This window comes from Notamacropus eugenii, chromosome 4 (assembly GCF_028372415.1).
Source record: "Notamacropus eugenii isolate mMacEug1 chromosome 4, mMacEug1.pri_v2, whole genome shotgun sequence".
Classification (NCBI taxonomy): domain Eukaryota; kingdom Metazoa; phylum Chordata; class Mammalia; order Diprotodontia; family Macropodidae; genus Notamacropus; species Notamacropus eugenii.
In genome coordinates, this window is record NC_092875.1 from 26,553,770 (window position 1) to 26,625,858 (window position 72,089).

The 72,089-nt window shown below is 40.5% G+C and overlaps 1 pseudogene; it reads right to left on the reverse strand.

Annotated features, from left to right (window-relative positions):
* Positions 1–26,336: 26,336 nt before the first annotated feature.
* Positions 26,337–27,531, reverse strand: LOC140498064 (3 beta-hydroxysteroid dehydrogenase/Delta 5-->4-isomerase pseudogene; annotated as a pseudogene).
* Between the last annotated feature and the right edge of the window lie 44,558 nt (positions 27,532–72,089).

Here is a 72,089-nt window from a genome sequence, read left to right on the forward strand (position 1 = left end):
GAGGATGAGGTTGGCAAGGTAATCACCAATTCCACAATAGACTTGCAAGGACTGACTTGACCACAGCAGGGAAAGAGGGCTGGCTGAGAGGGACCCTTGGGAAACTACCCTTCCAGGCTGGAGGTGCTCTGGCCTTCCAAGGGCTGCTGTTGAAGGGTGTTCCACAATGCGACATTCCCTTCTCCTCGCCTCCCATGCATGGAGCCATCAGGTTGACTTTCTGGTGGAAAGGAAGGGAGAATATCTCCATTGACCATCTCCCCCACAGAATCCAGGAAGGCATGAGGCAATTCATATCAGCAACAAATGTCTTAGTACTTAGAGCTGGGAGGGTTCTTTCAGACCTAGTCCAGTAGCCTAGTCCAAGCCCTAATCACCTTTCACCTGAACCGGTGCAAGCACATCCTAATTCATCTCCCTGCCTCAAGTCTCTTCTCTCTCCAATCCATCCTCTACAGTTACAGAACTGATATTCCTAAAGCATAGATCTTCACTCCCTTGGTCAAGAAACTACAATGGCTCCCTATTGCCTCTAAAATCAAATGTGAACTTCTCTCATTTTCAACGCCTTCAGTCTTCCCCTGCAGAACCATTATACATTGCTCTCATTCATGAACTCTGTTTCAGCCTGCTTATGGTTCCCAGAAAACAACAGTCTCCCTTCCATTCTTGGGTCTCTACACTGCCTGCCATGCCTAAAATGTATTCTCTCCTCACCTATGTCACCTATGCCTTCTTAGAATCCTTGCATTCCTTGGAGGCTTATCTCAAAGGGATTATCACCCCTTTAGAGTTGTTGTTTAGTCAATTAGTCATGTCCAATCTTCATGACCCCGTTTGGAATTTTCTTGGCAGAAATACTGGAGTGGTTTGCCATTTCCTTCTCCAGTTAATTTTACAGATGAGGAAACTAATTTGCCCAGGGTCACACAACTAGTAAGTATCTGAGGCCAGATTTGAACTCAGGAAGATGAGTCTTCCTGACTTCAGGCTCAGCACTCTTTCCATTGGGACACCCAGCTGCCTCTAGTGGTAGAGAGGAGAACTAAAATCAGGTCTGGATAACATGGATTATAAGTCACTGTGATTGATGTTGGAGGACACAAAAATAGAAAGAAAGCAGTCCCACATTTCAAGAAGCTACTGAGGGATAAGAGAGGGGTGTTGCAATAAGTATGCAGATAAGTGAATACAAAGTAATTTCAATACAGAAAGACAAATAACAGGGAATGATAATGGAGGGATATCAGTAAAGACTTCACATTGGAGATGGATTTTCTGCTATGCTTTGAAGGGAGCTAGAGGTTCTAAAGAGGTGAGGGTGAGGAAGGAGAGCATTCTCAACTTTTTTAGAGAGCAGCTTTTGCAAAGGCATGGTGCTGGGGAATGGAATATTGTCATTTTGAGGGGTCTGATCTAGTCCCAGAAAGGAAAAGCAGTATACATAGTATTTCTAGGATGATATGGGAAACTAGAACTGCCCAGAATTTCAATTTAGTTCTGAGAAACTCCAGTCATTAAGGACAGCCTTATTTTCTGTTTAAGAGGTCAAGGGGAACTTAGGTCTCTTTCAAATGTACAAGTAGTCCCAGATACCTCTTAAATACAATAACTGTGAGTAAGCTAAGGAAAGAAGGGCACAGGGTTGATAGAATTCTGTTCATAATATCATAGATTTAGGACAGGAAGGAACCCAAGGAGTCATAAAGTCACAGAATGACAGTCACAGAATTTCAAAGCTGGGAGAGACCTTAGCAACCATTTAGTCTGATTCATACATGAAAAGAATCTCTACTATGATATACCTGGCAAATGGTCATCCAATCTCTGGTTCAAGACCTACAAGGTGGGGGGGGGGGTAGAGGCAGGGATGACCTACCAACTCTTGACTTTGATCATTCTACTTTAGGACCATTCAAATTATTAGTAAACTTCCTTCTTGACATTAAGCCTAAATGTATGCCCCTCCCCCCAGTTTTACCCACAATTTTTGGTTCTTCCTTCTAGGATGAAAGAATAAAGTTTATTTCTTCCTCATCATGATAAATTCTGGAAGTCCCCTCTCATGTATCCCCTGAATTGTCTCTTCTTCAGGTTAAACATGTCTAGCTCCTCCAACCAATATTCATATCACATGGACTCAAGACCCATTACCTGCCTTGAGTGTCCTCTTCTGACTGCTCTCTATCTTGTCAATTTTCTCCTTAAGCTCTGAGACCCAGAAGGGAACATAATGCCCCAATTGCACTTTTTCATTTCTTCTCCCTCTTCCAATTCAATTTTATCTATCCTGAGTCTGTGCACTCAGAGTACTGTTTCTGTTTGCTCAAGAATGTTGTGAATTCCTTTACTAATTAAGAAGTGGTATGCTATGTGGAAAAAAAATTCTACTTGGAATCAGAAGACCTGAGTTCAAATCTCAGCTCTGCTTCTCATTGCCTATATGACTTTGGGAATGTCACTAGGTCCCTCTTAGATTAATTTCCTCAACTATAAACCAAAGGATGAACTCTAAGATCATTTCTAGCTGGAAATCTATCATGCAATGATCTAAATTAGTATTTGTGAGTAATGGGATGAATGCAGTGATCTCTTTCAAGGACAGAATATCTCAACTGTTGTTGAATAGTATTGTAATCAATATCTAAAAATTTCCCAAGAGGACAATGGTTTAATCATAAGCAATTAATTTCTAACAGTGAAGTTTTCAGCACTATGGAAAGGAAATGGGAGAAGATATTTTGAGGCAACAGTGATCTTACAGTGTCCTTCAAATTATATTTCAAATATAGCTGTGGGGTCATCTTTTCTTTTGTTTTTAAATGTTGGAGGCTTTATAAAGAAATTTTTGTTGGGTTTTTTTTTAGTTTTTATATCACTTACCTTTCAAAATATATCTATCTTTTCTTCTTTGCTCAGAGATCCATCTCTTACAATTAGGAAAAAAAGTATATCGGGGTGGGAGAGGGAAGGACAATGCACCAAAACTAACCAACATATTAAAAAAACTGACATTGTATGAAATATTCCACATACATACTGCACCTCTGCAAAGAAGGTGTATATGTGAGGGAGGGGGGTATACCTTCTCATATGTCTTCTTTGGAGTAAGCTTGGTCATTATAATTTCAGTTTGGGCTGTTTTTCTGCTCTTGTTCCCATTATATACATTGTCAATGTCATTGGTTATATTGCTTTCCTGATTCTACTTACTTCACATTCAAGTAAGTCTTCCCATGTTTCTCTGTTTTGTACAGAGCATTATCTTGGTGATAGACTTATGAATCTTTTACCCCCTTTTACTTTTTCACCCTCTGCATTTCTTGATATATTACTCTCCCTTCCCCTTCTCAAAGAGCAAACCTTTTAACTAGGAATTTTAAAAAGTAGAGAAACATGATAGATTGAGGGATGGAGTACAAAGGCATTTCATCTACTGGACAACAATGACTCTCAAGACTGGAGCAACTAGTAAAGCCCAGTCAGAGTCCAATATTCAGTCCTCTCTGGGTCTAATCTATAACCCTATGAAGCAGATTTTCCCATTTTGCGATATTATCATTCCTTTTTATGGAAGGAGAAACTGAGGTCTAAAGAGGGAGAGCGTCTTTAGAACAGGGATACCTGTGATACCAGTGCTTAGCACGATGCCTGGCACATGGTGGTTAATTAGCGCTCACTGAAACTTAATTGAATTGTACTATCTATCTCAGGGTTGTAGTAAAGTTCAAAGAAGATAATTGATTCATTCTACAAGTATTTCTTTAGTATCTAATATGTGTCATGTACAGAGCTAGGGATTGGAGAGAAAAAGACAAAGTGATACAGTTCCAGTCCTGGAAGGTGGATTGTTTTGCTTTTGTCATTATATTCTTAGTACCTATCATGGTTTCTGAAATATAGGTACTTATAGTGCTTGTTGACTAAACTAATGGACAGCTGAGTGATGTCTTCACTTGTCATCTCCTAGAAATCCCATGTTTTCTTGCTGTAACTTTGTTGAGGCTTAATGGGTGTTTCTATTAGCCAGGAAAGAAAGGGACAGACTGAAGAGTCACAGATCCATGTCAGCATCAACACAATTACAACCAAGCAAAATATTTTTACCTTCCATTAGGGCCTCTTAATGGGATGCATATGCTAGTGACAGAATCATCTCTTGGTTAGACTGACTCCACACCATCAAAGTTTCCATCAGGAAAACTGCCTCTGGAGATTTCCTGCTTTGGTCCTATGAAGCTGTCAAATCTAGAAGGGTAAAGCAGAAACTCTGACACCTCATTTTCCCCATGCTGCCACATCTGGCTACAATGATCTTTACCCCTCCTTTCCTTCCTTCTTTCCTCCTTCCTTCCTTCCTTTTTTCTTCCTTTGTCCCTTTTTCTTTCTCCCTTCTTTTTTCTTTCTTTCCTTTTTCATTCCTTTACTTGCCTATCTTTCTCCTTTCTTCTCTTTCTTTCTTTTCCTTCCTCATTTCCTTTCTTTGTTCCTCCTTGTCTTTATTTCTTTTTCATTTTCCCTTCTTTTTCTTTTCCACTTCCTACTATCTTCCACTTTTTTTTTATTTCTTTTTTCCTTTCCTTTCTCCCCTCCTTCCTTCAAGAAATTCCCAGGTGCACATCATTATTTTCTAATGATCACTTCATTCTCAAATTACTGTGTATTTCCTTACCTAAATCCAACTTGTATCCCCTTCCAGTATAATATCAATTCCTTCAGGGTAGGAATAATTATAATTGGAACCTCACAATCTTACTCTCTCTGATTAAATTCCAAGTTACTCAGAGGTAGAGACTGTGTTTTCTATCATTCCTGTGCCATTCACAGAATGTAAGGTAGTATTGGGCTCTCACCAAAGACTTGAATTGAATTCTGACTTTTAATAGAAGATGGCCACGGCCAAGAAGCAGGTGCTGATATTTTTAGGTCTCATTTTAGATGATGATAACAATCAATACTGTTGTTGATAACTGATATTTATATAGCAGCTTTAACATTTGCAAAGCACTTTCTATATGATATCTAATATTATCTTTATAATGACCCTGTGAGAAACATGTCATTATTATCCTCCTTTGACTCATGAGGAAGCTCAGGCTAAGAGAAGTTTCAGCACTTGCCCAGAGTAACACAGTAAGTGAGTCTCTGATGTAGCTCTTGCTGACTCCAAACTCATTGCTCTGTCTACTAAAGTGGATATGTGCTTATGTGCCTATGCCCAAGGCACGCTAGCTGGATATATAGTAGTTATTTGCATAGAGGTGGTATATGAAACCATGGGTACTGATGTGAAGATGTAGGAGGGTTTGGAGGTATGAAATAGTGAAGAAAAAAGAGCAGTTGCTATGGGGACCTCTATTTTAGAAGGAAGGAAGGAAGGAAGGAAGGAAGGAAGGAAGGAAGGAAGGAAGGAAGGAAGGAAGGAAGGAAGGAAGGAAGGAAGAAGGAAGAAAGAAAGAAAGAAAGAAAGAAAGAAAGAAAGAAAGAAAGAAAGAAAGAAAGAAAGAAAGAAAGAAAGAAAGAAAGAAAGAAGGAAAGAAAGAAGGAAGGAAGGAAGGAAGGAAGGAAGGAAGGAAGGAAGAAAAAGAAAGAAAGAAAGAAAGAGAAAGAAAGAAAGAAAGAAAGAAGGAAGGAAGGAAGGAAGGAAGGAAGGAAGGAAGGAAGGAAGGAAGGAAGGAAGGAAAAGAAAGAAAGAAAGAAAGAGAGAGAGAGAGGGAGAGAGAAAGAAAGAAAGAAAGAAGGAAGGAAGGAAGGAAGAAAGAAAAAGAAAGGAAAGGAGGGAGGGAGGGAGGAAGGAAAGAGAAGAAAAGGAAAGGAAAGAAAGAAAAAGGAAAGAGAAAAAGGAGGAAAGAAAGAAGGAAAGAAAGAAAGGGAGGGATTAAGGAAGGAAAAGTAGGAAATGGAATTATCGGCTAAGAGAAAAAGATGTCAAGGTAATTTGAGGGTCTGGAAGACAGAAGAGGCTTTGAAATTGTTGCTAATAGGAATGGGACAGGGAAGAAGAAGAAGAAGACCCATCAAGGCAAAGACCCCATTGAGGTTAGATACCATGAATGTCTAATGGATTTAGCATGCACCTCTACTTTCTTCTTCAAGATTTAACATATTGGAAACAAGAGTGGAGAGAGTGGTTGGTGGGTCCACCCCGTGGTTGAGGATTAATGGACTAGAATAGAAGAAAAGACAAAAGTAAAGGAAATCAAGGGTAGAGGACAGTGTATGGCTAAACTATTTGACTGTAGGGTCAAGACTGACTTTGCAGTCAGTGAAGTCAATAGGGGTGATGGATTAGGAGAATAGGAGAAATAATTAATCAATAAGCATTTATGAAGTGATTGTGATGTTCCAGGCACTATGCTAGGTGTTAGAGAGGCAAGCTCATGGTAAGGATGATAAATAGGTTTAACCATTTTTTACAAGGGTATTGCTTTTCTTTTCCAAAGGGGGTGGTGATAAATAGAGGAGTCAACTTCTGTTAATCTTAATTACTTTTAAAAAATAGGTTTAACAAGAGTAGGACAAAGGGAGAAATGGAAGAATGGGAGATTGTAACCAACAAGAGGAATTTAAGACTTCAGGATCATGAAGGAAAAATAATTTTAGGTGATTGTGAATTATCAGTGATGTAACAACCCTGGTGGATGGTCAAGATACAGTAGAGGTATAGGGCATAGAAGTGGAGGATGCTAGTAAACTTGGAGACCAGGATGTTCAGGGAACATCAGTGTGAATATTGAAATTCCCAAATATAAGAAAAGAGATTGGATTAGAGGAGAATGTCATAAACCAGGGACTGGAGTCCTTAATAAAGCAGGATGAGGGACCTAAAAGTCAGTGGAGAAGGAGCTGGGCAAGGTGTTGATAAAAACTGAGTGATCTTTAAAGAAGGAATGTTGTTGATCTATCAAAGCAGATGAAGGGTCTGGATGTATCAGTGGGGGTTTACTCTGTCTGTCTCTTGTGCTAGATCTTCATGCTTGCTATATCCTCTAGTGAGAAGTGAACCCCAAGGTTATGCCTTGGTTTCTCTTTTCTCATTTCTCTCTGTAGTCTCACTTGATCTAATCAGTTCCTATGCATTCAATTTTAACCTTTATGTAGATGAGAGAGGGAGAGAGAGACAGAGACAGAGACAGAGACAGACAGACAGACAGAGAGGGAGATGTTGTCAGCTCATTCTGAGCTCCAACTGGATGTTCCAAACTGAATGGTCCATAGACATCTCACACTCAATATGTACAAACCAGAATCCATTCTCTTTCCTCTCAAACATTCATCCCTTCCCAACTTCCCTATTCCAGTCTGAGGCATCAGCGTTCTCCCAGTTTCTCAGGTTCATGACCTCATTGTTACCCTCAGCTCTCCCTCATTTATGTCTAATCAGTTGCCAAATCTTATATCTTCTTTCACATCTCTCATGTGTATCCCCTTCTCTTCATTCTCCACAGCCCTCACCTTAGTTCAGTCTCCCATCACCTCTCCTCTGAACTGTTAACATTACCTTGTATTTTGGCTCCACACTCCTAGCCTATCTCTTCTTTAATTCATCCTCCCACAAAAATGTCAGTCAATTTCCTAAAGTTTAAGACTGACCATGTCAATCCTTTGCTCAATGAACTTCAATGACTCCCTGTTACCTCCAGAATCAAATAAAAAGTTCTCTTTCTGGCACTTAAGACTTCTTATAACTTGGTCCTTTCTTGTCTTTCTGGCTCAAATTCCTTAATTATTCAGGATGTAATCCCTATCCCCCAGAGACATGAGCCTTACCCTCTAAGGTAACCATCCTTCTACTTTCTATGTATCTTGTATGTTCATATTTATTTACCTGTTAACTCCTTCACTGATATGTAAGCTCTTTGAGGGCAGGGATTTTTTGCAACCTTCCCAATCTTTGTATCCTGGTACTGTAATAGACTAACTATGGGTGAGCTCCGAGACTCTGTCAACAAGCATTTGTTACACTTACTTTGTGCTGGGCACTATGTGAAGTGTTGAGAATATAAATACAAGAAAACAAAGAAAAAGAGCCCTTGCACTCATAGAACTTACATTCTAATGGGGGAAAACATATAAATGGAAGATGAAAAGTATGTGTATATATGTGGTGTGGGAAGGATGTGCAAGGTATCCAGCCCTGCTTGGGGACATGACAACATGGGCAAAGAGTGGTCTGGTTAAAAATAAAGAGATAACTGTCCTGGTCACGTTCTTTCAGTGGAGGTTCTGGGAAGAACCATCCAATCGAAGGAGAGGCCAATCGGAGCGGTGGAGGGTACTTTTGAGTTGTGGGCTGGAGTGATCTTCCATAACAGAGATCTCTTGGGCATTATTCAGCCTGGTAAGAAATGAAGTCATGTTTTCCAAGAGGTTTAGGCCAATAAGAGGTGTGCTTTTGCACTGGCCAAAAAACAACAAAGACAAACAAGGAAATAAATGAATAAATACGGGTGTGTGTATAAATGTATACATATATACACAAATACATATATATGGAAGGATATGCCATTATTATATATAATATATTGTATATATAACAGTGGTATATTATATGTTATAATACATGGATATATATTTGTGTATATATATATGGACATCTATATATATACATATGCATATATATGGATGGATATGCCATTATATATATATATAATGTTCATTATATATAATGGTATATTTATATATAATGGCATAACATATGGATATATATGGACATCCATATATATATATACATATATATATATATACACACACACACACACACATATGGATGGAGATACCATTTATTGGGCTATTGGGTTGGTTAAAATGGAGGACTATTTTTAGTGATGGTGGTAGGAGAAGTCATGTGAGGCTGGAGAACACAACCATTTTCCCATATCACAGCTGGGGTGGTTACAACCACTTCTTCATCCTGTAATTTTCCAAGGCAGTCTTTATGATGGGCCAACATAGAGTCTGGTAGGGTCTTGTTATAGTGCATGTCTCCTCTCCCCATTAGACTGAAGGACAGGAACTGTATCTTATTCTGTAGACCTTTAACTAGGGCAAGGTGACAAGGGCTTGTGCGTAGGGCACCAACATTCACAATCTTTCTTTTCTTTCAATAAGTAGGAATTGGTTTCAGCAAGCAGTTGATAACAGTAATAGTAACAATTGCTTACTACTAATAATTACCTAAAATAGAAAGCTAAGAGATAGTAGAACGTCCACTGGGTAGACATAGCCTAGTTGTGCCATTCCATGCCCTGCCTTAGCCCATCCTGCTCACTGAGTGTGGTCTCTACACTTCGTATCGCTTGCCCAAGGTTCTGAGTGACTGGCTTTGGCTGGCTTAACTGATCCCTCCTTCCTGTCCTCCCCCCGATAGTGGCATCCTATGACAAGAACAACATGTACTCCACTTAGCCTAGGCTATTACCACCCCCACTCCCCACAAAAATAACAAAGCCTTTCTCAAGACTTCATTGTTCCAGGGCACTGAGGCTGGAACTACTGACCCAGTTTCCCAGCTTCTGTAGCCTGTGATTATTTAGGGCTGCTCAGACATGATGGACTTCTGGCCTTCATGTAAATCCATACATGTAACCAGGGACATTTCCATATGAAGATGAAGAGAGCTGTGTCTAACAGAACCAAAACTGTACATTTGCTTAATATCCTTCCCATGTTGTTAAATAAACTTCTGTTTATAAATTGGTACGTGGACTCCAAATATCTGGTCAATTTTAATTCTGAGCCTGAACCACCAAAATGGTCTAAGTTTGAATCCTGCTTCTGACTTTCCCTCTCTGTGTGACCCTAAGCAAGTCACTTGGCCAGTCTCTGCCTCCATTTTTTATCTGTAAAATGGGGATAATAATAGAAGGCTCTAATGAGATAACACATGTAAAGGCCATTGCCAGTTTTAAAGCACTACACAGATGCTAGCTATTGTCATGATTTCTATCATGTCATCAGCCTCAAGCTGAGATGCAACATGGAATAGTAGTTTAGGCAGCTGGCCGCAAGTCTGGTTTAGGAGATACAGTAGCCAGGTGACTCAAGATCATCCCCTAATCTTTCAGTGCACTTAGGTAATTCTGTGCGTTTCAAAGTGGATGCCTATCTGCTTTATGGGAGGGTGTTTTCTCTCTGCAAGTTCCTTATACCACATTAGACAGGTATGGTCTAACAATATTCCCAGCAGCATCAGCCTTGTTGACTGCTTCCTGAGGGACTTTCCCTATTTCACCCTGCTCCTGTCCTCTGTGATTGTTGGGACACTGCCCCTGCATCCTGCACCCCATACCTGCATACCACTCCCCACCTCTGCCTCCGGCAATCCAACCCTGCATCCTGCACCCCAACCCTGCATTCTGTACCCTACCACTGCATCCTGCACCCCATCCTTGTACCTTGCACCCCACCTCTGCATACCACTCTCCCATTCCTGCATCCCAACCCTGCCTCTTGTACCCCATCCCTGTACCCTGCACCCCACCCCTGCATTCTGCACACCATTCCAACATTCCACTCCCCACTCCTGCATCCTGCACCCTACCCCTGCATCCAGCACTTCATTCCTGTACCCCACCCCTGCATCCGACTCCCCATTCCTACATTCTGTATCCCACTCCTGCATCCCACACCCCACTCCCAACCAAGGAGGGGCTGGCTCAAGAAACTGCCTCCATCACACAAAACTCCCACTGATGGCATTGATCACTGGCTTCTATTGATCTCCTGTCAGAGCTGGCAGGCAACTTCTCTGCCACTGATAACACTGCTCCCTCAGCATCCCAAGTTTCCACTCATATGGTTACCTGATAGCATCTTTCTCTTTCATCCCTATTGTCAACAGAGCCACAGCATTCTAGAAGGTTAGCACTAGATTTCTAGTACCGTAGGATCATAGATTTTGAGCTGAGATCTTAAAAGGCATCTAGTGAACCCCCTCATTTAGCAGATGAGGAAACTGAGGCACAGAGAGGTCAAGCAACTTGCCCAGGATCACACAGCTAGTATCTGAGATCAGATTTGAACCCATTGCTTCCTGACTCCAAGTCCAACACTCTATCAATTGTATCTGCCTGGTCATATGATAAATAAATAAACTGAGGCTCAGAAAAGATCCTATCTAGATCTATGAGGAAGCTGAGGCTTAGAAGGATGAAGTCATTGGCCTAGGGTCACAGAGGTAGTATCAGAAGCAGGATTTGAACCCAGGTTCTCTGACATTAGAGTGCCCTTTGCACTGCCAGCTAGGTAGTACGATGGATAGAATGCTGGTGTCAGAAAGTCCTGAGTTCGAATCTAGCCTCAGACACTAGCTGTGTGGCTCTGGGAAAATCACTTAACCATTATTTGCCTCAGTTTCCTCATCTGTAAAATGGGGATAACAGCATCTAATTTCCCAGGTTTCTGTGAAGATGAAGTGAGATAATTGTAAAGAACTTAGCACAGTTCCTGGCACATAGAAGGTTCTTAATAAACATTCAATCCCTATCACACTACTTCCAGAGAAGAAATGACTTTTGCCAGGGACACTGAACAAGTACATGATAGAACCAGGGCTTGAACCCAGGTCCCATGACTCTTAGTCCAATGTCTTCCTCACTGCTTGGCCGAAACACTTGAGAGTTTGGAGCATGGTGGCATCAGGCTCACTCAATAAGCCAGTAAACAGGAAACAGCAGTGAGAGAAGGCTAGTGAGCAGGAAATGTTCTAGTGGGGTAGGTGTGGAAACATGACCTAACCTGGGTCTTCAGGGAGGTGCGAGAAAATGTGTGCCAGATGAGACCTCCCTTTAGGAATCTGTGTACCATCAGTGCCAACCAGGGCAGTTCCCAGGGCATCAGACATTAACCTACAGATGTGGCATACTTTAGCAGAACAGGACTCTGCAGACCTATTTCAGCCACCTACAGACCTCCCCTCCCCCTCAGCCCTTCTCTCTCTTCCCTTCCTTGGCCCAGTTTCCCCTTATTCTACACTTCTTTCCTGCCTCTTTCTCTCATTAGTCTTTGCTCCCATCTCACTTGTTACAACATGGACTTCACCCTCTTCATATCTAAGACCCCATTTCTAGCTACACAAACCAAACTGCAAGTCTGCTGGTGGACTTTCCCCCAGAACCTTGGCTAGTTACTTTAGATTCTCCCTGAGTCAAGGGGCATCATTCATCCTGTAGATCAATAAGCATTTATTTGTTCACTTTTTGCTTTCAAAAAATATTATCTCATATCACTTCCATAAGATCATAGCTCTGAAGCAGAAATGGACTGCTGATGTTACCTGGTCAGTCTCATTCTTTCATTTTAAAGAAGACAAACCTTACACCTATACTGGTTAAGTAACTTTCCCAAGATCACAGATGTTAAGTGGCAAAGTCAGGATCTGAACCCAGGTCCTCTGAATCCAAGTTCAGCAGCCTTTGTTCCAAGAGATGAATCACTTGGTGGGAGAAGCAGAGGAAGAGGGGAATGCATTTAGAAATGAAAGGAAGGTGGATGAGTCAGTCTTCTTAGACCTTACTCTCATCTATATATTCTGTAGTCTAGTTACATTGGCCATGAGATTTACTTCCTCCTTTCTTTCCCTTCCTTCTCTCTTTCCTTCCTGACCTGGGTTTAGATCCTGCCTCAGACCCTTATTTACCAGTGTGATCTTGAGCAAGTCACTTGATCTGTCTGCCTCAGTTTCTGTTATCTATAAATAAATATCTTCCTTCCTCCCTCCCTCTCTCCATCTCTCCCTGCATCCCTTCCTTTTTCCTTCCTTCCTTCTTTCTTCCCTCCCACTCATTGCCCCAAGCAGTTCTTTAAGACTAAATTGCAAAGAAAGAACTTAGTTTACCTGAATTGGTAAAGGTACTTTCCTCACCAGGGAGTTCAAAACAGTGAAATCTCAAGTCCAATCTATCTGTATTGAATAGGATTTCCTCTCCCACCTAGTATATTCACTCTAACGTCAAACTAATTTTAAAAAAGGAGTGACCAACGATAAGAATTTTTAACCATCTGGACAAGTGAGTGGGGAAGGACTTTCTTTGCTCTGGTGGGGTCCATTTTCTGTCTCTTAGCTCATCTTCCCCCCACCCCCTGTAAAATGACCTAGCTTACGTCCCTGCTCACCTAAGGGAGATGGCAAACCAACAGTTTAACTTGGCCCTCCCCCCAAACCCCATCCTCTTCCTCCCCTAAAACCTCAGGCCTCCCCACCTCCTTCCCACCTGATCCCCTAAAAACAGGTGCTAGCCTAATAGAATTGTAGAATATGCAAGCTTAAAGGGGCCTTGGAGAGCATCCAACCCAACTCCCTCATTTGACAGATGATGCCACAGGGAAAGAAAGGAGGCAGACATGAAGCCGTGGCTCATTACCCAGGCCTAATGTCTCCAAGTACAGTCTCAGAGGAGAAGGCTCATTCGGCAGCCACAGAGAGAAACAGACCAGAATGTCTTGGCTGTCGAGGGCACCTCCATCCTCCCAGTCATCCAGGTCTGTGGCTTTGGAGTCATCCTTGATTCTGTCCTTTCCCTCATTCTCTTGAACCCCTCAAATCAGGCATAAAATCTTACCATTTCTGCTTCCCTGGCACCTCTTGATTTCATCCCCTTTTCTCCATTCCCACAGGCTCTAGGTCCTCAATACCTCTTGCCTGGATTAGTGAAATAGCCTCCTGATTGGATACCCTCCTTCTAGTCTTTCCTTAGTCTGATTCATCCTCAAAAGAGGCACCAAACCAATACTTCTTAAGCTTAGATCTGACCATGTCACTTTCCAACTCAGTCATTTGTGGCTTCTCTTGGTGTACAAGATTCTGCCAGACATTTAAGGTCCTCCACCACCTGGCTCCAGCCTTCCTTTCCAGCCTAATTTTGCATCATTCTCTTCATATATTCTCTGTCGCAGCCCAACTGGACCACTGGCTATTCCCCAAACTCAATACTCCATCTGCCACCTCTGTGAATTTGTATAGCTGCCTGGGAATGTATGTGCTCCCTCCTCATCTCTGTCTCTCAGGAAGTCTGACTCCTTTAAGGCCTCCTCCTTCATGAAGTCTTCCCTGATTCCCCAGTTGCTACTTCTCTATTCTATTTTCTTAATTTGTGTACATGTTGTATCTCCACCCCACCCCCATCCCAGTAGATTAGAAGTGCCTTAAACACCAATGCTATTTAATATTTTACCTTTTGGGCTCCAGAATCTAGTATATAATAGAGGCAGCTGAATGGTACAGGAAAAAGGAAGACCCAAGTTCAAATCATGTCTCAGACATTTACTCACTTTGCCTCTGTTTGCCTGCTTCCTTATCTATAAAATAGCACCTACTTTGCATGGATGTTGAGAATCAACTGAGATAATCTCTGTAAATACCTTCACAAACCTTAAAAGTGCTGTATAAATACTACCTATTATTTTCTAGAAGGAGATAATACATGTGCATTGAATTGAATTTTCATTAAATGCTGATGCCTGAGCTTAGTGTTAGTTGTTTCTCTATATGGTCATGGACAGGCCCTCACCACGAAAATCTCTCCAGACCTGTCTGATGTTGACACTATCAGTTATTCTGTTTAATGCAGATTCCCAGAGTCCCTTTGAAATTAAATAATTATCTGGAAAAGGGAATAGTACACTATCAGCACCATGGATAGCGGTGGGGGGGTAGTAGAAGGTCTACCAGAATTGGAATCATGGTGTTGAGGTTTGAATCCTATCTTCACTATTTATGTATTACCTGTATCCTCTTGCACAAATAATATCTTTGAAACTGAGCTTGCTCTTCTGTAAGATGAGCAGCTTAAACTAGATATTTGAGGTCCCAAGTAACGACTTGTAAGGTCCCTTCCAATTATTTTTATGACCTTGAGGTTTTCAGATCTAAATACTATATGAGTGCCTGGGACATAATAAGTGCTATATTAATGTTAGATATTGTTGCCATTATTATCAATAATAATAATAGCTAACATTTATTAGTTCTTTGTGTGGGGATGGATAGCATTTTTCATCATAAGTCCTTCAGAGTTGTCTTGGATTCTTGTATTGCTGAGAATAGCTAAGTCATTCACAGTCAATCATCTTACAATACTGCTGTTAGTTTGTAGATAGTACATTTCACTTTACATCAGCTTGTGTAAGTCTTTCCAGGTTTTTTCTGAGAGTATCCTGCTCATCATTTTTTACAGCACAATAGTATTCCATCACAGTCGCATAGCACAATTTGTTCAGCCATTCCCCAGTTGATAGGCCTCCCCTCGATTTCCAATTCTTTGCCACCAGAAAAGAGTTTCTATAAACATTTTTGTACATATAGTTCCTATTCCTTTTTGGTTTTTTAGTTACCTTTTTTTTTTCATACAGACCTAGTAATGGTCTGCATTGTTAGGTCAAAGTTTTATAACCCTTTAAGCATAGTTCCAAATTATTCTAAGGAAAGGGTGAATTAGTTCACAACTGCACCAACAGTGGATTAAATTCTCATTTTTCCCACATCCTCTCCCACATTTGTCATTTTATTTTTTTGTCCTATTAGCCAGTATAATAGATATGATGTAGTACTTCAAAATTGTTTTAGTTTGCATTTCTCCAATCAATAGTGATTTAAAGCATTCTATATGGCAATAAAGAGCTTTGATTACTTCACCTGATAACCATATCTTTTAGTCATTTATCAGCTGGGAAGTGGCTCTTATTTTTATAAATTTGACTCAATACTCTATATAGTTGAGAAACAAGGCCTTTATCAGAGATATTTGCTTCATTTTTTTCACAGTTAAGATTGCTAAATGTATTTCCCTCCATTCTATCCTCCTCATTTATTCTGTTCTCTCTCCTTTCACCCTGTCCCTCCTCAAAAGTATTTCACTTCTGACTACCACCTTTCTCAGCCTGCTCTGTCTTCTGTCACATCCTCATTCCCTTATCCCCTTCCCCTCCTCTTTTACTGTAGGATAGGATAGATTTCTATGTCCAAATGAGTGTTTATGTTATTTCCTCTTTGAGCCAATTCTGATGAGAGTAAAGTTCACTCACTCCCCCTCACCTCCCCCCTCTTCTCCTCCACTGTAAAAGCTTTTTCTTTCCCCTTTTATGTGAGATAATTTACTCCATTCTACTCCTCCATCTATCTTTATCCCAGGTTATTCCTTCTTCTCACCCCTTAATTTTATTTTTTTAGATATCATCCCTTCATATTCAACTCAAGCCTGTGCCCTCTTTCTATATATACTTTTAACTGCCCTAATAATGAGAAAGTGTTTGAGTTATAGGCGTCATCATCTGATGTAGGAATGCAAACAACTTAGCCTTATTAAGTCCCTTATGATTTTCTTTTCCTGATTATCTTTTTTATTCTCCTCTTGACTCTTGTATGTGAAAGTCAAATTTTCTATTCAACTCTGGTCATTTCATCAAGAATGCTTGAAAATCCTCTATTTCATTGAATGCCAATTTTTTTTTCCCTGAAGGATTATACTCAGTTTTGCTGGGTAGGAGATTCATGGTTGTAATCCTAGCTCTTTTGCCCTCCAGAATATTATATTCCAAGCCCTCTGATCCTTTAATATAGAAGCTGCTAAATCTTGGATTATCCTGATTGCAGCTCCAGCATACTTCAGTTGTTTCTTTCTGGCTGCTTGCAATACTCTCTCCAGAACCTGGGAGCTCTGGAATTTGGCTATAATATTCTTGGCAATTTTCATTTTGGGATCTCTTTCAAGAGTTGATCAGTAGATTCTTTCAATTTCAATTTTACCTTCTGGTTCTAGAATATCAGAGCAGTTTTTCTTGACAATTTCTTGAAAGATGATGTCTAGGTTCTTTTTTTATCATCACGGCTTTCAGGTACTCCAATAAATTTTAAGTGATCTCTCCTGTATCTCTTTTCCAGGTTAGTTCTTTTTCCAATGAGATATTTAACATTGTCTTCTACTTTTTTCACTTTTTCTTTTTGGTTTTGTTTTGTTTCTTGATTTTTCATAAAACCATTAGCTTCAATTTGCTCCATTTTAATTTTTTTCTAATTGAATTTATTTATTTTCAGTTTTCAACATTCCCTTCCACAAAATTTTGAAATTCAAAATTTCTCCCCATCTTTCCCCACCCTCCCACCCCAGGGTAGCATGTATTCTGATTACCTTTTCCTCCAATATCTTTTATCACTGCACCCCCACCATTTCCTTCCCTGCTATTTTCCTGTAGGGCAAGATAGATTAATATACTCTTTTGCCTATTTATGGTATTTCTTGGTTGCAGGTAAAAACAATTTTTAAAGCTTTGAGTACCACATTCTCTGCCTTCCCCCTCCCCCCTCCATTGAGAAGGCAAGCAATTTTATATGGATTATACTTGTGTAGTCATGTAAAACACTTCCATAACAGTCATGTTGTGAAAGACTATATTTCCCTCTATTCTGACACACCCTCCATTTATTCTATTCTCTCCTTTGGCCTGCCCCTCTACAAAAGTTACCCCTTTCCCCAATCTGCCATCCCTTCTGTTGTTCCCTCTCTCTTATCCCCTTCTCCCCTGCTTTCCTGTAGGATAAGACAAACTTCCATACCCAGTTGAGTGTGTATGTTATTTCCTATTGAAGCCAAATCTGATGAAAGTAAGCCTCACTTATTCCCTCTCACATTCCTCTCTTCCCCTCCATTGTAAAAGCTCTTTCTTGCCTCCTTTATGTGAGGTGATTTACAATAGAACCTCAGTTTATTAATTTAACTCATTTAGAGATTCTATTCATCATGTGATTTGTTCACATTGCAAAGCAAATTTTCCCATGGGAAATAATGTAAAGTAGGATAATTGGTACCACATTCCCAAAAATATTCACACAAAAATAATTATAATTTTAAGTAAGTTTTTTTATCCCTAATGCACCTGAAATACAACAGAAATGATTAGTATACAACATAAACTGAAAATAAAATAAATTAACCTGCACTTTATCTTTGAGGAGTCATGGCTGGTGTGAGGGAGATAAGAGAAAGGAGGAAGAGGAAGCGTTGTTGCTTGGAAGGAGAATCTCTTTCTATGAGAACATCAGAGATTTCAGCACCAAGAGTGTTCTCTCATATGCTACTTTCACTAAAAGTAAGATTAACACTACTGCCTTCACTTATTATCTGTTCTTTCATGTTTTGACTCACTAATTTTTTTTTCTTTTATGTTCACTTCTGATTAGGAATCTAATAACTCTTGTTTTTACTTTTTTTTCAGAATGTCATGGAAATGTGACATTGCATTATTGTTAAAAATATTTATGGCTCTCATTACTTATTTGGGTGATGTTTTTCAACAAATTTTGATGTTTGTACTGAAAATTTTTGTTAGTCCTGCAAGACAAATTTTGTGAAAAAATTTTCCTTGCCCAGTGAAGCATATATAAACCAGGTTACTCATAAACTGAAGTTCTACTGTACTGTACTACATTCTACCTCTCCCTTTCTCTTTTTTCCAGTACATTCCTCTCAATATTTAATTTTATTTTTTATCTATCATTCTTTCATATTCAGCTCACCTTGTGCCCTCATATATATATATATATATATGTACATATATGTATATATACACACATTTATACATTTATATATACATGCATATATATGTGTTTATGTGTATATGCGCACACATATACATATGTTATATAGATACAAATACATTGTATACATACACATACATACACTTACATACAAATATGCATAAACATATATACATACACATATACATATACGTGTACATGTACACATACAAACATATATCTATTCCCTCCAACTATCCCAGTACTGAGAAAGGTCTCATGAGTTACAAATATCATCTTTCCATGTAGGAATATATACAGTTCAATTTTAATAAGAGTCCCTTATGGCTCCACTCACCTCCATTCTAATTAATAAGGAATTCTTTTCTTCAGTGAGTTTTTGCACCTCCTTTTTCATTTGGCCAGTTCTGCTTTTTAAGGCATTATTCTTCTTATTGGTTTTTTGGACCATTTTTTTACCATTTAGCCTAGTCTGTTTTTTAAGGTGTTATTTTCTTCAGCACTTTTTGGGTGTCCTCTACTAAGCAGTAGACTTGTTTTTTCATCATTTTCTTTTATCACTCTCATTTCTCTTCCCAATTTTTCCTCTACCTTTCTTACTTTATTTTCAAAATCCTTTTTGAGCCTTTCCATGGCCTGAGACTAGTTCATATTTTTCTTGGAGACTTTGGGTGTAGGAGCTTTGACTGTTTTGTCTTCTTCTGAGCATGTGTTTGATCTTTGTCACCATAGTAGCTTTCCAAAGTCAAAGGGTTTTTTTCCCATTGTTTGCTCATATTCACAGCCTATTACTTGACTTTTAAGTCTTTGTTAAAGTAGGGCTCTGCTTCCAGGGTGGAGGGCACACTGTCCCAAGTTTCAGGAATTTTGCACAGCTATTTTCTGAGATATTTCTAGGGACCTGTAAGTTTCAAGGTGGTATGATCTAAAGAGAGGTGTTTACTACTCTTCTGGCTTGTGCTCTAGCCTATGAGAGATTACAAACACTCTTTTCTACCCTCAAACTGTGAGAAGGGTTCCTATTCCACTGTGAATGTAAGCTCTGGTCTGCTAATGCCCCTCCTCACCCTAGGATTGCCCCCCAGGACTATGACCTAGATCTGAGTATGGGCAAAGCAACAAAGTCCTGTCTCCAGGGCCAGTGAAGAGGTCCCTGTAATCTCTTTGTGATTAGTTATTTGACCCCCCTTACCAACTGTGGGCTGAGAACTCTGGTAGCAGCCTCTGCCACCACTGATTCAGTGGCTCCCAAGGCCTACTGATTTTCTGGGGCCTGGTCTGTTCTGACATGGCCCGCAAGTGAACTGTGCTCCACTCTTACTCCAATTTGACAGACATTTCCTGCTGACCTTCTAAGTTGTCTTTGGCTGGAAAAGTATTTCACCCCATCCTTTTATGAGTTCTGCCAATCCAGGAATTGTTTTATGGTGTTATTTAAAGGTGTTTGGAGGGGTTTTGAGGAGAACTCGGATGAGTCACTGCCTTTTCTCTGCCATCTTGATTCTTCCCCCTCTCTAGATGTCTCTTAATTGCATTTATCTTCTAGGGCTGTTGTAAGATTATAATAAGATCTTATTAGCAAAGCATTTCACAATCTTTAAAGCACTTTATAAATGATAGCTAGATGTTGCTGTTGTTGTATAGAAAGAGCCAAGTAGAGTTTTAACATGAGAGAAGACTACACTGACATTTATGTAGAATATTGTGTAGACAATAAGCTCCTTGAGGGAAGAGGATGCTTTTGGTTCATAACTGTCTCTAAATTGATGACTGCTGGGGCTATAGATCTAGCCCCAATCTCTATTGCCACTCCTGAGAGAGGGAGGATGCATGACATGAACAGATCTAAGAAAGAAAAGCATTTTGGTAGCTGATTGGAGTGTGTATTGGAGAGGGAAAAGACTCAAGGCAGGCAGACCTATTAGGAAACTCACACCAAGTGAGAGGTGATGAGGCATTGAACTAAGGTGTTGGCTGTAGAGAGTGGAGGGAAGGAGACATCCATGAGAAATATTATGAAAGTAGAAATGACAAGATTTAGCAATGGTTTGGATATGTGGGTTAAGTAAGAGTGAGGAGTCGAGGGAGTGTATTGCACTGGAGGCACAAGCCTAGGTAGCAGGGGGAATGATGGTATCCTAATAGTAGTAGAGAAGTTCAGAAGTAGGGAGGATTTTGTGGAAAAGTTAACAACATGGACATGTTGAGTTTGAGATGCTTATGGGACATCCAGTTCAAGATGGCAAACAGGCAGTTAGAGATGTGGGATGATAGCTTGGGATAGAGATTGGATTGGATTGAACTGGACTGCACTAAATTGGACTGGCTTGGACTGGGCTACACCAGGTATTTTAAAGAGGAAATAAGTAGAAGACTAAAAGAAACTCCCAGGGTGTTGAATACTATGGGTGGTACTAGGTCATTAGGCTTTGGGAGCTTCAGTCCAGGAGGAATTTGACATAACTGCCAAATGATTGGTAAATTCAGTAAGCGCCCTCAGGGACTTTGTACTTAAAGAGATCAGCATGAGCTATGGCGATCAGGGAAGAGATTGCATTTATATGAAGTTTTTGCTTTTCTAATTTTTCATTCTTTAAACCATACTGGAAGTTAAGTAGAACCATAAGAAGCAGAGACATTAATAATACTACTAATGAATATCATGTATATTGTCCCTTAGCACTTTATTTATTATCTTATTTGAGCTTTAAAACAGCCCTGTGAGGCAAGGATTGCAGGCATGATTATCCCCAATCTAGAGATGCACAAACTGAGAACCCTCAGAGACTCTAGTTTCCTCCATCTATAAAATGGATTAGATGGCTTCTAAGGTATGTCCCAGATCTAAATCTATCCTCTCATGGTCCCATGTGTGTACTGCTGTTACTTTCCTGATCAAAATCTATATTGTTTTTAACCTGAACTCACTAACTAGATGGTGGGACTCAATGACCACCATAGCCTCTGCCAGTTTTAAAATTCCGTAACCCAGGCTCTATCACATTCTCTCTGTGTGATCATAAGCAGCCATTTAACCACTATGTCCCTCAGTTTCTTCATTTAAAAAACAGAGGTGATATTTCCCTCACCTCCATCAAAGAGTTGTAGAGCAGATCTAAAGCCCTGCAAGACCTGTGAGATATGACTATCTTTGTACCATCCCATCTCTTTCTTCTATGTCTAACATTCTTTTATACCAGATTTTACCCAAACATATACACCTTGCCCCTGGGTTACAAAATTTGATTGAAAATGGGAATGGGGGAAGGGGAGAAGATACCCATGTAGAAAAAGTTGTTTGGGAGTTGTTGTTTTTTCCTCTGTCTCCTAATGCCTGAAAGCAGAGAGAGATTATTGAGTACAATGAATTGTCCAAACTGTCAGCACTTTGAAAGTGTGGGGAGTAAACAGATGCTGGCCAGGCCTCCATGCTCATTAACGCAGAGAAAAGATTCATTTCCTATGCATGATTAACTCCCAGTCGCCCCATGATTTACACAGCAGATGATCAGAAGAGAATTAATTATACCACAAACAGAGGTTCTGTTCTCAGCCATACTGGGCAGCCCCAGTGGGAGGGGTCACTCCCCCCAACTCCTGGGGTGTCAACAGTCAGGGATGTCTCCATAGAAGAGAAATGTTTTGATCTTCTGGCTCAGATGTGGGGATCAGCTCCCCTAGAGCTCCCAAGGAGATGAATGGAGTGAACCTGAGTGGGGTCACCTTTCATCTTCATTCAGGTCTATCTCTCCGTAAAGGACATCGACTAAAGGACATTGACCCTTTTGGCGCACAAAGCCAAGCTTGATGCCATTTCATGAAGGCACATACTTTATCCCCAGAAGCAGTTATTTCTATATGGCTCTAGAGCTGGAAAGGATCCTAGGGTCTCTCATCCAAACCCTTCATTTTATGAGGATGAGAAAGCCTGGAGATCAAATTCCTAGAAGCTTGGATCTCTAACTGGAAGGAATCTCCGAAGTCATCCAGTCCAAGTCTACAATTTGATGGATTAAACTAAGACCCAGAAAAGTTATTTGACTGCCCAATGGGCCATAATCCTCCAAAGATGGGTCTCTCCAGGGGCTGTGCCATGGTTAGGGGTAGCTTTAATTAGGCTCACTGACCACATCAAGAGGCTAGAGATTGTAGAATCATTCACTTTAAAACTGGAAGGAACTTCAGAGCCTGCCTGGTCCAACCCCCTCATTTTATAATCTGAGGCGCAGGGAGATTAGGTGATTTGCCCAAAGTCACACAGGTAGCGACAAAGGCGAGATTCCAAGGTTTTAGGTTACTAAAGGTCCTCATGCATCTTTTACCTTGTGGGGAAAAAAACCCTCAAAGGTCTGGTGGAAACTTAAATATGAAAAAGTCTGGATCTATGGCTGACCTCAGAGTCAAGAAGATCTGAGTTAAAATCTTCCCTCAAATCCTAGCCTCCTATCACCTTTGGCAACATATGTAATCCCTCTGAACTTCATTATCCTCATCTTTAAAATGGGAACAATAATGTCGCCTACCTGAAAGGGCTGTTGTGATACCGAATGTGATGAGATATGGGGAGTGCTTTGCAAAAATGTTAGTTATTCAAAGAGGACAGGCAAATCCCAGGGCAGAGATTATAGGATCAGAAAGGAAAAACAGGAAAAGACCTTGGAGACCACTGGATCTAGTATCAATATTTTTCAAATGGGGAAACTGAGGTCTAGAGTGGGAAAGTGACTTGCTTCAGTTCTCATAGGGGATATAGCAGAGATGGAATTCAAAGCCAAGTGCACTGACTCCCAAGTCTAGTGCCCTTATGCTACTGAATGGCATCGGGTAGCTAGGAAGCACAGTGGATAGAATACTGGGCCTGGAGTCAGGAAGACTCATCCTCATGAGTTCAAATCCAGCCTCAGACACTTACTAGCTTCAAGACCCTGAGTAAGTCGCTTCATTCTGTTTGCCTCAGTTTCCTCATATGTAAAATGCACTGGAGAAGGAAATGGCAAAGTCACTTCAGTATCTTTGCCAAGAAAACCCCAAATGAGATAATGGAGATACAGATACAACTGAAATGACTGAACAACACCATGGAGAAAAAAGGTTTTGCATGAGATAGAGGGGTTCACATCCCTATTCTGTCATTTAAGAACTGTCTGATCAAGGAAAAGTCCCTTAACCTATGTGAGCCTCATTTTTCTCATCTGCAAAATGGGGTAAAACAACATCAATAGTCCCATCCTCAAAGAGATGGTGTAGGACTCCAATCAGATAGCAATTTGAAGCATGGGGAGTAAACAGATGCTGGTCAGACTACCACGCTCATTAACTCAGAGACACCATTCATTCCTTATGCACGATTAACTAACTATAAATGGCTTTGCAGAACTGAAATGACTTTCTACACGTCAGATATCATTACTATTATTATATCGATCCCCTCCCTTCCAGCTTTGCCTATGGTACCCAGTTCCCAAATTCTGAAAGTGAAAACAGTAACTCCTTGGGGAGTGAGTAGGTTGGCAGTGCCTGTCACTCCAAAAAATAGATGCCACCTCTATATTATGGAGTCAGGAAACTTGAGGTACAGTCCTTGCTTTTCCATTTAATAACTGTATGACCTTAGGCAAGTCTCCCACTTACTGACTGTGTGAACAGAAGCAGGTGGGTGGCACGGTGGATAGACCATTGGACTTTGAGTCAAGAACAAAAATTATATGCATTTCTTTCCAACACCTGGGGGCATGTACTGCCAATGTACTGCCCCATCTCCCCTATGTACTGCCCCACCTCCATCCACAGGGAGAGTGAGCTCAAACTTAGAGCATTTTCTATGTAATAACTGCCCCATCAAGTTCACTCCCAAATTTGGTACAGCTGTTGGACCGATCACTGTTGTTTCCTCTTGGAAGCCTTTTATCTATGCTGAGTCAAACAGGTTGCTCAAGATGCTCCTCATTTTCCCACTTTCCAGTAAATATTGGCATGGATTCCAGTTATCAGATCTTTTGAAGCTATCTCACATAGCTATCTCTAATTCTCTTTTACCTAATCGAAAGAAAAAATAATCACAGAGACAAAGCACAGAGACCCCTATTAACAGGTCACATATGGCTCCAGGTGGGGAGATTCCAAGACCTCTCCCTATCCAGAGAATTCATTCATTCATGAATGCATGCAACATGGCCCTCTCCTCCAACACAGTCACAGAGAAAAAGAACAAGAGCCTCCCTTTGACTAACTCATGTCTTTTGAGTGCAAATCTAGTTCTGGATGAGCATCCAATCAAAAATTCACCCTCTTCACTATATGGTTCATGGACTGGAACGTATCGTAGAATGTCTGTGCAGGTCCAAAGTCTATGTGGGGATCACATCAGCTACTAATGCACACTTGCTCATAGGGGCTGGACTTACCCAGTTCTCTATTAAAATAGGATTTTAAAGTCCTAGATTTAGAGGTGAAAGGGGCTGCACAGTCCTACCCTTTGTCTTTACAGATAAGAAAACAACAGTTCAGGGAAATGAGATGATTTGCACAAAGTCCCAAGGCAATGAGCGACAGAAATGGAATTTGAGCCCACATCTTCTGACTCAAAACAAGTATCTTTCCACTCATCTTTGTGGGTGGAACCAGCCAAAGAGATAGGACTAAGAGCTCTTCAGCTCTCAATATAGCTATAGCACCACTTTACGACAATAGAACAAAGCTTGTCTTGGATGACCTTTTCCCCATCTGGCAAAGACTCCCCTAGATGACCTCTGGGCCTGGGGTTGAGAGTTATGATTCCATTACTCTGAAAATAGACCTTTGAGTTGTCTATTTTAGGGTGCCTCTGAGGGTCTTTTTTATTTTTCCTCTTTCCTGCCTCCCTCTTCCCCTTGCTCACTAGAACAGCAGTGGCTACTTACACAGGCTTCACCATGCTCTGCTCCCAATGCAGACAAATGTAATTTATTTCAGATGGTTCTGTCTTTCTCTTTATCCCCAGGAAATAATGAGAACCTGTCTTTAATTGACAATAAGCACCTTGGCCCTCCTTGAGATGTTTATTGGCCAACCCTGTCACTTCCTGAAATTTCTAATGATTGGAAGTTGGGGGTCACAGGTGGGGGAGACTGTCCTGTTCCTCACATCACTGCAGTCCTCTTGAAATGCTCAAAATAAACTGTGATTTCTTTGGGTGATGGCTAGGGCTGCCCAAGGGAAAGGAAAACATAAAGGCATATTGACCTTGGGATACAGAGCAGTGGAAAGAGCCAAATCCAGGAGGGAGGGAGGAGAATTGGGGAAAAGAGTTATCTTTCTTGACTTTTATAGGTAGAGTTAGAAATGAAAAAGGAAAGCATTCTTTTGCAGAGGTGAGAGTGGGGAGTATGTATGAGTGAGGAATATTGAATCTAAAATTAGCTTTTTTTCTATGTATTGATCAGTTTTGCTGATTTTTTCTCCTCTTTGACCTCTTTGGCTTTTAGAAAATTCAATTTTAAGATGGATGGTTCTTTGAGAGGGGGAGGGGTAAGATATAGGAGGAAATTTAGTCAATGTAAAATCAGAATATATCAATAAAATCTATTTAAAAATGAAAATCAATTAATTTATTTTTTTTATTTTTCATCATCTTTATTGAATGTGAATTAAATTTTTTGCACAGCTTGAATGGTTTCAGAAGCATGTTATACAGTAAGTAGATCAGAAACATAAGAAAGAGGAAACCATGGACACCTTGTCATTTTATAATCCTAGGGGCTTCATTGGATGGGGAGGAAGAGAGCGATGTTGTGAAGCATTACCAGAAGTTTGCTATCAGAGGAGACTACACAATATGCCTACTAAGGGGAGGGCCTAAAGCAGTGGTTTCATAAACCTCTTTCCAATTGTATCCATGTTCCAACTGAATCCAGATCAGGGGGCCTTTGTCTTCAGATATTCTCTGTTCTGTGCCACCAACGTGTCTAAACTGACTGGTTTTCTGTTTGGCTTCTAGCCAGCTGAAGCGAGGCGTATAACCCAAATCCTTCTTGGCCTTCGTGTAGGACAAGGTAAAAAACACTGTTGGTCAATGTTAGCAAATGGTAATTGTGGGCAGGTTCATAAATGAAAATAGTCCATAGCATGAAACTTATCATCTCCAGTAGGAAGGCTGCCCAATACAGTAATGTGGAAGGAATGCCTATTTTGGATCCAAGTTTGAAGCTCCATTCCTTGCTCAATTCATCGTTCAAATCAGAAAAACTCTGGGTGGATGTATCATCACAGATGTAATAGAACCGACTCTCAATGCACTGGGCCTTCTTGGAGTCTCATAGGGTTCTGAGTTCCAGGATACGTGCTCAAGGCACATTTTCAACATAGACTTGGTTGGCCATGGCCAACCCATTCCTTTTAAAGGTCTTATCATTGTTAAGGGCTTTAAAAATTTCATGTTGGAGAAAACTGCTCTCTTCCCTATATACACATGGGCCTCAAGGAGCAGGTATGCATTACGGCGCCTTTTCTAAAAAGTTGTCCATCAATAACCAACACAGCTTTCTCAGCCAGCCTCTTGCTGTAGGGATATGCATTGTGCCATTTGCTTTCAAGGAGTTCACCCTCATGCCCATTTTGGACAGTCTTCCTATATGAGCCGTCCACTTCTACAGAGCTGGTATAGATGAAGATAGGCACACTAGCCAAGATGCTCACTTCCAACAGGAGCTGACCTTCGTTATGAACTCTTTCCTGAGCCATAATCCTGTGTCAGTGATGGACACAGTGTGAATGATGGCAGTAATGCCCTGGCAGGCCTTGTGGAGGAGCTGCTTGTCTAAAATGTCTCCTTGCATCATAGTCACCTTGGTCTTGTCCTTGAGCTCTGAAAATTCCGATAGCAACTGAGGACTCCAGACTTTGTCCAAGATTTGGATCTCCTCCTGCTACTTTTCTTCCTCCAACAACTGGCGAACAATCCCCTGCCCCAGAAATCTTCCTGCTTCCATCACCAGACAGCTCCATTTATCCATAAGTGGCATAGTATCAAATACCTCTTGGCAGAAAATGCCCAAAAAATACAAACTGCTTAGATTAGCAGAAAAGAAAATTGTGTTTGTCCTTCGTTTTAGAAGAGGACCATGACATCAGGGAAATGAAGAAAAATCTATTTTTTTTATTTAAAAATCTATTAAAAAATTAAAAAGAAATGGATGAAGGGAAAATGATTCTCCCTTATCTCTGTTTTCCTGCCCTATCCCTATTGGCCTACATGACCTGAGAGACATGAAAGGACTCTTCTATTCAACAAAAAAGAAAACCAAAAAAAAGCCCTTTTCCCTAAGCCTATCTGGTACTCCAAATACTACCATTAGAAAGTAAGGGAGTGAAGGAAGAAAAAAAAACATTTATTAAGCACTCACTGTATGCAAGACCCTGCACTAAGCCCTGGGGATACAAATAGAGATAGCAAGACAGTTCCTACCCTGAAGGAAGTTCATTCTAAGAGAAAGCATTACATACAAGGGGTTATGGGTAAAGGACGAGTGATGCAGACATGGAAGTCACCAGGATGGTGAGGAGTCATGGAGTAATTGATGAACAGATCATTTTCTGGAACACTAGCATTGATTTGATCATCATTCCCAGAACTAGAGGTTTAAGTTGGGGGCAGGGATAAGGATTGTAGGGGACCAGCAGCATAACATGAAGTTGATGGGTGGAAGATGGCAATATAGGGGTCCAGCTCAGACTGAGGATGGGAAAGTCTCACCAAACAGAACATGAGACCAGAGAGGGGCAATGGAATGTGGGCCAGAAGTGGAGTCTGCAGCACAGGAGCCTGAGGCACTAGGCACAGCATCATCTGATCCAACCCCATAATTTACAGATGAGGAAACTGAGGCCCAGAGAGGGAAAATAACTGACCAAAAGTCACCTCAGTATTAAGTACCAGATGCTCCATCTAGAACTTGTTCTATGACATACTACATGGTTTCCAAGAGCTGTTGCTCTTCAACAGATCTTGGTAAAAACACAAATCCCCTCCCCTACCTAAAATTAATTTACACTGAAAGGAGATTAGGTAACAAGTATCTGAGACCCAGCATCCCAAGCTTTACTTTCTACCAATTCTTGGTACACTGAAATTATGTGTGTTTAATCAAAAGCAAGCAAACCGGATTTTACAACTTCCATGAAAATTGACCCTGGTTCCTCTTAGCCCTAAGTATGCCAAATTCCCCAAATTCCAATTCCCAATGCATCTCCTCTGCCTGGGAAGGGATTTCCAAATACTCCAAAGCAGGGGAACATAGCGTATAACCGGGGAAACCACTCTGTCTCTGCACTTCTACCTAAACACTGACCAATCAGAAAGAGAAGCCAACATCAAATGTTCTAGTTGAAGAAGTAGAGAATCTGGGTTCATATCTCATATCTGATGTTTGATCTTTAACAGGTCATATACTCCTCTAGGAGCCACTTTCCACATCTGTAAAGTGAGGGTGCTGGACTAGAAGTCCTTCTATCCTTAGCCTATGGTAGTATGATCTCTTTCCCCTTTTACAAACAGGAAGGAGAAGAGCCTTACTCCTTGTCTCCAGACCATTTTTGTCCATCCTTCATTCTCAAAGAGGAGCAATGAATCAGAAGGGGGATGTCTTGACTTTTGAGGGAAGTGGATTTAAGTGAGGCAGATCTGTGCAAAGACATCAGCCCCAGAGGGTGCCATCAAAGACTGGACATTAGTATCCTGTTCAATGGAAAGAACCTTGGTCTAATAGGGAGAAAATACCTAAGAAGGTCTACTTCTGTTCATTCATTCATTCAGTCAACAAGCATTTATTAAGAGCTTATCATGTGCTAGACACTGGGCTGAATGATGAAGATACAAAGAAAGTCAAAAACGTGATTCTTACCCTCAAAGAGTTCATGTTCTAGTGGGGAAGCAATAAATATATAACTTTATACAGCAGGATATATGCGGTGTAAGTGGAAAGAAATCTTGGAGTGATGGTGCCAGTAGTGAATAGTTGGGTAGAGGGGTTAGTGGAATGAGAAAGGACTCATTGCAAACGTTGGGATTTGAGGTGAGTTTTGGAGGCAGTCAGGGAAGTCAGAAGATAAAGATGAAGAGTGAGAGCCTCTCAGGTACAGAGGACAGACAGTGCAAAAGTACTGAGTTGGGAAATGGAGTGCCCTGCCCAAGGAACACTGAGAAGGTTGCTATCAGCAGAGTAGAGAAAGCTTAGTGGAATAAAATGTGAAAATGCTGGCAGGGTAGGAGGGTACCAGGTTCTTAAGGTCTTTAAGTGCCAAATGATTTTATTCTTCCTCCTAGAGGTAATAGGGAGCCATTGATATTTACTGGGAAATGGGGAAACTTACATGTTCAGATCATGATCAAATCGGAACCAATATGAAAGCAGAAGGGAAAAAAATTATTATGTTCTGGAGAAAGGAAACGAAGTTTTTTTCATCTTCTCAGAAGACTCAAGTGTGAAAAATTTGGTTTGTATTGAACAAATCAATGTTAGACAAGAGAAAGAAATACCTTAATGATAAATAACAATCTCTTGTCTGAAAGATGGAGGTCATAGGAGTGAAGCAAAGCAACACCTGGAGTCCCCATAACGCAAGTATTCAAATTTTTTAAGAGCAAAGGCTTCCCTACTTGGAGGAACAAGTGTGGAGAGAAAATCGTCTCATGGAAAGATGAGAATGAGATATTAGAAATCATCATAGTGACCATAACATTCTCATTGAATATTGTTGATGAAAATTATAACAATAATACAGACAATGGGAAAGAGCAAATAGAGAGTTCTGGAGCCAAGAGGACCTGGATTCAAGTCCTACTTCTGACATGCTGGATGTGGGATCCTGGGCAAGGCACTTAAGAATTATACCCAACCTGCCCCCAGGCATTTCTCTAAGACTGTAAGTTGTAGAGCAGGCTTTGCACTGCATTGTTAGAGGGAGTTTCCTCACTTCCAGGTCTCTACAACAATGAAATTCTAGGTCTACTACTACTACTACTACTACTACTACTACTACTACTACTACTATCACTCTGCTACTATTACTGCTACTACTACTGCTGCTGCTGCTGCTGCTGCTGTTACTACTAGTACTATTTACTACTACTACCAATAAACCTTATTATCAAAGGATTCAAGATTTCACTGATATAGGTAGTCTTGCCTATGTAGATTACAATTGCTTTCCCGTCTTAGTAGATTATTTTAAAATTTGCTATCACCAAAAGCTTTTCTCACCCGGTGATAATATTTGTAGGAATGAGGGTGTGAGACCATTATTTCTCTATAGAAAACTCCCAATGAGCAAATTACCTCTACCAGTGCAAGTAGGTCAGAGAAGCAAAATGGCGGTCAGATAGACTGGAGCTACTAGAGGGCCTTGAATGATGGTTTGGTCATTTTCATATTGTTGCTGTTTGTTCTTCATTCTTGAACAGGACCATGACATCAGCTAGGTGATGCTGTGACATGCAAATGAATTGGATTTAAGTGAGGCAGAGCTGAGCAAAGTCACGAGTCTCATTATCTCCTCTAGAGTTGTCTGGGTCCAGCAGCCAGATATGGATCAAGATGACTAGAGATGGCTCAGGGTACAATGGGAGACCTTGGCCTTTTCAAGCTAAGTTCTTTAATAGGTCTCAGTTTGATTGAGGCAATGTCCATTCCATCGTTACTCCGGAGAGTGGTGGGGAACATGGAATTTGCAAGGATTCGAAACTGACAGAGTGGTCCCTGTATCCACCAATGCAGAAATGGGGTGTTTGGTAGTCAGTAAGGAGCTACTGTTAGAGTAACACAATAGCAACTATATGTGAAGACAATCATTACTATTCATTATTGTTGTGATCTGGACACTATCCTTGTAAGAAGGATATTGATCTATAAGCTGGAGACAGGAAGGCAAGAAGAATGTTGAAATGCCTGAAGTGAGGATCAGTTAGGGAAACTGGAGAGGTTCAGCCTGGAGAAGATAAGAATTGGAGGAGGGGGAACATGATCACTGTCTTCAAAAACCAAAGGATTCCTCTCATAAAAGAGGAATCAGACCTGTTCTGCTTGGTCCAGGTGGACAGAACTAGGAACATTCAGTAGGAAATTTTAAAGAGGAAAATTCAGGTTTGAAGGCAGGAAAAACTTCCTAATAATTAGAGCTGAAGTATCTAAAAACAGAGTGGTCTGCCTTGGGAGATAGGTCTCTTTGTCTCTGTCTCTGTCTCTGTCTCTCTGTGTTTCTTTCACTCACTCTTTCTCTGTGTGTCTCTGTCTCTCTCTGTCTCTGTCTCTCTGTCTCTGTCTCTCTCACTCACTCACTCTTTCTCTGTGTGTCTCTGTCTGTCTCTCTCTCCCTCTGTCCCTTTCTCTCTCTCCACCCCCTCCCCCCACTCTCTCTCTCTCTGTGTCTCTGTCTCTCTCTCTCTCCCTGTCTCTGTTTGTCTGTCTTTCTCTCTGCGTACGTGTGTGTGTGTCTGTCTGTCTCTCCCTCCGTCTCCCTCTCTCTCTCTGTCTCTGTCTCTGTCTGTCTGTCTGTCTGTCTGTCTCTCTCTCTCTCTCTCTCTCACACACACACACACACACACACACACACACACACACACACACACACACAGAGGCACATTCTCCTCCTTGGAAGTATTCAAGCAGAAACTAAATGACCATTTGTGTGGGATAGTGAAGAGGCGACCAGCAAATAGTTGAACTCAGGAAGACCTGAGGTCAATCCTGTTTCAGACACTTATTGGTTGTGTGATCCTACACAGGTCACTTAACTTTTCTGTGCCTCAGTTTTCTTATATGTTAAATGTGGATAATAATAGTACCCATCTTTCAGAGTTGTTGTAAGGATCCAGTGAGCTAAGTACTTTACAAAAGTGCACTAGTGCACTCTATTGCTCTGTTTTTTTATTTCCAGTGACCTTTGACTCTTCATGATCCCATTTGGAGTTTTATTGACAAAGATACTAGAATGGTTTGCCATTTCCTTCTCCAGCTCATTTGCCAGCTAGACAAACTGAGGCAAACAGGGTTAAGTGATTTGCCCAAGGTCACATGGCTAGTCAGTGTATGAAGCTGGATTTGAACTCAGGTCTTCATCCCTCTGAGTCTAGTGCTCTAGTTGCCCTAAAACACTATATAAAGTCTAGCTCTTATGCTTGTTCAGTGATGGGTTGGACAGGTTGGTCACTGACGTCTCTCACAGCTCTAAAGTTCTGTGAAATACTCAATAGAGATCCTAAAGGCCAGCAGACCTAGAGAATGGCATATAAGTTCTGGTAGCTGATGAAACCAATGTAATTGAAGGATGAATGACCCAGCCTTACACAGATTATCCTGGAGGCTCAATAATAGAGTGAAGTTGTACCTTATTCATCAGCTCCCTGTTGAGACTTAATAGATCAACACCTGGTGAGATGAAGAAAGTACTAAAAAACAATTACAAGATGGACTCTGCCAGAACCAGGTCCTCCTCACTCCTGGCTGCCTACCCTGATGCTAAGGATCATTCATGGATCAGATTGGCTTCATGAAATCTTCCCAGAAAAAAGCAACCCCCTACTGAGATGGAAGAGACTTTAGCCACTGAATTTCCTTTGCTTTTCAGATGAAGAAACTGAGGACCAGAGAGGAGAAAGGACTTGCCCAATTTTACAACAAAAACTCAACGACGGAGACCACACTTGTTCCAAGTCCGGTGTTGTTTCTCCTATACCATGTGACCTCTCCTGATGCTCTTTTTGAGACTGCTGTCTTCAATTCTCTGACTGGGCTCCCTTACCAATTTAAGTTCCTTGAGGGCTGAGATATTTTTGTTTCTTTGTTTAGGTTACATAAGGTGTCACTTCCTTAGGACCAAACTACACCCTCTCTAAAGACTTTTTTCTAAGATTTTTTTTTTTGAGTTATTCTCAACCCACCCCCAACCTAGCACTCTGCTTGACCCAAAGTACGTACTTAAGAAATGCTCCTTTAATGGAAAACTCCATGCTTAAAACTCGCAGCAACTCAAATCAACAAATCAAGAGCATGATATCTGAGATCTGACATTTAATAGCTATAGGATCTTAGGGAAATGGCTTCCATTCTCCCATGCTGAGTTTCCTCTTTGTAAAATGGAATACTCAAAACTTGAAAGACCTACTTTTCAGCATTTCTGTGAGGAAGACATTGGGAAAATCTTGAAGCTCTGTAGAAATAGGAGCTGTTGTGGTTACTACCAGTAGAATAGAAGCTCCTTGAGTGCCTTTATTACGTCATCATCATCAGGCATAACACTTAGCATTTAGTAGGTGATGAATGAATGAATGAAAAAGCGTTTATTAAGCGCTTGTTATGCGCTAGCCACTAGTCATCTTCGAAAAGGGAGGACAAACACAACGATGCTGGTCACTGAATGTGTGTGTGTTTGAGTGTGTGTGTCTAAGTAATGAAACAGACCCTGCTTTCATCTTTATGTATTTATATATAATATATATAACTAGATACATCATATTTAATATTATATATAATTATATTATATACAAACTACAATTACATATAGATCAACTAGAAAAACATATACAATTACAATTATGTAACTACGTAACACTACAATTGTAGAACTATAAAGCTATGTATATACTTATATAACTATAACTCCCTGTTTCTCTGTATCTCTGTCTCTCTCCATCTATATTGTATATGTATATGTGCGTGTACACATATATATGTATGTATGTATGTATGTATGCATGTATGTATGTATAAAACCATTCTTGCTTTCAGTGAATTTACCTACTAGGGGAAATAACCATAGGAGTGAAGGCAGAGGAGGGCTGTTCTCCTCCGGGATGATTGATGGGTGCTTTCCAGGAATGGTGGTGCTGATTTGAATACTGTTCTCAGTAACTGTTTGTTGATCATAAGGCAGTGTGCTGGTTCTAGGAATAAAGAGGTGGAAACCATACATTCCTACCATGAAACGGTTTATATTCTTGTAGAGAAGACAATCAATGTACAGACACAAGTGTATACATATGTATATATACATATAATATATATTATATATACGTAACATATATATATATACACATATAATACATATAAACATATATGCATATATATATGTATTAGGACAATTTGACAAATGCTTTAAGCTTGGGGAATCAGGGAAGCCTTCGTGGAGGAGGTCAGCAGGACCTCACAATTCAGAGAGTGAAGGTAGAACTGTTTGGATTGGAAAGAGTATTAGACCTGTAGTCAGCAACGCCAGCTCCATTTACTAGCTGTGTGACCCTGCACAAGTCACTCAACCTCTGTCAGTCTCGGTTTCATCAACTGTAAAATAGGGTTGTTGTGAGAATAAAATTAGACAACATTTGTAACACACTTTGTGATCCTTTAAGTGCTACATAAATGTTATTATTATTATCATTACCATAGTCTCTTATTTGTAGAAGACTTGGTTTCAAATCTTGACTTAAATATTTATTAGCTGTGTGATCTTGGACACTTCCCTGGGCCTCAGTTTCCTCATCTGTAAAATAGGGGAGTTAGCCTTCATGGCCTCTAAGGTTGCTTCCAGCTCCAAATCGATGATTCTATGCTAACTGGAATAAGAGAGTTTGCTTTGTGGGGTTTAGGCTACAGGCCCTCCATCCCTAGTCCCAAATCTGGCCCTAACACCTAGCTGGGGTCAGTGTCAGGCACTAGGACTTCCACACGGGAGTTTCCTCCAGTGCTTTATGCCCCCCCCCCGCCCCAGAAAGTACAATATTCATCTTGAAAGAGGCTGGGCCAAGATGGAAGTGGCATGTGGAGAGTGGGAGGAGAAGCAGTGCCCAGTGCAAGAGGAGAGACCCAATTTCTCAAACAGAACTTTCCGCCTGAAATTATTCAGAGGAAAACCTTATCAAACCACTCTCCAGGTTGGTGTCATCCATCTTCCAGATGTAATTCAATGGCCCTTTCTTGGTTATGATTGATTGGGCATGTGGCTGCAGGGAGGTTGGTATTTGTAATACAGACCATTTTTATCAATGACCTGCTCCCCACCAGCCAAACAAATAGGCTCTTTGTTTAATCCTGTTAACCTGCTCTCTGGCTCCAGCCAGCTCTGTCCCTCCTAGGCTGCCCATTTAGGAGAAGGCTGAAATTCTTCAGATTTCAGTGGTTAGATCAGGGTGCCTCACAAGAGATTAAGAGCTAGAACGAATCTTAGAGACCATCTGTTCTAAATCTGCTGCCCACTTCCCCCACCCTATGCTTAATAAGACTGAAAAAGAAGTGATTTAAGATTTAGAATTAAGAGATGTCAGGTAGAAAGGATTGTAGAGACCATCTGTCCACACATTTGCCCCCCCATACACATACCCATTTTAGAGATGAGAAAACTGAGACCCACGGAGGCAAAGTGATGATTTGAGTTTATACTAGGTTTCTTAACTAAGAGTGTGTGAACCCTCAAAGGGTTTGTGGATAGATCACAAGGGGTGAATTTGAATGGGAAAAAAAATCTTTATATCAATATAATTTAACTAGAGTCAGAAAATATGGGCTCAAATCTTATCTCTGGTTCTTTACTACTTGTGTGAGGATGTTGCTTCATTTCTTGGGGCCTCAATTTTCTCATCTGTAAAATGAGGGACTTGGTTTTTGAGGTCCCTTCTCACTCTAGGTCTATGATCCTTTGGCTCTATGAGCCAGTGTCCTCATGGGCTGAGGTCCTTGGAGGGCACACAGGGGCATTAAAAAGTTTCCGGAAAAAAAAAAAAGAATAGTACACCAGTCAAAAATAAACAGATGGAAAGGACTGGGGGCCAAAGGTGGCTTTAAAAAATTGTAGAGGTGTGATTGATTGGAAGCATTTCACATGTCATGGGAAAATAGAGAGCATGGGGACATTGGTTATTTTTGCTTATCTAGTCTATCATAACTGAGACCCGCACCTCTAATCCGGCTGTGTAGGTTTTTGAGAGCTGACCTCCCCAGACTATTGGTAATCCACATAGTTTAGTATTTATTGAGGACCTAATGTGCCCAGCACCATACATAAGGTCCAGGACTAGGAAGGTGATAGATCTGTTAGATTTCATGTGAAGTGTGTGTTCAATGGTGGGATCTACTGATCTATTACTATCTCTCTTTTACAGATGAAGAAACTACAGTTGAGAAAGAGATTGAGTGAATCGCTTGTCCAGGATCATAGTTATTAGGTAGGGTTTGAACTCAGGCCTTCTGGACCCTAAGGCCAGAATTCCATACCAACAAGAAGCTCATTATTTATAGTTGTGAATGATTAAGGGTTGAGATGACAAAACAAATATATAGGTTATCATATAGCACAATGCTAAAGCTGGAAAGAAACTCAGAGATCATTCACTTTAAACCCTTCTTTTGACTGATAAGGAACTTGGGGCTCAGAAAAGTCAAGGGATTTGCCCAAGATCACACAACCACACAAATAGTGAGTGACAATGCCAAGATTTGAACCCAGGATAATGTGATAGAAGTTCCAGATGTTGCAGGAAAGTTTTGCCTACTGATCATTCCAGCAATGACCTTAGAATAAAGAAACAGACCAACTTCCTATTTTACAGATGAGGAAGCGGGGACCAAGAGCAGTTATTTGTCCAAGGTCACCCAGAGTCATTTCCTTATTTGACAAAAGCCAGCCTATAGTCCTGAGGATAAATTATATATTCTTCTGTTTAACTTGTAAAACCACTTTACAATCTGACCTCAACTTGTCTTCTAGTTTCTTTATATGTGAGTCACCCTCTTGTATTATATAATCCAGCCAAACTGGCCTTTTCTCTGTTTCTCACACATGGCACACATTTCCAGTCTCCAGACCTTTGCACTAGCTACCTGCCATATACTCCCTTCACACCTGTGCTCTATGGTGTCCCTATCTCCTTTCAAGATGAAACATAAGCACCTGTTTCTACCAGAAACCTTTCCTTATTCCCACCTCCAGAGTGAATGCCCTCCCTCCCAACTACTTTGGATTAACCTTTGTTATTCAGTCATGCGCAACCTTTCATTTGGGATTTTCTTGGCAAAGGTACTAGACTGCTTTGCCATTTCCTTCTCCAACTTATTTTACAAATGAGGAAACTGAAACAAACACAATGAAATGACTTGCCTAGGGTCATATTGCTAGTAAGTGTCTGAGGCTGGATTTGAACTCACAAATACGAGTCTTTGTGATGAGTCTTTTCTGACTTCAAGCCTCGCACTTGATCCATTGTGCCCCTTTAGCTGCCATGCATTTATTTATTTTCAATCTTCATTAATTTCTCTATATCTATACAAGGAATAATAATAGCTAGCACTTATATAGCACTGGTTATATGCCAGGCACTGTGTTAAGCACTTTTATAAATATTATCCCACTTAATCATTAAAACAATCCTGGGAGGTAGGCATTATCATTATCCCCATTTTATAGTTGAGAAACCTGGGGCAATCAGAGGATAAGTGACTTGCCCAGCATCACACAACTACCAAGTGTCTGAGGCTGGGTTTAAACTCAGGGCTCCCTGACTCCAGGTCTAGGGTTCTGTCCACTGGACCACCCAGCGGCCTATATACTTGTCTTTCAATTAGAATGTAAGCTCCTTCTTATTAGAGATTCCTTTATTCCTACGTTTATATCCCTAGCACAGTGCCTGACACATACCTGTGGCACATGGTTGTTGAATAAGTGATTGTTCAAATGGTGGAGAGTCAGCATTAGAACTCAGGTCTTCTTACTCCAAGTCTAAGCACTCTTGCAGATTTATTTTTTCAGGAGAGAAGGAGTTTATGCCTGTAAAAAGTATCCATTAGCTCCAACGGGGGCCTCAGTCCTCTGCTGGCCAATCTCTTAAGGCCTGAGGCTTCTTCAGAAGGTGGCAGGAAGGAGAACATGGGCCACGTTGGGTTTTCTGGGTCCCTCAGTCCTCCAAGGAAGAGCCCAGGGCTGCCTATTCCCTTGGCATCCCCTCTGTTCAGCTCAGGAAGCCACAGTCTGTCCACACAGATCACTCACTATAGAGCCTGAGTCCAGTGCCTGGATGATCCTATCCCCTGGGGACCCTTCCTCATTTGGGCTGACCTATTTCTGTGTGACATAGCTGATCAGGTTAGGAAAGACGTCTGATGTCCAGGGACAGCCTGGCTGCACAAAAAGGTTAAGAGAGCCCAAGGATGTATCAGTGGCTAGAGAGATTACATCACTACTTCCCTGGTCCATTGGAATTCCAGGCCAGGGGAACTTGGGATTGGGGAGCTGAGAATTTTTTTGAAAAGTAAGTTTTATTGATACCTTTTCTTTTTATATCACAGTCATTGATAAATGGACCCACCCCACCCAGCCCTGCACATGGAATCTTCCTTTATAACAAAGAAAGAGGGGGAGGGAGCAAGCATTTATTAAGCACCTACTGTGTGTCAGCCCCTGGGTTAAGCTCTTTACAAATATTATTTTCATTTTTAAAACAGTTAAGAAAAACCCTCAATGCCATGACCACATCGGTCAATGTATACAGTATTCTGCCCTAGTAGCCCCCACCACATCTCTCTGCTGAGAGGAAGCTGGCATGTTTCAGCATCTGCTCTTTGGAGCCACCATTCATTTTTCCTTTTGCTCAGAGTTTAGTTTCCATTTCACTTATTTTGTGCTTGTCGTCACGTCTTCTTGTGTTTTTGATCCGTGGGGCAGCTAGGCAGCACAGTGGATAGAGTGCTGGGCCTGGAGTCAGGAAGACCAGAGTTCAAATGGAGCCTCAGAAGTTTGTGTGAGTCACTCAACCTTGTTTGCCTCAGTTTCCTCATTTGTCAAATGAGCTGGAGAAGGAAATAGCAAACTACTCCAATATCTTTGCCAAGACAACCCCCCAAAAGGGGCCACAAAGAGTCATGTATGACTAAAATAACTGAGCAACAACAATTTTGCTTATCAGTTCCTACAAATGTTCCCGTGGTTCCCTGAATTGTTATCACTACATATTCTGTTAAATTCACATACAGATAAACAGCTAACATATTTATCGTGCTTTAAAGTTTGCAAAATACTTTACATGTATTATTTAGTTTTTCAGCCATTCCTGAATATGTGTTGTTATTATGTTTTATTAAAAATAAATTGGGGTGGGGATATTTCCTGGGAGCAACAAGGAACCCAGCAAATCAAGAGAGGTTTGAGATTTACCTGAGGTCATGCATGCACTCTGGCCCCAAACCTGGATCCTTTCTACTATATCTTTCTGTCTGCATCTGGGACAAATTCTAGCTCTTCTTATTGTCTGTGTGGCCTTAGGCAAATAACTTACCCTCTGTGGGCCTCAGTTTCCCCTCTGTAAAATGAGGGGGGTAGAGCAGAGGACCTTTCCAACTCTAGAGCCTGTGATTTATAAGAAAGTGTGTGTGCACATGTGTGGTGTGTGTACATGTGTGTGCATGTGTTTATGTGGCATGTACATGTGTGTGCATGGTGTGTGTACACTTGTGTGTGGTGTATGTGCATGTGTGTGGTATGTGTGTGTTAGGTAAGTGTCCATGATGTCCAGCAACTCTCCACTGTGAGACTAGCTGAGCTTTCTCTTCTTCAGGAACAGAAGTAAAAGAAATATAAAGATCATAGTTTGATCAAGCCCTCCATCAATCAACAAACATGTTTTAAGTGCTTACTGTGTGTTGTTCTATAGAAGAAGAAAGGAAGGGAGAGAGGAAGGAAGGAGGGAAGGAAGGAAGGAAGGAAGGAAGGAAGGAAGGAAGAGAGGGAGGGAGGCAGGGAGGAAGGGAGGAAGGAAGGAGGGAGAGGGGGAGGGAGAGAGGGAAGGAATTAGGGAAGGAGGAAGGAAGAAAGAAACAAAGTTCTTACTATGCTTCAACTCAAATAAAGTCAACAAGCATTTATTGAGTGCTTACTATGCTAGGCACTGTACTAAGTTTAGAAGTATAAGTACAAGCAAAAAGTAAGACAGTTCCTATCCTCAAAAAGCTTCCATTCAAATGGGTCAATATAATACATAGAAGGAATCTGGAAAAGGGGTGGGGGCAGCAATGAAGGAAACAGGGGAAGAGGATATTATAGGGAGTGTGTAGGGAAGAGTGAGGAGTGCAGCCTGGATAAGAAGGAAGACTTGGGTGTTCTGTAAAATGGAGGTTGTGAGAGGGACCATCCAATCAGAGGGATAAGCCAAAATGGTGGTGAGTGCTTCCAATGTAGCAAGCCCAGGCTAGAGTGAGCTTCCCAGGTGGAGAGGTTTCCTAAATTCAGGAGGAGAGTCAAGAACGACTAGGAAAGAAACATTGTAAGAGACAATAGGGAAAGACAAAACAGATTAATTAGAAGTCACATTCTTTAAAAGTGAATTAATCCATGCTGACTGCCCTTTAATCCACCAGTCCCTGCCTACTAATTACCTGTCCCATTTTGGTCTCCTTTGACTAAAGTTTGTTAATAATTTTCAAAATTTATAAAGATGGTCTGGACAAATTGTTAAACACATTTCTATTAACACACAAAAAAACCCAACATGGCAATCACTTCCCAATATATCACCCTCCTATCCACACACACCCCCATCCTGATTGAACTCTCCTTGGTAATGAGGAAGCACCTTTTAACAAAATAAGCCAAAACATTATCCCTTTTGACAGTATATGCCTGATTCGGTATCCACCATGTCACAATGAGCTAAGGGAAGCTTCTTTGATCAGTCTCTTGCATGGGTCATAGCATTGATCTAAGTTTTGATGTCTTTCAGTTTTGTTTTCTCTTACTTTATTATGGAAAACATTTATGTGTATATTTTCTCCTGAATCTACATACTTTGTCCTGTTCATATAAATCTTCAAAAGTTTCTCTAAATTCTTAAAGCACAACAATTTTCTATTGCATTTAGATGCTACAATTTGTTTAGTCATTCCCAAACTGATGGGCTCTCATTTTTCCCCATCTTTTGATCTACGCATACACCAATATACTGTTATCACTGTCTTGATATATATGAGAACTTTTGCTCCATTGTTGAGGTTCATGCCCAGCAACAGGATTTCCGGGTCAAAGGATATAAACAGGTTAGATTCTTTTCTACCACAGACCTAAATGATTTCAAGAATTTAAAGCTCCCCCAATAGCGTATTGGTATGTCTGACTTGCCACAGCTCTACCAACAATGGCTATATACACCTGATATCTTTGGCTAATTTGGGAAGCATGGATAAAGTAAAGCTCAGAGCTGGTTTCATTTTTATCTCTCTTATTGTTACTGGTTTGGAGGAATCTTTCAGGTAGATATTGGTAATTTGCCTTTTGTCTTTGGTCAGTTGTGTGTTTCTGTCTCTTTGGATCTACTAGAGAAGGAGCTCATTTGGATCATCCCTGTAGATTTAGTACTTGGATGATGGTACTGAAGTCTGGGCATGATGTCACAAGAGGCATAGCTAATGGAACTAGCAATACTTACCTTCAAGAAGATTCCACAGGGAGAGACATAACTGCTCTCTCCAGGGCCATGAAGACAAAGAAACAGGCTTATTCTGTATTCACCCACATGGCGGAACTAAGAGGAATGAGGGAGAGATCATAGGGTCACATATTTCAACTCAATGGAAAGAAGGATTTCCTAATAATTATAGCTGTTTGGAAATGAAATGGGCTTCCTCTATAGGTAGTGAGTCCTCCATCACGTACAATGTTTAAGCAGAATCTGATAGGGATTTTTATGTTGTTTTGTCTTTTCTTTGGAGGGAGGAGGAAGGGTTGGATGGATACCTCTAAGACTGACTCTACCTCTCATACATATGACAGACTCAATTTAAATTTCTTAAGAATATAGATCACATTTTTTTTAAAAAAAATTATATCCCAATACTACATAGACATTGAAGTAAAGTGGATAGAAAGTCAGCTTCTGAGGCAGGAAGAACTGAATTTAAAACCCCTTTCTGACATATCTTGTACATGTGACCTTGGGAAAGTCATTCATACTCTCAGTGTTCCAGGCAAGATTCTAAGTGGTAGAGAAAGTACCAAAATGAATTGACGGAGCAAGTATCCTTACTGAGAGTTCCATATACCCATAAGATTATAGATCTAGTGACTGGCATATAGTTGGCATTTTATAAATGCTTGTTGAATTTCAGAGGATCATAGATTTAGAGTTAAAAGTGACTTTACAGGTCATTAAGTCTAACTCATATTTCATGATGGGGAAACTGAGGCACAAAGAGACTTTCTTAGATTCATACAGCTAGCAAATAACTGGGGAGGAATTAGAATCGAGGTGGGCATGACTCCAAGTCTATGACTCTACCCATTCCATCATGCTCATTACATTTATTTATCAGATTAAATTTCAACAAAGATTTATCAGTTATCAGTTAAGTCATTAGGTTCTCTCTGAGTTTCCAGAAGCTAAGCCAAGCTGGGAATTATTGTACGGTGGACTTAGAGTCAGGTGAATTTACTTCAAATACTTGCTAGCTGTATGACCTTAGGCAAAACATTCTATTTCTCCGTATCCCAGGTTCCTCTATTCAAAACAGAGAGATTGGACTAGATGACTTCTAAAATTCTTTTGGTTCAGTTGTTTTTCAGTCACGTCCAACTCTTCGTGATCTGAATTGGGTTTTCTTGGCAGACATACTAGAGCTTTTCTAGCTCATTTCACAGATGAGGAAACTGAGGCAAACAGGGTGAAGTAACATTCCCAGGGTCACACAGCTAGTAAGTGTCTGAGACTGGATTTGGACTCAGTGCTTCCTGACTCCAAGCTTAGTACTCTATCCACTGCATCACCTAGTTAAAATACTAACCAACATGAAATCTATGATCCTATCTATGTAATAGCAAGGCAACAGTTCATATAGGTTGCTTTGTCAGTCAAAATATACATGTAGAGGAATTAAACACTCCATCTCTTTGCAACTCCCATCCCCTAGAGCACAGCACTTTTGACAGCTGAAGTGGCTGGATATCACTGTTACTTGTTACCAGACAAAAAGTTGCTTAGTTGATTCTTGGGACCCTAGTCCCTAGGTTAGGACAGTACCCAAAGTGGTAGCTAATGGCAGTCTTCTAATAATCAGAGCAAGAAGGGATCTTCCAATAGGAATCGATCACTAGAATTCAGAGGACATCCAAAATGGGATCATGAAGAGTCAGGCAAATCTGAAAAGACTCAGTAATAAAAACAACAAAGACTTGAAAGAGCCACCTCAAGGATTCAATGTAATACAAGGGGAAAATATTGCATTTGGAGTTTGCAGACCTAGACTCAATTCTTGTCTTGGATCCTCATCAGTTCTGAGACCCAGTTTTCTTGTCTGAAAAATGGGAGGATAGATTAAGCACCCTCTGAGACCCCTTCCAGCTCTAAATCTTATGAGCTGGGTTCAAATCCTGCCTTTGTCACTACTTGTGTGACCATGGGCAAGTCACTTCTCTCAGAGCCTCAGCAAAATGAGGGGCTTAAATTAGATGGCCTCTGAGGTCCCTTTTGATCAGAAATCTATAGTCCTCTCACCTACATACAAATTTCTATTCCTCCTCTTCCTATCTGCTTCTGCCTTTTAGAGCCCCAATTTTCTTATCTACAGATAAAAAAGGTTAGAATAGGACTAGGTAATCTCTAATTAATCAATCAAGGAGCGTGTATTAGGTTCCTATCTGTTCCAGGCACCATGCGAGGCATTGGGAACATGAAGAGAAAAAGGAAACATTTCATACCCTAAAGAAGCTTATGTTCTATCAGGATAAACAACATGTACTCAGGACCCCTACGGAAAAATCAAACCCTATGAATTCATAGCCAACAGACTTGCTTGGCTGGCCGTGGCCATGTCTGCCTCCCTCGAGTTAAACTTACTGAAGGAAACGTTTTTAACAAGTATATTTCTTGCTGATGAGGAGCAGATAGACAGAGTGAAAATAACACTCTGCACTTCTCCTATTCTAAACAGACCTTCATTTGTTAGCACACACACTCTAACCAGAAGAAGGGGTTAAAATCCAAAAAAATGATACTTCATGTAAATAGTGCAGATAACACCTTACATTCAGGACACGCTGTTCCTGTCTGACAATTACTCTCTTGACAGAAGTTGATTTTCTCTCAAATGGCCATAAACAGCTTTGTGTAACTATTCCAAACAGTAAAAACACAACATTCAGTGGATTGTGGGAACACACCCTTCAAGCATCATGATTTCATGTCAACTTAAATCACCTGCCATCTTGTTTGTTAGGCTTTGTCTTCCATGGCTGTGTCTTCTTCATCATTTTGTTGAGGTCTTACTCGGTTTTCTTTGAAGGACTATTTTAGAGCTTAAAGTGATTTGCCAACAAGAGAGAATTAATCACAATATCATCTTTTATTTCTACCCATCTCCCACCCTCTTTCATCTCCCACTAAGATCAGCCCTTTGAAGATGTAAGAGGTATTGACCAATGGACTCCCACCTTTGGCTCCAAAGCCAATGCTGATTTACATGTAATGAATTCAGTCTAAAAAAACTTAGAAACACTACCAATGCACCCTCTTTTCATAGACTCCCACATCTATGCTTTTTTGTCTGAGTTTCCTCAAGCATTCCCCAAATCTTGTGTTTTAAAAATCCCTGACATTTATTGAGTTGGAGAAGCTTTTAACATGTATTATCTCATTTGATCATCATAACAACACTATAAGGCAGATACTCCTGCTGCTGTTATCCGCATTTTATAAGGAACTGAGGCTCAGGGAGGTTAAGTGATCTAAAAAATTGTAAGTAACTGGAAGGCAGAAGAAACTGTTTCCTTTTAGTTTCTGTATCCCTAGAAAAAGAGTGTGGATTGAGAAAGGATACGAAGCTCTTTGTTTTGTTTAGTTCACTCATTCAGTCATGTCTGATTCTTCATGACCCCCTAGACCATAACATTTCAGGTCCTTCGATCTCCCACTATCTCTTGAAGTCTGTCCAAGTTCATGTTCATTGTTTCCATGACAATTTCAATCTACGTAACCCTCTGCCATCCCCTTCTCCTTTTGCCTTCAATCTTTCCCAACATCAGATTTTTTTTTCCATTAAGTTCCATCTTCTCATTATGTGGCCAAAGTATTGAATCTTTAGCTTCAGTATTTGATCTTCCAGTGAACTGTCTGAATTAACTTCTTTAAGTATTGGCGGGTTAGATTTTCTTGCTGTCCAAGAGACTCTCGAAAGTCTTCTCCAGCATCACAACTCGAAAGCACCTCCATCTTCACTAGATACTGGATTTGTCCTTAATGCTGGAGAGCCAGCTGATCATAATGAACAGAGAGCCACTCTTGGGGCCAGGAAGAATTGGGCTCAAGTCCTGGCCCTGATACATAGTAGTTGTGTGACCCTGGGCAGGTCATTTCACTTCTCTCAGTACTCTAGAAAATGTGGTTGGTAGAGAAGTTTTTCCTGCAACTTATAGTCTTCAGGTGTTGCCTAGAGCTTTGTGCAGTGAAATGACCTGTCCAGGTCATACATACATACATACACACACATATACACATACATGTATACACATACACATATACATGCATACATACATAATACATATGAAATAACAGCTCCAGACAGTATGACTAGTGTCTAGAGCTTAATTTGGGGGGGAGGGTGCTGGTGGAGGGAAAAAAGGCAGGGAGGTCCCAAACCTGTGGTTTCATTGATATAAGGTTATAATTCTGTGTATAGATTTCAGGGGATCTGTGAACTTGAACTGGGGGAAAATACATCTTTATTTCAATAGAATCAATTTCCTTTGTCATCATATGTATCTTAGTTTTTGTATGATTCTGAGAAGGGGTCCATAGGCTTTACCAGTACTCCAAGGCAGTCCATGACACTTAAAAAGGCTAAGAACTCCTGCTCAAAAGGAACTCTTTGTGAAGAAACGCACAACTTTGCCATTAAACTGTAAGCACTTATTCACCTACTGTGTAATTTAAAGTCTCAGAGAGTTGTTTCCTGGAACCCTGAGAGGTTAAGTGATTTGCCCATGTCAAACAGCCAGTGTGTGTCAGAGCTGAGACTTGGATCCAGGTCCTCATGGCGAGCCCTCTATGCACTGGGGGGAAGGAGGGCAAGTTAGAATTAGTCATGCTCACCAGGCAGCAGACAGGTATGCAATCCACCAGAGCACGCCATTTCCAAGTGACCTCCTCCTAATTTATTGTTGCTACTGCCAAATGCATAAGACAAGTGCCAGCTCTTTCCAAGACAGGCCCAGGGAGGGATAAATGCATTTCAAAGTCCCGACATATTTCCAATAAGCTGCAGCTTGAGTCATCAGAGCATGTCCACTCTAACCTCCCTCTGATTTCAGCTGTAGGCTCAGAAAGATATTCACAAAAATACAGGTCAATGAGAAAGTTTCCTGAATTGGAAACCCCCTTTCACTCAAGGGGTCCTGGCAGGTTACCCAGCGCTAGATACATTGGTGTATCAGAAGCCTTGGTGATGACATAATCTAACTCCATTTTACAGAGGAAGAAACTGAGGATCAGAGATGCTGAGTGCTTTGCCTCAAGTTACACAGTAAATGAAAGAGTCCAGGTTTGAATGCAGGTCTTATGATTGCAGGTTCCATGTTCTTTTCATCACATTGACCTATCACTTAACAATGTTCTTCTAGTCACAGTGCCACTCAATGCAATCATGAGGACAAGCCACAACTTTCTCAACTGCGCTGCTTTTGGTCAAAGTCAAAGCTCCAGGAGCAGTCCATTTCAATGAAGTCTTTCATAAATGCCACATTATGCTTCTATGACAACCTTTGGAAAAGGTTGATTTTTTTATCACTTTAATTTCCTACTAGATCCTTCTCCCAATGAGCTCTCCCTTTTTTCAAAGAAAAGAGAAAGAAAAGTAGTTCAGCAACTGAGTGTTGCAGTTTTCCACTTCCATAGTCTACCTCTGCAAAGAAGGAATTTACATTTTAATGGGAGAAGATGACACATAAAAGGGAAATGGAAAGCAGCAGGAGGAGAGTAAGGTTACCCACAAAACAACAATGCCGCAGAAAGAGATGAAGAGTCTGGAGTGAGTGGGAGTATAAGTAAGGTGATGCATGGCCAGCCTTCCTCAGGTGCCAAGCTTAGTTTCTCTACTTACAGAATGGTGTTTCATTCTTCTTGTGATTTCAATTTACTCTTTAGTAGCTTCCCTGGGTATTCATTCTTTCCCAGGTTCTGCTTATCTCATTTTGCATCTGTTCATATAGGTCTTCTAAAACTTCTCTGAATTTTTCATATTCAGCATTTCTTTATGGTTCAGTAACCATATCCTATTCTATTCATGTAATACAATTTGTTCAACCATTCCCAAGTCAATGAACATTGACTTTGATTCCAGTCCTTAGCTACCACACACATAAAAAAAAATCATTCCAGGTGGTTTTTCTTTATTATTATTATTATAATTATTTATTATTGTTACCATCATAGTCATCATGTTATTAACAATTTGCAAGCATCAACAAATATGAATGTTTCTAAATGTAAAGAATAGGAAAAGGGTTTTCATATGAAATCATAAATCTCCATTAAGTATAAGTTGATTGTTCTTTAAAAGTATATATTAAAGTGAACTCCAAAGTACTAACACTGCTCTGTTGGTCTCTGTCCCCTTCTGAACTTCCTTCTATTCTCCTCTGTGTATTGTTTAAATATGCCATTGATTCTCTTTTCCTTTTTCTTCTACATCTCCATCACAATATTCCCCAGTGTCCCTCACTACTCTCACCCTCCCCTTCCCTTCCCTCTTTCTTTCTCCACTTCTTTCACTATTGAATTTAATGTATTTATTTATTAAATTTGTCTGTATGTGTGTATTTTCATCTGGTTCAGGTAAAGTTGAGGTTCATGAGATGCACACTCCCCTTGATTTTTGGATGCTCTTCTCAAAAACAATAAAAAAATTATTGCATCCCTCCCTTTTCTACATTTCTTCTTTTCCATCCCTTTTTTATTCTCTTTTAAAAGCCACAAAACTTATTTTTTTCTAAGCTCCCTTTGTGACCGTTATAGAAAGTTGGATGTGTCTCTTCTCCTCCATTAGACAGTAAACACACATTCATCCTTATCCCTTGCCAATTTCGGAAATGTATTTATGGCTCCAAATTTCTCTTGTCTTCTGGGCAGTTTTTCTCCTAAATACCTTAGCTTACATTTATAAAGTATAAGATTTGTGAAGTATTTTCTTCACTAAAGGTAATAAAATATTGTTTCTCTATTTTGTGAGTTAGAAAATCAAGGCTCTAGGATGTTACATGACTTGCTCAAGATCACATCATTTATGATTTTTTTGTACATGTGATGAGAGTTGAACCAATGTCTTTTTTGGAAACAGACTCTAGGTTGTGCATTCTCCCCACCCTACCATTTTGCTTCCTCTTCTAGCAAGGGTCTCTAGTATAGTATTCCCCAGAAATATCACTTTTATTTCTCTTTCCACTGCTTTTCACTTCAATGGTCTCTACTATGTTGCATTCTCCTCCCCCGTCGGCTCCCATACTTCTTCATATTAGGATATCTTCTTAATTCACACCCTGTAGTAGGGCATAGTACATAGAGGTCCAGTCTGAAAGGCAACAAGACTTCAGTTCAAGTTATCCCTCTTATTTCTTTGACCCAAGTCAGACAAGTTACAGAACCTCTTAGCGCTTTAGGCAATCTTTTTATAAGTCAAGTTGCAGAAAGGATGCCAACCTGCATTGGTAGAGGAATTTTCCTCACCTGGGAATTCTCTAGGCCAGTGAAATAACAGTCTAGTACCAATCTCTGATCTTCCTTGTCTATTCTGTTCCTTTTGAATAAAGAATAAATTATTGGAGAGTTATGTTATGGTTATAGAACCTATTCCACTAAGTTTTGATGATATTAGTTAAAATCATTACCTGTCTCCTTGGGTTACAATTTCGAGTTCTCTTTGCTTTTTGCCCATATTTTTGCTATTGACCTTTTAGACCATTTGTTTGATTGCTGACTTCTTTCTCAGGGTTTCTCTCTTGTGAAGAAAAAGGGATGTCCCTTCCCATCTCCTGTCAGTTTAAAGCTGTCTTGATTAGATTTCAAAGATTCTAGGTATATTTTTAAGCCATCTTTTGTCAGGTGTACTCTGTGATGGGCCAGAGTCCATCATCTGTCTATTTTGAGATGTGACCCAGAAATCCAAACCCAGTTCTCAGACTCCATCTCCTTGACTTTCTCAACCTGCCTTTCTCTTCCAGAGTCTGTACCTTTAATCAACAATAGTGACAAAAACACCACCTATGACCCTAAGTCCTCTGGTTACTCTCTAGTTCTTTCTAATATCTAATAATTCTTTCTAGGATCCTTCTCCTTCACAATCAGACTGCCAAATATGAATAAGTGTCCTTAGGTATGTCAAGCCCTGGGATGCTCTCCATCACATCTTTCTTCATATTCTCCTCCTATCCTAAGACCCTCCTGTCCTCAGTGATGATTCTCACACTACGATGGCCATTTTAGAAAGGACCCTAGCCATGATTAATTTCACTCACAACTGGATTTTCTCCAGATTCCTCCATATCTGACCTCCCCCCAGTAGGTACCCTTCCTCTCCTTTCCCCCTTGTTTCCTAGTCATATAGTCTCTATCTGTCATCTTCCCCCATTAAAATATAGGTTCCTTGAAATTAGAGACATCTTGTTTGCTTTTACTTATCTCACCAGTACAATGCCTGGCACATATTAAACACTTAACAAATGCTCTAATTATTTATCCATCTATCTATCTATCCATCCATCTATCTATTTGTATTATGAACCTTTTTTTTTTTGCTTAATTTGAAGATCTTCCCCACCCATTAATAGGCCCATGTGACCTACTTAACTCACATGGGAACCTGAGTCACATGAATCTAAGTCACATGGAATAAGGAGGGGTGGAGCAGGAAAGGTGGAATAGGAAGAGGAAGAGCTAGAACAGAGCTGAGAGGACCTTAGTCAGAGAGCAATCAGAACTGGAAAAGGCAGCTGGCTAGTGTGAATGAGAAAGTTTGTTTGTGATTTGTTTAAGGGAGCTGGTTTGTGGGAAGCCTAACAGAGGGAAGGCTTGGGGATGGTATTGCCCTCTGCATTGTTATCGTGTATAGACTTCTTTATTACTATGATGGATTTGGCTTTCTGGTATCTGAATAAATATTTTGGTTCTGTCTTCCATGTGGAGAGCCTATTGTATTTTGCAATTCAGAATTGTGCCAACATATTCATGGCTGCCATAGGTTCTGTGAATATCACAGTGGCACTACAACATCCACCTATCCCATCTCTATCTATTTATCTAGCTGGGGCAGCTAGGTGGTGCAGTGGATAGAGCACCAGTGCAGGAGTCAGGAGAAACTGAGTTCAAATCTCACCTCAGACACTTGACACTTGACACTCACTAGCTGTGTGACTTACCCCAGTTGCCTCATCCTGGGTCATCTCCAGTCATCCTGATGAATATCTGGTCACTGGATTCAGATGGCTCTGGAGGAGAAGTGAAGCTGGTGACCTGCACAACCCTCCCTCACTCAAAACAAAGTCAAGTGCAAGTCATGTCATCATTGCTCTGATGGCAGGGTCTTCTTTGGCAACAAAAGGATGAACACACACACATTTATCTAGCTAGATACATAATTTTACTTTATTTCTGCAGAATCTCTCAATTCCTCCCTCTTCTCTTTTTCCATAGCAACTGCCCAAGTTTAGTCTCTCATCCTCCAAATTGGACTATTGCAATGACTTCCTAATTGTTCTCCATCCCATGAGTCTCCTTTCTGCAATCCACTCTCCACACAGCTGCCAATGTGAAGCACAAATTTGACCTTTCTACCCTCTGCTCAAAAAGCTCCATTAACTCCTGGTTGTCTCGAATATAAAATATGAATTCTTCTATTTGTCAATTAAGGTCCTTAATAGTCTGACTTCAACCTACTTTTCCAGATTCAATATATATTACTCCCTTGTATTCACTCTACAGTCCAGCCAAAATGGCCTGTGACCATCTTTATTTCTGACCTTCCTTTTCCTGTCGCTATGTCTTTTCCCTGTCTGTTTCCCATGCCTGGAATGAGCTCCCTTCTCATTTCTGCCTCTTAGAGTTCCTCCCAGATTGAGTTCACATTCCCCTTCTGCAAGAGGTCTTTCTTTCTTGGTTCTTACAGATGTTAGTTCCTCCCCTTCTAATTATCTTGCATTGACTTGGCATATATTTTATATTAACATATGTGAATATGTTTTATCTCTCCCAATAGAACATAAGCTCCTAGAGGGCAGGGATTATTTAGGTTTTATTTTTTTTATCCCCAGTGCCTGACACAAGCTTGATAAATGCTGGTTAAATGATTAATTGACCAACCAATGCCCCTGAGAACAGAGCCATCTAGTGTTAATATCATTTGAACAAATAGCTACCTCAGACTTTCTACTGGGAATCACCATCCTCCACTCATTTCCTCTTCCCCTTACTCTTGCTGACTGATGTCTCTCCCCCTGTTGCCACACAATATCATTCCTTAAACAACACACAGTTTTTCCTCCTCAGAGAGCCCAGATCTTCCTTCTCATGCTCAGCTCTATGGACTGTTATCTTTATTTTCTAAATTAGAAAACCAAGACTCTGGTGCTTTGTGGTTTGCTCAAAATCACATCATTTATGATTTCGGGTTTTTTTGGTGCTGAGATTTGACCTGGGTCTCCGTACTTTTCCTTCCTTCCTCTTTGGTATCACATTATCTTGTGGCCTCATGATAGGTCATTTTCCTTGTGCCTTTTGACTTTCTCTTTTTCTTGGTCTTTACTTTAAAGTATTTTCCCTACCCACACCTTTTAATTATCCCTAAAACCTCAGAAAGTGAAGAGGGCTTCTCATAGCTCCACCCTCCTTAAAGCAACAACAACAATGACAAAACTTTCTCTTCTTGTAGGTGGGAAACCAGCCAGCCCTTTGGGAATAGAGAGTAGTTACCTGGCTACATGGGAGGAAGAATATTTGTTATTACACAAATTACTACAAAATTCTCCATATTACCCAGAAGTAAGATCATCAGGTTTCAGTCTTCTGAGGTTCTTATTTGTAGCCCTTGCATAGTTGTGTTATTGTCTGTCCATTTGTTTTCAAAGAGGACCAATGATTTCATGAGGGTGATATCCTGACTTGTTCGTGAATTGGATTTAAATGTGACTGTCATGATGAAATGTTTATTAATCTGATTATTTCACTGAGGATTCAGTCTAAGGTCCTTAGTTCCTAGGTATTTTCTAAATGAAATTCCAAGTTCTATGCTCTAAGGTCCCTCTCAACTCTGACTTTCCCTGTTCTAAGGCCCCTCCCACTTCTGACACCCTCTGTTCCAAGGCCCCTCCCAGCTCTGCCATTCCATGTTCTAAGATCTCTTCTAGCTCTGACATTCTGTCCTAAAGGTCACCCTAGTGCTAACATTGCAATTGTCTCCAATGAGACAAGCAAAAATTTTCCATTCCTTCCTACAATCTTAGTAATAAAAGGAACAGGAAATCTTTAAGCTTCCGTAACTGAATGTAGACTGGGAGGGGCACTAGAATATTGAATAGAGGGCCTTTCAGATGGATTGAGGTTTGCCTTCTGAGCTCCTCTTCAGCTAATAACTGAATGTTTCCTGCCAGGCCCAAACCCAGACACATTGATCATTAATTAAAGGAGCAAGTTGTCAGCCCAAACAGCAGTTGCTGGTGGGTCGTGGTAGGAAGACTATGAGATCGATATTGGACATGCCCAGGGATAAATGTGAACATTCAATTCATCAAATATTTAGTGAGTCCAGTCCTTTTGTGTCTAGCCTGGTGCTAGGTGCTATGGAGGATACTGAGAAATCTAAAATAGTCCCTGTTCAGAAGGAGTTTACATTCTACTTAAGGGAAAAGATCATGTACCTGAACAATCAGAAAATGATCTGACTGAATGAGATTAAGTATCTAATGATTAATAGAGATGATAAGGACCATGGACAGTGAAGGACATGAGAAAATCTAGTGAAAGTAGGCTTCTTGGAAGAAGTAGAATTTGAACTTGATGTTGAAGGACAGTTAGCAGTTAGGATTTGGAAAACCTTTTCTTTTCACAGAAGGGAAGAATCATAAAATCTTTTAAGTTGAAAAGAATTTCATTAGTCACCTAATCTGACCTGTTCATGTGATAGGAATCCCTTCTACAACATACCCAATAAGTAGCCAGGCAGCCTTTGCTTGAACACCATCACTAAAGGCTCTCCAAATATAACCCATTTCACTTTGTTGTTCAGGTGTGTCTGATTCTCTGTGATTCCATTTGGTGTTTTCTTGGCATGGTTACTGGAGTAGTTTGCCATTTACTTTTCCAGCTCATTTTATAGATGAGGAAACTGAGGCAAACAAGGTTAAGTGACTTGCCCAGGGTCACACAGTTAATAAGTATCTGAGGCTGGATTTGAACTCAGCAGAATGAGTCTTCCTGATTCCAGGCCTGGTCCTCTATCTGCTGCACCACCTACCGGCTCAATTTTACTTTGGAATAGCTCTAATTTTCAGGAAAATTTTGCTCTGATATTTTTTTTCCCTGAAATCCAGTTTCTACCCATTGCTCCCAATTCTACCTTCCGGAACAAATAGAACCAGTCCACTTCTATACTTCACATAGCTTATCACATCAGTGTGATATCATGGAGAGAGCAAAGACTCAGGAGCCCAAAGACCTGTGTTCAAATCCTGTATCTGATGGTTATTAACTGTGTAACCTTGGACAAATCATGGAACCTCTTTAGACCCCAATTTCCTCATCTGTAAATGGAGGGGATTAGACTAAGTGGCCTCTGAGATCCCTCCCTTTTCTACATTTATGGTCCTATGCTCCCACAGTCCTGTATACTAAAACATTCCATTCATGTACACCTCAGGTCCAGGCTAACCATCCACAGTTCCTTTAACTCATTAATATACAGCTTGATGTCCATTCCCCATGTGGTTCTGGATGCCCTTCTCTGTAAGCTCTCTGATTTGCCAATATCTTCTCTAAAATGACACCCAATGGTTCCACTTCTTGCATATCATTCCTGTTTGAATAGAATATAAGATTCTAGATTTGAGCTGGGGGTGCCTCAGAGACCATCTAGTCCATCCTTATTTTACAAAGGAGGAAACTGAGGCATGAAGATGATCATAGAATCTAAGATAAAGTTATAAAATATCATGTGGTCCAGCTCCTTTATTTTACAGGTGAGGAAGCAAAGATCCAGCTGTTGAAAGGAAAATTCTTCATTTGGGCTTTCATTCCGATTAATGAGGCAAAACTCAAGACAAAAAAGCTTTAAAGGATTTTATTATAAGTATGTTAAGGGAATAACATGTGGACAGGCTGATCACTGAATATTAGCAATGGCTTCAAGGTGGGACCACAGATAACTTTAAGACAATTTCAAGATAGCAGAAGAGGTTGGACCCTTGCATCTCAATTCCTCCATGAGAGAGCAAAAATGAGACAATGTGAAGGCAGGGGTATGTGACAAAAAGCAGGTGATACAGACACCTGCACACTTGGTGTGACAGTACTTAGCTGTATGATCCTGGATAAGTTGTTTAATGTCCCTGACCCTCAGTAAAATGAGCTTAATAATAACCCCTACCTCACTGGTTTGTGGAGGACCCAATGAAATTAATGTGTGTAATATACTTTGTAAACCTTAAGACATTATGTGAATATCAGCTACTAGAGTTAGTAAAATAAATAGTTAAGCTAGAAAACCACACACTGTTTTCTTACCCATTCTTCCCATCCTCCACTTCCATGCCATCCAGGCCTTTCCAGTAGCAGCCTCAAAAAGCTGTCCTGGGCTTACTGTTTCCCCCATACCCTCAAATGAGAGCGTGCTTACTATCTCTTGCTCTCAGAGTCATTTGGGCTGCCTGACTCCTGGGCAAAAATTCCTATCTATGGTTCCATGTTAAAAAAAACAAACTCCCTCCCCCAGCTGCCCAGGGTAAGGATGCCTTGTGGAGAGGGAAGTCAGTTTGACACTGATATGCTGCTGGCTTAGCACTTGCTTATTTGGGCCACAGCCTCTCCGAAGGGCTGTCTCTGCCGATGGCAATTTTTCTCCCTAAGTTGCTTTTTTAAAGAGGCTAGGAGGCCGCATTCGAAAAATCAATTACCGTTTTCCCATTTTATTGTAAACATTTAGGCTCCAATATTTTGTCTTATAGTTTCCATTAGCATTTGAAAGCCAAGCACAACTCCAGAAATTCCTTTCAAAGCTCTTTTCACAGACAGAGAACAGGCACAGGGAGACCTAAAAAGCTCCTCCCAACATCTAGTCGCCTAAATGTGGTAATGGGGGAATGGTATTTACAGGAGCCTTTATTTTTCTTTCCTTTCCCAGAAGAGATGTGAATACTTAAAATAGGCATTTGACTGCATTCTTTTTTCTCCTGGAACCAATGGGGGAGGGGTTCACATTCCATCTCTGCTACTGGCTACCTGTGTGTGTGTCTCATTGTCTTCATTTATAAAATAAAGAGGTTAGACCAGATGATCTCCTTGGTCCCCTTCATCTCCAAATCTAGGATCCCAAAACTAGGGTTAAGACAATCTGTTCTCTTATCACAAAATGACTAATATGGAAATACGTTTAATATGATTGCACATGTATAACCTATATCAGGTTGATTGCCATCTTGGGGAGGTGGGATAGGAGGGAGGAAGAAAGAAAAATTTGGAACTCAAAAACTTATAAAAATGAATGTTGAAAACTATCTTTACATGTGATTGGAAAAAAATAAAATTCTATTTACGAGAAAGAGAGACAGAGACAGACAGAGAGAGCTGATTCTCAGGTCAAATTTACACCAAATGATTTCCATAAAGGGGATTTTTATGAAGTCCACTTTCAATCAGAAATGTCCAAGCCTTTCTTTGCCACATTGCCTATTTTTAGAAATTACCTTCTTTGCAGCCCACCAAGGTTATGCTAAGGACCAAGAAATGGAACATTAAGTTGAAAGTCTCACTAGATAACAGTTTTAGGGCTGAAAGGGAACTCAGATGTCATTTGGTCCACACTACATGTTGTAGGAAACTGAGTCCTGGATAAAGTGATTTAAGGATCATAGGTTTAAGCTGGAAAGGACCTCAGAGACTGTTGAATCCAATGCCCTCATTTTTCAGATAAGGAAACCTAGACACAGAGAAAGAAAGTGATTTTCTCAAGGTCACACAAAATGTAAGTGAAAGATATTGGGCTTGAACCAAATTGGATGGTTTTTTTATGTACCCCCATAAAAGCATAGGTTTTAAGGTAGAAGAAACTATAGGGATGATCTTCTACAACCTCTTTATTTTACAGATGAGAATCTCAAAGGTAAAATGGCTTATCCAAAACCTAAAAGGAATAGAACTGAACCCAGGCCTTTCAGAGGAACACAGAATTAGAACTAGAATGGACTATTGTGTCCAACCCCTTCATTTTATAGATGAGGAGACTGAGTGATTTAGCCACTTGCCTAAGGTCATACAAGAATTAGACAGGTAAACTGGGATTTGAACCCAGGTCCTCTGACACCAAAGCAAGGGTTATTTCCACTGTATTACCATCTGGGCCATTAGATGCTAAACCAGAGCTCCTAAAAGATCATTGCCTTAGATCTGGAAGGAGCCTCAAACAAGACATCTAGGTAGAGGTTTATAGATTTTTGAGCTTAGAAAAACCTTAAAAGCTATGGAAAGACTTAAAAGAATTGATGCAAAGTGAAGTGAGCAGAACCAGGATAACATTATGTATAGTAACAGCAACATTGTATCATGATCTACTGTGAATGACTTAGCTGTTCTCGGCAATACAACAATCCAAGATAATCCCAGTGTTTATGATGAAAAATGTTATTCATCTTCAGAGAGAACTGATGGAGTCTGAATGCAGATTGAGGCATGCTCCTTTAACTTCCATGTTCTTGGATTTTTTTGGTCTGTGTTTTCTTTTGCAACATGGCTAACATGAAAATGTTTTACGTGACTGCTCTTGAATAATCTATATTAAATTGCTTGTTTTCTCAAGGAGGGGTGGGGGAGTGAAGAAGACAATTTGAAATTCAAATTTTTAAAAAATGTTGAAAAATTTTGTTTATGTGTAATTGAGAAAAAATGTGCAACTAGGTGGTGAAGTAGATAGAGTGATAAGCCTGGAGTAAGGAAGACTCACCTTCTTGAATTCAAATCTGGGCCTCAGACATTTACTAGCTGGGTGACCCTGGGCAAGTCACTTAACCCTCTTTGTCTCAGTTTCCTCATCTGTAAAATGAGCTGTAGAAGGAAATGGCAAACCTCTCCTGTATCTTTGCCAAGAAAACCCTAAATGGGGTCAGGAAAAGTCAGACATGACCGAAACATCTGAAGAACAAAATTGGGACAAAAAAATAAAATAAAAATCAAATGCCATGAAGTACAACTCTTACAGATGAAGAAATTGAGATCCAGAGAGGTTAAATCATTCAGATCATCCTCTACTCAGTAAGCTCAAATGGTTCTTTATTGTTAGGATTTGAACCCAGTTCTTCTGACTCCAGACCCACATCCGAACCCCACTGAACCCCTTTGTCCTGGTCTTCAGAGTAGGAAGCAGCAGACAGACATCCCCCTTCAGAAACATCCAGGCTGTATCCCACTCAATAGCTTGCCTTGCACGTACAGGTTAGATTGCCCCAATTTTCCTAAGTACAAAGTGGATTGTCTGGCACTGACGATCATGCAAAGGACCCCCAGAAAAGGAACATTCAATACAGTCAACTTCATTTCCTATTCAGGCTTCATCTTTGCTATTAGGACTAAAGATTTGAAAAGCACTCCTTGGAATTAAATAAAAGTCAAGAATGAAAAAAAAACCACACACAGTAGTAGGGAATGGCTAGATACCCAGCTTGGCATGACAAGGAGGGGGAACAGATGTGATTTTCACTGAGATCTGAAAATAGACGTGGAGTTAATGAGGGAGAGAGAAGAAAAGAGAGGTTACGTCTATATGGGATGTGGATTCAACCAGTTACAGATTGAATTGCTGTTCAACTAGCTGAACAGAGTTGGTTGTTAAGACGACAAAATTGACCAGTCAGCCAACGGTGGGCCTGATTACGTGGGATGTCCTAATGACCCAATGAAATCAACGTGGAGCTGATCCAATCATTCGTTCAGAGTTCAACTGTTTTGACAGTCAAAAAGGAAGAAAAACAAAACAGAAACAGAGTTAGCCATCCTTGCAATCAATCTCATCCTGAGTTTAGGGCTGAGAGACATCACAAGGACATTGGAAAACAACCCATTTGGGGTTTGGAGGCAGAAATGGTTCTAATATTGGCTCTCAGTGTTACATGAGGCACTTCCCCGTTTCCTCCACTGTAAAATGATGGAGTTGGCCTAGGTCCCCTCTGAGGTTCTAACCAGTTCAAGATCTATGAATGCATGTATGACCTTGCTTAAGACCCTGGGGCTCAATTTTCTCAGCTGTAAAAGGAGAGCATTGGACTAGATTATCTCGAGGGTCCCTTCCATCTCTAAATCTATGGTTCTATTGTTTTAAGAGAGTACAGGAAATAAATGTGGATACATGACCCAAATTCCAGTGAGAGGGTTCAGTTAAAATATTAGGAAGGGCAGTTAGGTTGCAGAGTAGACCTAAATTCAAATCCAGCCTTTGACACTTAATATGTGACCCTGGGCAAGTCATTTAACCTTGTTTGCCTCAACTTCCTAATCTCTACAATGAACTGGAGAAAGAAATGGCAAACTACTCCAATATCTTTGTCAAGAAAACCCCATATGCTAGACACAACTGAAACAAGTGAACAGCAGCAAAAGATATGAGAATAGATAAAAATAGAGAATTGGAGGAGACCTATACGGAAGATGCACATGGAAGACAAGAACATCTTTCTAGAAGGTTTCTGAAAGAAGGAAGTCAACTTTAAAGAAAATAGGAGAGAACTTGGAATGAGAGGACCTGAGTTCAGATCCTACCTCATTTACATTCCAGCCCAAAAGGTCATGTGAAGTTACAAGGTATGACATTGGATTTTGGTGCCATGTTGAAGAGACCTCTTGACTTGGAAATTCTGCCATAGATACTGGGAATAATAATTTCCCCTACCTCACTCAGCAGAGGACTAAATGAAATAGCTTAATGTAATACATGCTTAAAGAGCTATAGAAATGCTAGCTATTGTTATTATTACAGGTAAGAAAAATGAGGCTCACACTGAATGAGTGACTTATCTAAGGTCACACAGTCAGTAAATGGAAGAACTAAGATTTGAACCCAGATCCTCTGACTCTAAAATCAGTACTCTTTCCATTAAACCATACTGCCTGGTCCTAAAAGAAAAAAATACTTTGTTTAATCAAGGGCAAGTGAGGCAGAATGGTGATGTGCCTAGAGAAATCTAGGTGGTGCAGTAGATAGAAAGCTAAACTTGGAAAATCTGAGTTCAAATCCAGCCTCAGAGCCTTACTAGTTGTGTGATCTTAGATAAGTCCTTTTACTACTGCCTGCCTCAGTTTCCTCATCTGTAAAACAAGGATAATTATAGTGCCTTCCTCTAGGATTGTTGTGACTATCAAATGAGATATTTGTAAAGCATTTAACATACCTTAAAGTGATAAAGAAATATTATCATTTGTAAAGAACATTCAATCAGAAGATTTGATATAAAGTTCTAATTTTGCCGGTCGTGATCTGTGTGATCTTTTAAAAAATCACTTGACCTTTCTAGGTTTCAGCTTCCTCTATAAATTGGAAGTGATCCCTGCTTCCCAGGGTTGTCAGGTTTCATGCTTTATAACCATAAAATACTGAGCAAAAAAAAAATCCATCAGGATTGATAATGTGTGAGAAGTTCATTCCTTTATTCAGATCACAACCCATTTATGCCTAAGTGGACAATCTTAGAAACTTGCCTAAAGCCTAGAGAGAGAATCTGCCTTGGAATCCTACAGATTCTAAGTATCAGAGGCAGGATTAGAAGCTCAGGTCACCCTGACTCAGTCAGGATGCCATTTTATCCAATCTACCACATTGCCTCTCAACGTAAAGTTAGTTATGATGGTTAAAAAAATATTCTCCCCAGGTACCAGTCTACCACTCCACTACAGTCTCATTCTAGGAATCATTCTTTGTTCTTTTCTCTCACTCACTTCCTCGGTATTATCCTCCTCAGCATCACTGACTGTTGTCCCTTTCTCTCCACTCACAAGGTGGCCACCCATGCTCAGACCTTCATTATGTCTTGCCTGAGCAATTTCAGTAGCATCCAGACTGGTCTTCCTGCTTTCAATTTCTCCCCTCTGTAATGAATCCTCCACATAGTGGTCCAAAAAGCCCAAATCTGTCAGAACTCTGCTGTTCAAGAAGATTCGGGGGCTAGAAATATTTAGCATAAACCACTTTACAATCTGACTCCAGCCTTTCTTTCCAGACTCTTTGACCCTTACTCTCCTTGGCTATAGCCAAATTAATCTATTTTCTGCTCCCAATGCAGGGTTTTCCTTCTCCTGACTTCATCCCTTTGCTAGGTTGTCTCCCAAACCTGTAATGCTCCCTTCCTCACCTTTTGGAGCCAAGATGACTCCTCCTATGGCTCAGTTCAAGGGCCATCACTTCCAAGGGCCTTTCCTGATGACTCCAATTATTAGTGCCCCCATTCCTAAATCACTGTGTTTATTTTTGTATGTATCCTGTATTCACTTATCTCTAAATAAGTCTTAGATCTCAATAGAATGTAAGACCTTCAGAGGATAGGCAGAGCCAAGATGGTGGAGTAGAAGGATGGACCTGCTCTAGCTCTACCCTCATAGCCCATAAAATACCTGTACAAAATGACTCTAAACAAATTCTAGAGCAGCAGAATCCATAAAACAACAGAATGAAAGAGATTTCCAGCTCAACCTGGAAGGCCAACAGGAAAGGTCTATCTCACCAGACTCAGAGCAGAGCATAGTCCAGCCTTGGCTGCATAGCGTGGCACAGACAGCATGGGAGCAGGCTTCAGGTCATGGAATCACAGGCAGCAGCTGTGGTTCCCAGATTTCTCAACCCACAAATGCCAAAGACAGCTTCAAAGGTCAGCAAGAAAGCCCTCTCTCACATGGGTGAGAAGGGAGCAGGTCTAACCCTAGCTCTGGCCCCACAGTGGCAGCTGCCGATACAGCACAGCTTCCATTTTTGGAGCCCTCAGCCTAAAGACTCTGGGGGAACTGAGTGTCTGATCTGGGTCTCAGTCCTGACTGGCAGTCCTAGGATGAGGAGGAGCACTGGCATGGCAGAGCTGTGGAGGTTCTGGAGAGGGAATCCTACTCACTGATCCTGGGCAGAAAAGTTTGTGGTTGCTCCTAGACCAGGAGAGGAGTAGACTTCTCTCCTTTGATTGTGCCACTTTGGAGGCATAATCCTCTCAACAAATGACTCAAAAGTCAAGTAACTGGCTGGAAAAATGCCCCCAAAAGGGGGAAAAATAAGACTATAGAGAGTTACTTTCTTGGTGGAAAGGTATTTTCTTCCTTCCTTTCAGATGAGGAAAACAAAGCATACCATCAGAGGAAGACCTAAAAGTCAAGGCTTCTGCATCCAAAACCTCCAAAATAAATATGCAATGGTCTCAGGCCATGGAAGAGCTCAAAAGGATTTTGAAAATCAAGTAAGAGAGGAGGAGAAAAAATTGGGAAGAGAAATGAGAGCAATGCAAGAAAATCATGAAAAGTGAGTCAACAGTTTGCTAAAGGAGACCCAAAAAATGCTGAAGAAATTAAAACCTTTATAAATAGACTTACCCAAATAACAAAAGAGGTCCAAAAAGTCAATGAGGAGAAGAATGTTTTAAAAAGAAGAATTAGCCAAATGGAAAAAGAGGTTCAAAAACTCACTGATGAAAACAGTTCTTTAAAAATTAGAATGGAGCAGATGAAAGCTAACAATTTTATGACAAACCAAGAAATTGCAAAACAAAGCCAAAAGAACTAAAAAATAGAAGACAGTGTGAAATATCTCATTGGAAAAACAATTGACCTGGAAAACAGATCCAGGAGAGACAATTTAAAAATTATGGGACTACCTGAAAGCCATGATCAAAAAAAGAGCATAGATATCATCTTTCATGAAATTATCAAGGAAAACTGCCCTGATATTCTAGAACCAGAGAGTAAAATAAATATAGAAAGAATCCACAGATCATCTCCTGAAAGACATGCTAAAAGAAAAACTCCTCAGAATATTGTAGCCAAATTCCAGAGTTCCCAGGTCAAGGAGAAAATATTGCAAGCAGCCAAACACAAACAATTTGAGTATTGTGGAAATACAATTAGGATAACACAAGATCTAGCAGCTTCTATATTAAAGGATCAAAGGACTTGGAATATGATATTCCAGAAGTCAAAGGAACTAGGATTAAAACCAAGAATCACCTACCCAGAAAAACTGAGTATAATATTTCAGGGGAAAAAATGGTCATTCAATGAAATAGAATGCTTTGAAGCATTCTTGATGAAAAGACCAGAGCTGAATAGAAAATTTCACTTTCAAACACAAGAATCAAGAGAAGCATGAAAAGATAAATAGAAAGGAGAAATCATAAGGGACTTTCTAAAGTTGAACTGTTTACATTCCTCCATGGAAAAATAATATTTGTAACTCTTGAGACTTTTCTCAGTATTTGGATAGTTGGAGGGATTATATACGTATAGATAGAAGGCACAGGGTGAGTTGAGTAGGAAAGGATGATATCTTAAAAAATAAGAGGTAAGAGAGGAATATATTAGGAGGAGAGAGGGAGAAATGGAATGAGGAATATTATGTCTCTTAAAAGAGGCAGGAAAAAGCTTTTCAATGGAGAGGGAAAGGAGGGATGTGAGAGGGAAAAAAATGAAGCTTACTCTCATCACATTTGGCTTAAGGAAGGAATAATTCACACACTCAATTTGGTATGAAAATCTGTCTTACAGTACAGGAAAGTAGGGGAGAAAGGGATAAGTGGGCTGTTGGGGGAATGATAGAAGGGAGGGCACATGTGAGAAGGGAGTAATTAGAAGTAAACACTTTTGGGGAGGGACAAGGTCAAAAGAGAGAAGAGAATAAATGAGGGACAGGATAAGATGGAGGAAAATATAGTTAGTCTTTTACAACATGACTATTATGTAAGTCTTTTGTATAGCTATACATGTATAGCCTATATTGAATTGCTTGCCTTCTCAGTAAGGATGGGTGGCAAGGGAAGAAGGGACAGGAGTTGGAACTCAAAGTTTTAGGAATGAATGTTGAGAATTGTTTTTGCATGTAACTGGGGAAATAAGAAATAAAGGTAATGGGGTATAGAAATCTATCTTGCCCTCCAAGAAAAGAGAGAAGGTGAGGATAAGGGAAGGGAGGGATGTGATAGAAGGAAGGGCAGATTTGGGGAAGGGGTAATCAGAATGCATGGTGTCTGGGGTTGAGGAGGGGAGAGATGGGGAGAAAATTTGGAACTCAAAATCTTGTGGCAATGAATGTTGAAAACTAAAAATAAATAAATAACTTTTTAAAAAAGACCCTCAGAGTCAATTACTGTATTTGTATTTCAAGTCCCTAGAATATCTCCTGGTACATAGTAGGTGTTTAATGCTTGCTGGTCAAATGCATACATACATGCATGAATGAATGGATCAATCAATCAATCAATGGTTGTTACTCTTCTGCCTTATTAAGGCATAGAGTCTTAGTTCTCCAAGGAAGACAATGGTTCTTGCCAGTCATTTCAAACTGTAAAGTTTTCAGGTTTTGGACCACTGGTGGACTATGTCTGGCATCTAAGAACCAGCCTAGCTAAGGTTAGAAAGGATCATTGCCATGCTAGCCACAGAACAGTAGATTTTTTTGACTAGGTTAACTTTCTAATAGAGTACATCATGGAGGGGAGTACCTGCCCTGTTGAAATCCCTGACCTGTAAAGAATTAGGGGTTCAGAAGAAGATGATAAGAGAACTGATGGAAGGAATCCATATGTGGACTGATAGAAGAAAACAGGAATATTTAACCTGGAGAAAAGAAGCTGTAGGGAACATGCTGCATCTTCAAACATCTGATGACCTATCATATAAAAAAAGGATCAGACTGGTACTATTTGGCCCAGACAGAGGGTGCAGGGAGGCAGATATAGGCTGCATGTAAAGAAAATACTCTCAATGAATAAAGGGGCTCAAATATGAGATAATCTGCTTTGCAGATTAGTAGGTTCCTCCACTCAGTATAAACCTTCAAGCAAAGGCCATCCATTCATCCATCCAACGACCCACACATCTATCCATCTATCTATCTGCCTGTCTATCTTTAACTCTATGTAAGAGTTAGAATTAAGGTAAGGCAAACATGACTTTATCCCAGGTGCCAAACTTTGGAAGGGTACCCAAGCTTGCAGCTACAGATAATTTAGCTACTGACACCGGAAAATCAAAATGTCCAAGCCAGCAAAGGACAGAGTCTTCTGTTTCCCAAACCCCTTTTCTAATGTATTCAGTACTTCCTGCTGGTGGGCCCTAACTTTTTCAGCCCAGAGTACCTTAAGACTATTTTCTTTCTTCCACTACTCTAGCAGTCAATTTCAAAAAACAGTCCTGGGTACACACAAATCTCTGTGGAAATCTGTTTGAGGACAAAGCTAAGCCAACTTAAATTCTACCAGGGTGATTCACATCCCCATTCCCAACAATTTCCCTAAAGAGTCCACTACAAAGTCTGCAGCCCAACTGGCCTTTTCAGCCAAACCTTTTATACATGGGCTGGCCAGGAGGGGAGACATCTTAAGCATAAAAACCATCCTATTTATAAAGTCCTGCTTTCCTAAGATCCTCCTAAGCAAGGCTCAGGCTTTCAAAGACTTGTAGCTAGAAGAAATATAAGAAGTGAAATCATTGGACCCTCTCTTTTTACACATGGGGAAAACTGAGGCCCAAAGAGAAGTGAGTTACTCAAGACCATACAAGTAGCAAGGGACAGAACTGAGATTTTACCCCAGGTTTTTATGACTCCATTTGAGATTTTTCAGTCCTGCTGACTCTTTATGACTCCATTTGGGGTTTTCTTGGCAAAACTACCAGATAGCTTTGTCATTTGCTTCTCTGCCTTCATTTTATAGGTGAGAAAACTGAGGCAAACAGGGTAAAGTGACTCACCTATGACCATCACACGGTTAGGAAGTATCTGAGGCTAGATTTGATCTCAGGTCGATGAATCATCCTGACTCCAAGCCAGGAACTCTGCTCACTGTGCCACCTAGCTGCCCCATCTGACCATAGAGCCCCAGAATGGCTTTTAAAGATTCAGGATCATCAATTTACTCAAGATACCACATTGAGGTAGGGTGGGGGATAGAGAGGAGGATTACCATAGCAACTCAGAGGGAAATACAAGGTGTTTAGAATACATAGGAAAGGTGTTCTGTGAAGGACCTTGGAACACAACCAAGTCTCAGCTACTATTTTCCTTGTATCCCCCCCCCCAAAACTTCTGCCTCCCCCTCCCTCAAAGACATCAACTTTCCCCACTCCCCAATTCAAATGGACCATAAATCGTTACTCCCAACCCTTCTCCTAGGGTAGGTGGACTACTCTACCCCTCCCCCCATCTGATAGATGCTCTCTGAGAATCCCAGGGGCAAAGAAGGGGTGACAGTCAGACCTTTTCTCCTCCCCACCTCTGTCTTTGGGCAGGGTAGGAGACAAGAACAAAGGACAGGGGTTGAAAAGTTGAATGAGGTTGACTGTGTTTGGGGAAACAAAGGTTAGAATCCCTGGGAAGGGTCTTCACTGCCTCTGTCATGACTACCTTGAAACATGAATATCCCCCATAGTCTCCAATTTGGAAGGATGATATGGTCCTGGAAAAGGAGAGCTAGAAGAGATGTCAGAGAACTTTAAGTACCACCCCCTTGTTTGACAGGTGAGGAAACTGAGGCAAACACAGTGAAGTGACTTGCCCAAGATCACACAGCTGGTGTCTGAGGCCAGATTTGAACTCAGGAAGATGAGTCTTCCTGATTCCAGGCTGAGCACTGCACTTAATCTATAAGCATTTATTAAGTACCTACTGTGTACCAAGCACTATGTTGGGCAATGGGGATGTAGGTTCTCCCACTCCCTCCAACCCTTGACCAAGACTCCAGAATTGTTGGTTATTATTCTGACACAGATATGTTATGGAGAGGATTCTTATTCTTGTCATGGATGGACCTGTTGGCCTTCCAACTCTGAAAACTTAGGATTCTAAAAAACATAAATTCTGGGATTAGACCCAAACTCCAGATAGGTACTATCTTCACACTTCCTTAATGACTGAGAAGACAATTGGGGACCCAGGAAACCTAGCTATAATTTGACTCATTTAGACATAATGGGCCATAGATTGCTTTTGGTTCCCCCAAGAAAATTAAATATCTCAGAGGCTGCCTTCTTTTCTGATTCTTTTCTTGATTTTTAACTAGAATCTCTCTCTCTCTCTCTCTCTCTCTCTCTCTCTCTCTCTCTCTCTCTCTCTCTCTCTCTCTCTCTCTCTCTCTCTCTCGCACACACACACACACACACACACACACACACCTTTTGATATTGCTAATGACACCTTGGACTCATATCCGGCCTTCCCTTTGTCAGACGCTTCATGTCCCAACATCTGCTGGCAAGATTCATGGTTGGTAATGAGCTCTCTGCTGGAGCATCATGATGTCATTTATACCACACTGAATGGTCCAGATTCTGGCTTTGGTCTGGACGATGTGTAATTATTTCTAATGTGAGACCACCACCAGACTGACAGTGGGCCAGCCAAATGGAGGCATGATTAATTATTCCCTGGTCCATCGATTGGGGATCTTAATTCTTACACCACTGATCTGTTCCCATTGATCAACCATGACGGCTTGTCTGCGCTTACTTATGTATCTATCATATATCACAGAGCTGGGCCAGCGCCCAGTCCAGGCAGAATTAGCTCTATGCATTCACAAAGGCCTGGGAGCATTGTGTCTCTGCTCTCCCTGACTGACCCTCCCCAGCTGTGTTTAGAAGCAAATTCCCATCAACAAGCTTGAAACCCTTCTCTCCTCTGTGACCTTAGCCAGTTCCTCCTCTGCTGCTCAGTCTTTTTAAAAAGAGACAAGCTGGAGTATTCCCCAAGACCAGTCACACTAGGGCCAATCTCACAAGCACGGATTAAGGGCCTGCTGAATACACATGAAAAGCAATTCATTGCAGTAGACAAATAATTGACTTCTGGGCCAGGAAGACCTTACTTCAAGACCAGCCTCTGATATATAGGAGGTATGTGACCCTAGGCAAGTCACTTAACTTCCATGTTCTAGGCAAATCAAACTAGATATTTGTAAAGCACTTTTTGCAAAGTGCCTGGCACACAGTACCTGCTTAATAAATGCTTGCTCCCTCTTTCCTTCCCTGTTTAAGACTACATACTATAACTGAGAAAGGGATGCTTCTCCCAGATTTCCTTTTCTATTAAATGCCCTAATAAATTTCTTTTCTAAAACTAAAACAAATAAAAAAACCACATTCTACAGACAAAGTTCTGATCTACATTGGAAGAAGAAATTCCCTCCATGGAGTTTCCTATTACAACGAAATTACGGGATAGCCCCTAGCTCTATCCTTATGTGCCTACAATTCTGGGATATTAATAATAATAATGCAAGTAATAATATATTAATGATATTAGAAATTGGACTACTTTATTGGTGTTGTTCGGTTGATTCAGTCACGTCTGCTCTTCATGACCCCATTTGGGATTTTCTTGGCAAAGATACTAGAATTGTTTGCAGCTTACTTCTCCAACTCATTACAGATGAGGAAACCGAGGCAGGCAGTAGTGAAATGACTTGCCCAGGATCTTGCAGCTAGTAAGTATCTGAGGTTGTATTTGAACTCTTGGTCTGCCTGTCTCCAAGCTCAGTGCTGTATCTACTAGACCATCTAGCTCCTATGGATTATAATAAAACATTAAGAATTATTAATAAGCACAATAATTCTTAATGTTAATTAATAATAAAATAGTAAAAATTGTTGGTATTAATAATAAACCACCAAGAATTATTAATATTAATTTATAATAAAATATTAAGAATCATTCATAGACTTAATGCTTCTTAATGTTAATTAATATTAAAATATTGATTATTATTAATATTAACTAATAAGTCCCTTCCTCAAGAAGCTTGCATTCAATGTCTTAAGGGATGCAATATGTGATCAAATAACCTTGGATTGAACGTCAAATTTCATTAGTAGAGAGGAAATTCTTTCTACCTAGGCAGACCAGCACTTCCACTGCAATTTATTGTCTTAATGAATTGTCTGGCATGCTTAAGAGGTTAAGTGACTTTTCCAAGGTCACACAAGCAGTAGGTTTCAGAGATGGGGGTGTGATCACAGATCTTCTTCACCCTCTCCACTTTGTTTTTGTATCAGAGAGTTTTATACGTGGTAATTTGAGAAGGAGGGAGAAAAGAGCAACCAGGAGACCAGGAAGGTCTCCCATAGGAAGCAGCTTACAAGTGGAGCCTTGTCAGAAGAGGGAATGCCTTCTAGGCATGAGAAACAGCCTTGAAAAGGCACAGAGTTGGAAGATTGAATGCCAAGATTGACAGAAAACCAACTTGGTCAGTTTATTTGTTTTCCACAGTGCAGAGGGAATGAAGGGGAACCATGGGCAAAAGCCTAGAAAGGTTATCTGGAGATAGATTGTGAAAGGCTTTGTAGCCAATATTGTCTGGACTCCTTTCCTAGAACAAGGCTGACTACCTCTGGAGTACATTTAGAGGAGCGGGGATATCTTCTCTACTCATTTGAGATGTGTTCTACCAATGGTTTGGCATCAATGACTAAGGCTCTCATTCCATATAACCAGTTTTTAGGAAGGGATATTTATTTTCTTCAAAAATAAAGCAAAAATGAAATTACAAATATTTCCTCCAACACCTAGGGGGATACACTCTCCTGAATACCAGCTCAGGCTCTGTGGCAAGTGGTCTCAGACGTCTCAGTAGCATTCCTTCCACCAAATTCATATCTCAATGTAGGATCAACAGGAGTTCTCATCTCAGCTACCTCTGACCTTGGTCTAGAAGGTTGTTCCTCCCTCTTTGAGGCATGGATAGCTACAAATCTTGGCATGGACTCAGCTTTCAGATTTCTAGTCTCTGGGACCTAAGGTGTGTCCACCTCTTAATTTTTAAAAATTCACAAAATCATACCCTTCAAATTCTTTCATCAAAACAAAATCACAAGTACTGATGCAGGCAAATTTAAAGGCCAACATAGCAGCCTCAGGGGGAGAAAACCTTCTCCCCTCATAGCAGAGGATCTCACAAAACACTATCAAGAAAGGAAGAATTTCAACCAAGTGTTGGAGATGTCAAGGTCAATTAAGACTTTTTGAAGGCACCCCATGTTCCAATCCCACAATTGTAGCCAATCAAAACAGTTGCCATTCACCACATTGGTTAGTAGACTAGAACCAAGTACAGAATGTCTACACATGCTCCCAAGTCCTTTCAAGGCATTTATATTATTTGTCAGCAACACTCTTCATTCCATCAGTGTTATATTCATAGAGTTTGGGTTCTTTGGTTTGTTTACAACATTAGATACCATGCTGAACAGGTTTTATTTTAGGCAATTTAACAGGTAAAAAACTTACTGCTGACCAATTATCCTGTTGTTCCACCCATCATCCCTGTGATTTTCCAAACAACACCTTCCTGACCTCCACTCTCCCCTATGGGTGGTATCCCACTATTACATGAAAAGTCTTGGGGAAAAGGACTGTTTTACTTTTATATTTGTGTCTCCAGGAATTAACACGGTGTCTGGCACATGTTGTTTGTTGTTTAGTCATTCGTCAGCAGTGTCTGACTCTTTGTGACCCCATTTTGAGGTTTTCTTGGCAGAGATGTTGGAGAGGCTTGCCATTTCCTTCTCCAGCTCAGGGTTAAGTGATTTACCCAGGATCACAGTCTGAGTGTCTGAGGTCAGATTTGAACTCGGGAAAAGGAGTCTTCCTGACTTCAGGCCTGGAACTGTATCCACCTAACTGTCCATATGGCACATAGTAAGGCCTTAATACATGCTCATTTATTCATTCATTCATACTGCATATAAGGCAATATGGTGTTAAGCATTTTGTGAGATAATAGCATTGTAGTATCTCAGACACAGAGCTGGAAGGTTATCCTTAGAGGTCATCCATCTAGTCTCACTTCACAAAGGAAGTCAGAAGACTGTGGTTCTACTCCTGTGGCCATTGGTCTTCCTGCCTAATCTCCCGGGAGACAAGATGCTATGTGAGGTCCTTTCTAGATCAAAAATTTTATAAATGAGAGATTCCTCCCCCTCTACCACACTAAAGACCTCTTGTGATGCTTGATATGCGCATTAAGGTGACCCAAAGGATATTCCATTGGACCTTAAGTTCTGAAAGGTTCATAGAATCAAGAACATAGAGCTGGAGGGAACTAGCTCTGAGATCATCCCAAGCATTCTGACCCTTTTCTATGTCCTGGTCCCTTTGGCAATCAGTCTCAAGAAGGCAATGGGCACTCTTCTTGGAAACATGCTTTTAAAAGCATCAAGTGAGATGCATGGAATTACAGAGGAAATCAATTGTGTTAGGGACAGAAGGACTAAGTATTTATTAAGCACCTGCTATATGCTGTGCAGAAGGAAATGGCAAATCACTCCAAAATCTTTGCCAAGAGTTGGATATGACTGAAACAACCGAACACAACAACTATATACTGAGCACTGTGCTAAGCTCTATAAATATTATCTCATTTGATCCTCACAACCCTACAACCCTACAAGGTAGGTACTATAATTATTCCCATTTTACAGATGAGGAAACTGAGGCAAATAGAGATTCAGTGACTTACCCAGAGTCACACAACTAGGAAGTGTCTGAGGCTTGATTCAGAAACTTAAATTCATTCAATTCCAATGAGGCATGATTTGAACTGAGATACAAAAGGCTTTTCCCATTCCTTCTAAACTTAAAAAAAATTGGTGTCTTTCAGTATAATTAATTTCCTTTATTTATATTAAAAAAACATTATCTTAAGAAGGAGTTTATAGGCTTAATTAATCTACAAAAGAGGTGCATGACTCCCCAAAATGTTAAGAACTTCTGCTCTAGGGAAATCAGAGCCAGTAAGGTGGCTCAGTGGCTACAGTGATAGGCCTGGAGTCAGGAAGAGCTCAGTTCAAATCCAGCCTCATACACACTTTAACTGTATGACCCTGGGAAAGTCACTTAATCTCTTTCTTCCTCAGTTTCCTCATCTGTAAAATAGAGATAATAATAACACCTTCTTGTCAGGGTTGTTGTGAGGATTAGATGAGACAATTGTAAAATTCCTAGCACAGTACCGGGCACACAATAAACATTATACAAATGCTAGCTGTCATCATCATCATCGTCGTCGTCATGAAAACTAATGCTGGCTATATCTTGTTTGTACATACTGATTTGCAGGTTGTCTCCACCATTAGACCATGATTCCTTCA